Source organism: Micromys minutus, assembly GCF_963924665.1.
Source record: "Micromys minutus genome assembly, chromosome: 27".
Classification (NCBI taxonomy): domain Eukaryota; kingdom Metazoa; phylum Chordata; class Mammalia; order Rodentia; family Muridae; genus Micromys; species Micromys minutus.
This window is the reverse complement of record NC_137962.1, coordinates 22,226,790-22,298,878: the sequence shown is the minus strand read 5'-3', so window position 1 is coordinate 22,298,878 and position 72,089 is coordinate 22,226,790. Positions and strand designations below refer to the sequence as shown.

The following is a 72,089-nucleotide window of genomic DNA, read 5'->3' as shown; positions in this document are numbered from 1 at the left end:
ATCGCGCTTTTTGAGTTCTTTGTATACCTTGGATATTAGGCCTCTATCTGAAGTGGGGTTGGTAAATATCTTTTCCTACTCTGTTGGCTGCCATTTTGTTTTCATGATAGTGTCTTTAGCCTTACAGAAACTTTGCAATCTCATTAAGTCCCATTTGTCAATCTTTGACCTTAGAGCTTGAGCTATTGGTGTTCTGTTTAAGAAATTTTCTCTTGTGCCTATGAGTTCTAAGGTTTTCCCTACTTTCTCATCTAATAGTTTCAGTGTACCTGGTTTAATGTGGAGATCTTTGATCCATTTGAGTTGTGTACAAGGAGATAAGAAAGGGTCTATTGTCATTCTTCTGCATGCTGAGTGCCAGTTGGACCAACACCATTTTTGAATAGGCTGTCCTTTTTCCATTGAATGTTTACTGCTCCTTTGTCAAAAATCAGGTGACTATATACATGAGGGCTCATTTCTGGATCTTCTATTCCATTAATCCACGTGCCTATTTCTGTACCAGTACCATGCAGTTTTCAGAACAATTGCCTTGTAATATAGCTTGAAGTCAGGGATAGTGATTCCCGCAGATGTTTTCTTGTTGTTGAGGATGGATTTCGCTATTCTAGGTCTTTTGTTATTCCAAATGAAATTGCACATTGTTCTTTCCAACTCAGTGAACAACTGGGTTGGAATTTTGATGAGGATTGCATTGAATCTGTAGATTGCTTTTGGTAAGATGGCTATTTTTAAAATGTTGATCCTTCTAATCCATGATCATGGGAGATGTTTCCATTTTCTGAGATCTTCCTCAATTTCCTTCTTTAGAGGTTTGAAGTTCTTGTCATACAGGTCCTTCACTTGCTTAGTTAGAGTCACACCACAGTATTTCATAGTTTTTGTGACTATTGTGAAGGGTATCTTTTCCCTAATTTCTTTCTCCACATCGTTTGTCCTTTGAGTATAGGAAGGCTACTGATTTGTTTGAGTTAATTTTATATCTGGCCACTTTGCTGAACTTGTTTATCAGCTGTAGGAGTTCTCTGGTGGAATTTGTGGGGTCACTTAAGTACACTAGCATGTCATCTGCAAATAGTGATGTTTTTACTTCTTCCTTTCCAATTTGTATCTCTTTGATTTTCTTTTGCTGTCTAATTGCTTCAGCCAGGACTTCCAGTACTATGTTGACTAGGTAGGGGGAGAGTGGGCAGCCTTGTCGAGTCCCTGATTTTAGTGGGATTGCTTCAAGTTTCCCACCTTTAAGTTTGATGCTGGCTGTTGGTTTGCTGTATATTGCTTTTATTATGTTTAGGTATGGACCTTGGATTCCTGTTCTTTCTAGGACTTTTAACATGAAGGGGTTTTGAATTTTGTCAAATGCTTTCTCAGCATCTAGTGAGATGACCATGTGGTTTTTTTCTTTGAGTTTGTTTATATGGTGGATTACATTGATGGATTTCCGTATGTTAAACCATCCCTGCATGCCAGGGACGAAGCCTACTTGATCATGGTGAATGATCGTTTTGATGTGTTCTTGGATTCGGTTTGCAAGGATTTTGTTGAGTATTTTTGCATCAATGTTCATAAGTGAGATTGGTCTGAAGTTCTCTTTCCTTGTAGGGTCTTTGTGTGGTTTAGGAATGAGGGTTATAGTAGCCTCAAAAAATGAGTTAGGTAGTTTTCCATCTGATTCTATTTTGTGGAATAGTTTGGAGAGTATTGGTATTATGTCGTCAATAAATGTCTGTTAAAATTCTGCACTAAACCCATCTGGACCTGGGCTTTTTTTTGGTTGGGAAGCTTTTGATGACTGCCTCTATTTCTTTAGGTGTTATGGGATTATTTAGATGGTTTACCTGGTCCTGACTTAACTTTAGTACCTTGTATCTGTCTAGGAATTCATCCATTTCCTCAAGATTTTTCAATTTTGTTGAGTATAGGCTTTTGTAGTAGGATCTGATGATTTCTTGAATTTCCTCAGTTTCAGTTGTTATTTCTCCACTTTCCTTTCTGATTTTGTTAATTTGGATACTCTCTCTTTGCCCTCTAGTTAGTCTGGCTAGGGGTTTATCAATCTTGTGGATTTTCCCAAAGAACCAGCAATTGGTTTTGTTGATTCTTTCAATGGTTCTTTTTGTTTCTATTTGGTCGATTTCTGCCCTAAGTTTGATTATTTCTTGCTGTCTACTCCTCTTGGGTGTATCTGCTTCCTTTTGTTCTAGAGCTTTCAGCTGTGCTGTCAAGTTGCTGATGTATATGCTCTCTCCAGTTTCTTTTTGGAAGCACTCAGAGCTATGAGTTTTCCTCTCAGTACTGCTCTCATTGCATCCCATAGGTTTGGGTATGTTGTGTTTTCGTTTTCATTGAATTCTAGAAAATCCTTGATTTCTTTATTTATTTCTTCTTTGACCCTGCTATTGTTTAACAGAGCGTTGTTTAGTTTCCATGTATATGTGGGCTTTTTTGTTGTCTTTGTTGTTGTGAAAGACCAGCCTGAGACCATGGTGATCTGAGAGGATGCATGGGAGTATTTCAATCTTCTTATATCTATTGAGGCTCGTTTTGTGACCAATTATGTGGTCAATTTTTGAGAAGGTGCCATGAGGTGCTGAGAAGGTGTATTCTTTTTTTTTTTTTTTTTTTTTTTTTTTTTTAGGATGCTATGTTCTGTAGATACCTATTAATTCCAGTTGGTTTGTAACCTCTGCTAGTTTTACAGTATCCTTGTTCAGTTTTTGTTTCCCTGATCTGTCCATTGGTGAGAGTGGGGTATTGAGGTCTCCCACTATTATTGTGTGGGGTGAAATGTATTTTTTGAGCTTTAGTAGGGTTTTCTTTATGAATATCGGTGCTTTTGTATTTGGAGCATATGTGTTAAGGATGGAGAGTTCCTCCTGACAAATTTCCCCTGTAATGAGTAAAAAGTGTCCTTCTTTATCTTTTTTGATAACTTTTGGTTGAAAATCTACTTTATTCGATATTAGAATGGCCACTCCAGCTTGCTTCTTGGGGCCATTTGCTTGGAAGATTTGTTCCCACCCTTTTACTCTGAGATAGTGTCTGTCTTTGTCTCTGAGATGAGTTTCTTGTATGCAACAAATTGCTGGGTTTTGTTTATGTATCCAGTCTGATAGCCTATGTCTTTTTATTGGGGAATTGAGTCCATTTATGTTAACAGATATCAAGGAATAGTGGTTGCTGTTTCCTGCTATTTTTGCTTTTGGGGGTTGAATTGTGCCTGCATGTCTTTCTTCTTTTGGTTTTCTTGCTTAGGAGTTTTCTTGCTTTTATTAGGATGTAGTTCCCCTCGTTGTAATCAGTTTTCCACCTATAATTCGTTGTAGTTTTGGGTTTGTTGCAAGATATTGTGTAAATTTAGTTTTGTCTTGGAATATCTTAGTCTCTCCATCTATGGTGATTGAGAGTTTTGCTGGGTATAACAGCTTTGGCTGGCACCTGTGCTCTCTTAGGGTCTGCATGATGTCTGTCCAGGCTCTTCTAGCTTTCATAGTCTCTGTTGAGAAATTGGGTGTGATTCTGATTGGTCTGCCTTTATATGTTACATGGCCTTTTTCCCTTACTGCTTTTAATATTTTTTCTTTACTTTAGGCACTTGGCGTTTTGACTATTATGTGTCGGAAGGAGTTTCTTTTCTGATCCAATCTATTTGGAGTTAGGTAGGCTTGTTTTATGCTCATGGTCATCTCATTCTTAAGGGTAGGGAAGTTTTCTTCTATGATTTTGTTGAAGATATTTACTGTGACTCTTAGTTGATATTCTTTGCCCTCTTCTATTCTTATTATCCTTAGGTTTGGTCTTCTCATTGTGTCCTGGATCTCTTGGACATTTTGGGTTAGTAGCTTTTTGGTTTTTGCATCTTCTCTGACTGTTTTGTCTATGTTTTCAATGTTGTCTTCGGCCCCCGAGATTCTCTCTTCCATCTCTTGTAGTCTATTGGAAATGCTTGCATCTGTGACTCATGATTTCTTTTTTAGGTGTTCTACCTCTAGGGTTATCTCTTTTAGTGTTTTCTTTATTGTGTCAATTTCCGTTTTAAATTCCTTCTTCCATTCCTTCATCTCTTTGGTTCTGTTTTCCTCTAATTCTTTGAGTTCTTTGAGTGTTTTTCTTGTTTCCTCTTTAAAAGCTTCCAATTCTTTATGCTTTTCCTCCTGTTATTGTTTAAGGATCTCTATCATCATCTTGAGGTATGATTTTAGGTCTGCGTCTTCTTTTTCTGGTGTGTTTGGCATTCTGCTGTTTGCTGTGATGGGAGAGCTGGGTACTGATGTTGCCAGGTTGTCTTGGTTTCCCTGGGGTACGTTCTTTCCCTTTCCTCTTGCCAACTTGTTGTCAGTCTTGTGTCCCTGGATCACTGCTGGATCACTGCTGGCTCACCTCTGGTTCACTGCTGTTCCAGACCTGTGTCCCTAGATCACCGCTGGCTCCATGCTGGCTCACTGCTGTTCCTGGTGGAGGGTGGTCTGAGTGCAGTTCCTCACTCCGTGTTGTCCCGCAGGGAATAGCCCGATGCAGGGTTACTGGTTCCCTGGAGCAAGCTGAGGCAGGGAGGGGGAAGGGGGGGACCGCATGCTGGCTAACCGCTGGCTCCATCAGTTTCATTTTAATATTTCTGGTGTCTTGTTAATCACAGCTGACTCTTCAGCCATAGCTAACCAAAACCACAGAATCTTCACAATCAAAACAGCAATGACCCTGATAATAGTCTTTAATCTTTTCTCTGAAATTTCACAAGCCAGGTCTTCATCATTTTCACTGTTCTCAACATTATCTTCCAAGCTCCTATAGAACATTCCACAGAGCTCTTAACACCCAATGGCTCTTCTAGCCCAAATTTCCAAAGTTTTTCCATAGTCCTCCCCAAACATAGTCAGGTTGTCACAGGAATACCCCACTATGCTGGTACCAATTTGTCTTAGTCAGGATTTGTATTCCTGTACAAAACACCATGACCAAGAAGCAAATAGGGGAAGTGTGATGGTTTGTATGTACTTGGCTCAGGTAGTGGCACTAATAGAAGGTGTGGCCCTGTTGAAGTAGGTGTGGCCTTGTTGGAGTAGGTTTGTCACTGTTGGTGTGGGCTTTAAACTCTCATTTAGCTGCCAGTATTCTGCTAGCAGCCTTCAGATGAAGATGTAGAATCCTCAGCTCCTCATGCACAATAAGGGTGCTAAATAGTTCTCAGTGAAGAAGTATGGACCGCCAACCCATATTTGAAACAGTATCCCACATATTCAACTATCAGGGAATTCAAATGAAAACTTTGTTCAGATGCTTTCTCACCCCAGTCAGAGCAACTGTCTGCAAGAAAATAAATGTTGGTGAGTCAGAGTGCTTGCTGTTCACACACAGAAGGCCCAAGTTTAGTTCCCAGCATCCACATCGGGCCACTCACTAACATCTGTAAGTCTGGCTCCAGAGGATCTGATGCCCTCTTCCATGGACAAAACACACACACACAGAGAGACACACAAACACACACACACACACACACACAAATGAACCTTCTAAAAAACATAAGCAACAAAGGCCAACATAGATGTGGGTGAAGAGTGCCTTAGGCACTGCTGAGGGAATATAACTCATACAGCTGTTATGGAAGTCAGTGCAGAGGTTTCTCAAGACAGTAAAGGTGGAATTTCTATATGACCCAGCTATATCATTCCTGATATTCAGCCACAGGTTCCGCACCCTATCAGAGATATTTACACTTCTGTGCTTGTTGCTGCTCTGGTCTCAGCGACTAGGAAAAGAACCAGTGCAGACATCCACGGATAAGACCATGGATGAGAAACAGTGAATGATGGAAAGGCAGACCTGGGATGTTGCGGTGAGTGAAATAAACCAGACTCATGCTTGGATTATCTTACCCAAACTCTCTTAACTTGGATAAACATTTCTAATAAAGCAGCAGGACATAAAACCACCACACGGAAACCAGTAGCCTTTCTGCATACCAGTAACAAACCCGACAGGAAACTGGTGTAGTCTCAGACACACACAACCCAAACGAAAATGTGTGGGTGGTTGTTAGGTGGGCATGGTTGTGTAGGACAGGAAACTAGAAACAGGAGTGTGAAAATGGAAGAAGAGATCCAAGAAGAAAAAGAGAAAGAGAAGGGGGGTACAGGATTCATGGGATTCGGGGAATCGTGGAGTTGGCTGACCTGGCCATCACGTGAGGTGAGGCAAACATTGTAAGATTTTAGGTTAGAGTCCATTGCTCCTGGGCACAGTGTGCCTTCCACTTCCAGAGAGACCTTCAGACAGTGAAGCATTCAGGTCTCCTTCTCTTCTCCCCTTCCTCCCTCTCTTCCTCCCTCCTTCCCTTCCTTCCACTCTCCCTCCTCCCCTTCCTCCCTCTCTTCCTCCTTCCTTCCCTCCTCCCCTCCTTCTCTTCTCCCCTTCCTCCATCTCTCCCTCCCTCCTTCCCTTCCTTCCACTCTCCCTCCTCCACTTCCTCCCACTCTTCCTCCTTCCTTCCCTCCTCCCCTTCCTTCCTCTCTCCCTCCCTCCTTCCCTCCCTTCCTAACTTTCTTTTTAAGACAGGGTCTTGCCACATATTCCATGCTGACTTAGACCTCTTAATCCTCTTGCCTTGGTCTCCCAAAAGCTGAAACTACAGGCATGTCTGGCTCTACATATGTTTTCAAACTTTTTCATCCTCATGGTGAAATGCATGATTTTAAACTGTACTAACTGTGATATCTGGTCAAGGAAACGTGGACTCTTGGTAGGGCCATTGGTCCTGGACATTAATCTTCTGTATCTTGGCAATGGCCAGTATATTACATTTCTGATAGAGGTATAAAAAAGTCCCACTGCTCTCAATAAAATGCCACAGCTTCAGCCTTGTCATGGACACTCTAACTGGCCTAGTTTAACTCCTCCTCGAGGTCTACCACGTGACCCTGGCCTGGTAAATGCAGGTGCTTCCAATAGAATGTGAAGGCAGATGGGGAAATGAATGGATGACTCAGCCGGTGACGGCTCTTGCTGGCAAGCTGGACGACCCCGAGCCTGGTCCCAGAAAGGAGAGAACCAACTCTCACAAGTAGTCCCCAATCTCTGTGCATGCAGGCACAAATTAAATAAGTCAACGTGTGTAAGGGTTTTCTTTTTAAAATGGGAAGTCAGAGGGAAGCTATTGGGGAGAAGAGGGGGGAAGCCTGGAAACAAGGGATGGGGAGAGTGGTGGGGGCAGGGATCGAACTAGAACACATCATGTTGAAACATTGTGACAACCCGTTTCTATGTGTGCTGACTGAAAAAGAATTAATAGGGAGAATGTAAATTAAGCATTTAATGCTCTGACTGGGGTAAACGCAACAACCTGCAAAACAGAACTCATACCGAACCGTTTATTGTTCCTAAGTAGGACACGCAGGGTCATCTCAGTGAGTTTATTTTCACTGAACGCATGGTCCTTCTGAGTCTGCTCATTGGCTGGCTATATGCCTGCCACACAGCAGGAAAATGGACAAACAACCCTTGATCTCAACAGAAGCAGAAAGACACTTGATAAAGTCCCCTCCCGTTCTGAAAACTATTGAAAGACCCCCGCTTAGCAACAGTAAATGCCATTTCTGTAAGGCTGTGCACACACGGGGCAGGCTAGGTTAGGGTCCCAGGTGGCCAAGCAAGATACCGGTGGGCAGCCAGCTAGCAATAGACAAAGAAAGGGAGACACTCAGACAAGCCCAGCTTTCAGATAAGCTGCAGCCCCCGACTGGTACCAAGAGTTGTGTCCTTGGAGCCATATTTCTGCCACAGTCCCTGCCAAACAAGATGTCTGTAGTTGACCACCTGGACCTGGGTAAAGACACAATATTTTGCCATACATGCTGAGACAAGGACGAAAAACAGCACCCTGTCCCAGAGGAGGGGCCAAGGCCACCCTTTCCGAAGAACTTGAGGCTTGTCCCCAGTTCACCCTGGTTTCATTTAAACTAACCAATTAGAACCCTGTTGCTATGCTTCTGCTTCTGTACCTTGCTTCTGCCCCCCAAGCCCTATAAAAAGGGGACTGCCCCTTTGTCCGGCGCACAAGTCCTCTGAGAGACTGTGTGCCCACAGGTACCTGTGTAAATAAACCTCTTGCTACTTGCATCCGAAGTGAGTGGTCTCGCTGCTCCTTGGGAGGGGTCTCTTCAGACGGAAGATACCCTCCGGGGGTCTTTCACTATGAATAAAACAGAGCTCTCCTGATAAGGTGTTCATCCAAAAACAAATCCAAACCACCATTCCTAATGCTGAAAACACCGGCGCCTTTCTGATCAATCTCAGGTACAAGAAAACAACTCTCAAGATCCTAACCACTAAATTAACTTTAAAACAAGATACATAAAATGGTTTAAAACTCCTCGCCCTTCAAGATGAGATAATTAAATGTACTTTAAAATTCAGTAGTACCTATGAATAATACATGAATATGATTCAGTAACAGATATAAAAACAATGTACAGAATCCACAACACTATCTACTGGAAGTCATCAAGACACTTTCCCATGGCAACAGAAGAGAAAAGATACATAGTAACACAGCCAACAAAAGCCCATGTGAGCCCTTCGTCAAGCACAAGTGCAAATCAGCCTTGGGGATCCACCCACCAGGCTGTAGTGTTACTGAGTTCATGGGCTGGGCTGAGGCTGACCAGGAAGAGACTGACATTCAGATAGCAGACACATTTGTGTAGTTGTGATCTGGGAGGGGCACACATAACAAGAACTCACCACAAATATGTTCTCAGCTTCCCAACTCATAACTCCGAGGCTTAAAATACAATTGTTGGCCAAGAAACAGGGTGAAGCCTTCTTTGAGTTGTATGAATGTGTACAGCGTCTACGTCATCTCTCCCTCTCCTCCCTCCAGCTCCTCTCCCATCTCCAACTCCCTCTCAAACCTGTGGCCTCTTTTCCCACTTCAATATCATCCATCATTAGACAGAGGACTACGTAAAACACCCCACTCAGTCCACTCGGTGTTGCGTTCTCTTACTATTCCTTCACAGCTGACCGCTAGGTATCAGATAACCATGTAGAGGGCTCATGCCGGGAGAAGACTCTGTCTCTCTCTCTTCTCCGGACAGTCATCTGTTGTCCTGCTCTCCATTGACCATTTTTAGTATTCTTGAAATGGTGGTAAAGGCATGAGAAAGTGTCCTGGTTTTGTATTGTTCTCGCTTTCTCCCTCCCCCTCCCTGTCCCCCTTCCTCCTACCCCTCCCTCCCTCCCTCCCTTCTTTTGTTCTGTTGTAATTTATATTCTTTGCTGTTGAGGAACACAACATGAAAGGAAGCAGGGGTGACACGTGACAGTTTGTAAATAATTCAAAATGAAACAAACAGGGCACTCTGAGAAAGAAGTCATTTTTTAAGCACAATAATTTCATCTCTACAGCTCTCAGAACTCTAATTCCTAATCCCACAACCACCTTTCACAGTCTAAGGTGTCTTTGCTGAAATTCTGTCCTTTTCTTCCAGGTGAGTGACTTGGGTTCTGTCCATTACTTTCTGGGCTGTTGGTAGACACGGTGAGACCCCAGGAGGGCTGAGCTGAACGGCAGAGCAGTTTGTCTAGCAACATGCGTAATCTGGGGGGACCATTTCTTATGTCACCAGTAGTCTCTAGGAACATTAATGGGTCCAATGAGTGACTTCAGATGCCCTAGCTGTCCCCAGATGTCTACATGGAAGTCTATTGTAACATCAATGTCTCTTTTGAGTCCTTTTGTTTTGGAAATGACAAAAATCTTATCCTGACTTAAAATAATAGAAAACAGTGCTGAACATTAAAAAATCCCAGTTCATTCATGGATCCAGGATGGGAGGAAGGTGGGGTCCATTATTGATATGGCAGTGAAACAGGTACTCTGCTTGGCTCAGAATTCCGAGCCTATCACTTACCTCTCTGAGACAGTTTTCTCTTCTTTGGAGTAGAGATAACTGAACTATTTACTCAACGAATTCACCGCGGCGGCTTAAATGGGATGCTGTTTGCAAATGGTTCAGCGTAGTACAGTGAGCATGTGGTGAAGATGCGTCATCGCACCTGAGAATCTCTCCTCAAGATCCAAATCCCTCAGCATGAACACCATCTAACGCTGGCTCCAGAGTTACTTCTCTGCTACCTACCAGACCGAAGGAGTGAATTCCAGCCAGGGCTGAGAAAGGACTCTGAGATACCAGTGGTCTTTCTGAAGCCACATCGAATGAGCAGAAAATACCAGTGTCCACCAGACTGTCTATAGGGACTAAATATGGTACTTTACAAGAGAAATTGTTAGACTACATGTTTATCTTATCCTCTGACTATAACCAAACTGACATCATCCCGAGAGAGTAACTCTCCATCTTTAAGAATAAAAAGGAAAGGGCTTACAGAGACGCAGATCTCCAGGCACGGGTCAGCATAGTTCAACCTTCTGTTTTTTATTTGAAACACTGCAAATATTTTCTGGTCATTCTTCTCACGGCCGCCTTCACCTCCTTGTTCTTCAGGCTGTAGATGAGGGGGTTCAGCATGGGCGTGATGACGCTGTACTGCAGAGAGAAGATCAGCTCTTGAGTTGATCCGGAGTTTGGCATGAGATAGCGGAGCAACCCCGAGCCATAAAAGAAGCTCACCGCAGTGAGGTGAGATGAACAGGTAGAAAAGGCCTTGCTTCTCCCTGAGGCGGAGCTTATCCCCCGGATGGTGAGCAAGATGCGAAAGTAAGACAGGAGTATTAGGAGGAAGTTTCCAAAGAAGTGGATGAAGCTGGAACAGAGGAGGGTGGTGAAGCTGGCTGACACGTCAGAACAAGACAAGGGATAGAGAGAGGGCAGCTCGCAGATAAAGTGGTGAATGTTCTGAGCCTCGCAGAAATCTAAATTCAAAGCGACAAGGATATTGATGAAGGCGTCCAGAAAAGCCAGAATCCATGAGCCCCACGCCAGCCCTGCACACAGCTGCGTGCTCATCACCTGACCGTAGAGCAGGGGAGAGCTGATAGCCACGTAGCGGTCATAGGCCATCACGGCTAGCAGGCAGGACTCGGTGCCTCCAGTGGCGAACACAAAGAAGACCTGAGCCAGGCAGCCCTCCACCGAGATGCTCTTCTTCACAGACAGGAGGTTCTCCAACAGCTTGGGCACCGTGACCGTGGAGTGGCAGAGGTCCAGGAAGGACAGCTGTCCCAGGAAGAAGTACATCGGAGTGTGGAGGTGGTGATCAACCTTGACCACCAGCAGCAGCATCAGGTTCCCCGTGAGGGTCAGGAGATAAATAACTAAGAAGAGCACAAAGAGCAGAACCTGGACCCGGGTATCAGTGGACAGCCCGAGCAGGATGAACTCGGGGACGGTGCTGTGGTTCCTCATTGCCTCTAGCGTTTCTTTTGGAACATGAGGGATAAGTGGGTGATATCCCTTCCTTTGCCTAGCAGACGTGTGCGTGTCTGGCCCTCTTTCTTAGAGCTTCACGCTACTTAAAAATACAGGCTTTAAAGGGTTAACTTGCCTGAGTCACTAGAGCAGAGTCTCTAGCTCCGGAGATACCTTTTGGGGAGCACTGGTGGCTCTTCCGAGAACAGAGCACCCACACGGCAGCTCACCTGCCTGCAACTCCAGTTCCAGGGGATCCAACACCCCCACACAGACATACATGCAGGCAAAACATCAATGCACATAAAAATATCTTTGAGAGAAAAATAATGAAGGCCAGAGTAGAAATCTTACAAGGACATCTTCAGGTTGGACAGCTTTGAAGTTGCTCTCCCCTGGAACCAAAGCTCCTTCGGCGCATGCACACTCTGTCACAGCTCTGTGAAATCCAAGGGACTAAAAGCATCACTTTTTTTTTTTAACCTGGTGCTGGAGTCCACTGCTCTTGGTGCCTCGATTATTCAGACCCCGAGTCGCAGGTTTCAGAGGAGGTGACTCTGAGAATGTAGCCACGGTTTGCTCTGCCGTTGTCTCAATTACGGACAGTGTGAGTGGCGGCTCTTTTCCAGAAAGGACCTGGCTGGGAAGAACATTTTCAGAAGGGGACACACAAAAGTATCTAGCTTGAAAAATGGCTCGAGTTTGCTCAAAGCGCATTGTCTCAGAATAAAAATTAGCGCATCGATGGGCAGGTGGGTGACGTGGATGAGGCAGGGGAGAACAGCCTGAGGCTTTACCGTGCAGAAAGCTGAGCTGGTTAGGGACCGGCAGGGGATTTTACACAGCCACGGCTTGCAAAGGCAACAGACAAACATCTGTCAACTGGAAAGTTTTGTACCTGTTCTGTACTGCTGCAAACCCTGGGGTCAAAACTAGCAGGCACGCGGATGGTTAATTGTATAGCTACTTTCTGCGCCTTGTGTGTTTGGGATTCTATACACATCACTAAGCCTCCCACAGGTGTCCTCTCCACCCCACCCCAGGCACACACATGGTGCTCTCCTACTAGCCCCCCTCAGCTTGTGGACAGCATATCAACCTTCACGTGTGTGAAACTGAGAGCTAACCTCTCCGGAAGGCCACAGTGTTACCGATTTGAGTCTAGTGCTAAACACAGCAGAGGTGGTAGAGAGTTACCCAGTTTTCTTTTCCTCACCTCCAACTCATATTGGATTTGTCTTTAAAAAGCAGTAGAGGAATTATCCTGAGGAGCAAACCAAACTTCTTACATAACAGACATGACTTTCCACACAGAGAGAAATCTACTGGCCTAGGAGCCAAGCTGCCGACAAGAGGGCTGGGGGCAGGGGGAGAAACAGATGGGGAAAGGGCTAGAGTAGTGGACACTGGGGAAAGCGGCAGAGGAAACCATGGGGGAGGGGGGTTAGGCATTACCGTGTTCCATCTTCTCCCTGTGCAGATGAGTCCCATTTCCCTAAGGTGCCTGGTGTGCCTCTGAATGCGGGAGAAATTCAAAAGAAACCATACAACCGTCCGATCTCAGGGACTGAAGTTGCCATTTCTACTTAAGATGGTTTGTGCATAAAGACCTGTGCTCACCCCTCAGCATGGGTGACCCCTTTGTAGATTTAACTGCAAAGAAAAGAAAGGATTCTTAGACTTGAAGTTCCTAAAGAGTCATTGCAAAGTTTTCACAACCCCTTTAGCACAACTACACCACCTTCTCTCTGGTTCTTATTATACAGCTGAGGGCACCATCGTAACAGAGAGCCATTTAGATGAGCCACTGTGTAAAGGTGGCCAAAGGGACAGAGAGGCAACGACCTGAAAGCCTAAGGGACAGCTGTGTCTCCTGGATGCTAGAATGCACCCCTGGGGCAAAGTTGTGCTCTTTGGCTTAAAAGTGTTACTAAATGATTCCCCGGGGAATTCCTATTGAGATTAAATGATTCACAGTTTTTGTGGTTTTTAAAAAGATGTAGTTCATGTATATATCTGCAAGTACCCATGTGTGCCAGCAGAGGGAATCAGATCCCAAGGTAGATGGCCGTGAGCCACCATGTGGTTGTTGGGATTTGAACTCAGGACCTCTGGAGGAGCAGTCAGTGCTCTAACCACTGAGCAATCTCTCCAGCCCCACAGTTTATTTTAAATCTTCTCCCTAATGCTGTACCTCTAGATATCTGCTATATATATATATATATATATATATATATATATATATATATATATATATATATATATATAATATTATAACTATTATGTAGTTGGTGATACTCTGCATTTACCAACATACTCCACTGATCCACATCCAGAACTGGAAAAGCTCAGTAGCTAAACCAAGAGACCTCAGCAGAAGACTTTGACACCAATTAGACTCAGCCAAAAAAGTCCGGCTGGAGAAAACCACCTGGGAGCATCTCTTTTCCTCTCGAAAGTGTTTCTTCCAGGTTCTGTTCATGGAGCATCTTCTAGTGATGTTCACCTCTGTGTTTTAAGTCTCTGTATGGTCCCATTTTATGTTTTTTTGGTTGTGGGTGTGTGTGTGTGTGTGTGTGTGTGTGTGTGGGTGGGTGTGTGTGTGTGTGTGTGTGTGGGTGTGTGTGTGTGTGTGGGTGTGTGTGTGTGTGTGTGTAGGTATGTGTGTGTGTGGGTGGGTGTGTGTGTGTTTACCATTTATCATGTAGTGATCGTTTACACGTGATGACCCACATGCTTGGTGTATAATGATTAATGGGTACAGACTCCCGGTGGATACTTTTATTTTTGAGACCAGGTCTCATTTGCAGCTCTAGCTGACCCAGGACTCATAGATACTACCGGCCTCTGATTTTCAAGTACTGTTTGCCACATGTCCAGCTTAATGGATAAATTAAAAGCATGCATTTCAAAGCTATCACTGTGTTTCTCGCCTTATGTCATTTCTCTTAGGAAGTCAGTTTGGCAGTTCCGCTTTAATTTCTCCGGAGTTAATTTTTCTTTCCAAAGTCTCTCAGTACTTTTTCAATGTTTTCTAACTTGACTTCCTAGAACTGCATTTGATCATCACCAAATACAGACATTTACATCTCTTCTATATCTGATATATTTGTTTCAGTTAACTTTTCAAAAATAAGCAATTCAGGGTCCGGGGTTTTACTTTGTGCCACACCTAACCGCTCTCCTCCTATACATTATACTAAAGTCAAAACACAGCTTCCATGGCAACATGATGCCCTCCCCAAGGAATCTCTGCAACCTTTGGGCATGCAGGAAAAGGACCCGACATGGGAAAAGAGACTTTGCAGATGGTGTGAAGGTTACAGGTTAAAGGAGAGAAAATGGCAGGCACACACAGGCTCCAAGTGGCCAAAGGGCAGCCAGAATCTGAAGTCCAGGAGAGCTGTTAGGATCACTTCTCCTCTAGCCCAAGAGGAAATGGTTGTTAGTGACGTTGAGCACTCCCCATTCTGCCCTGCCTCTGGGGCCTTGGGGTCAGGCTCTCTGTGTCAGTGCTGCGCTTGGGACGCTGAAGACATCTACCACAATGGCTTTCCAAGCATCGAGCCTCTTCTCTTCAGGATTCTCTGATGGACCAATGGACTCGCTTGCACCAGGATTTCATCTGAATGCAAGGAAGAGAAACGTGTTTGATTTCTAAAGATAATGACAGGCTGCGTGTAAACATTGATCCAGACCAGATCTCACTTCAGACATGTTTACATAGGGAAGCCGATTCAACAGAGGTCATTTGTTTTTTTTCTTCATCTGTGAGCTCTGGTCTTCAGTCTAAAAGTCCCCCCCCCCACTCCCCTCTTGAGTAAGAAGAACGGTTTTCCATTTTATAAAACAGACAACAGATACAACTCACTATGGCAAGGTAAACAGAACACAAGGATCAGAAGTCTACATTGTGAAGTGTGAACTGATAAGAACTTTTTTTTTCTCTACAATACCCCTTCTGGCAATGAGTTAACTTCTCCATCAAACTGAGGCCTTTAGAGGGCTCCCTTTGTATGTGTTCTGGTGTTGTAAAGAACTCTCTCCTGATGTGACTTGTCATCACAGATTTTGAAGGGCTTGCTGACAGGCCTGAGCGTGGTAAATACAGTGAGGCAGATCTGGTCCATCGCACTTCCCTCTCCCTGGCTAAACTGTTCATTTACATTCCTGTAGCTACCCCCAATGCCCGTTTCCTTATTTGGCCACTGACTTATTCCTGAGACTAAACACCAAGGTTCAGCAATCAAAAGTCATGATTTGGCTACACTGTCTAACCTGTCCAATCAGGATTTATCAATTCATCCTAGCATAGACTTCCTTTTTTCTCATTAAAAGCCGTCTGCAGAAACACCTGTTGCTGCTGCTGTCTAATCCAGGCAGCCCACCTGTAGGTTGATGTCAAGGTGATACATGATTGGACAATAGAAAGTGGGCAGGAACAGAGTTATGGTAAGGCAGAAGAGGAAGAGAAGCAGGAGATTCAAGTTGAAAGGCATGGATGGCCCATCTCCTCCGTGTGGCTCTGAGTAGCCATGGGTAGATATGTATACTTTCTAGGGATGGATTTCTATAGGTCAATTTATCTTATCTAGGTAAACTTATAAACGTACAAAGATATCTTATACCTTTGTAAACTGGTTGTAAACTTATTGTGTGGAGGGACTGTAGAGTTGAGAATTTAACATATAAACCTGTTTGATAAGCTATTGATTGTTGAGTCATGTTTTTACTGGGCTGTGGAACATGGTGTGTGAAAGCAATGGCAGAGAGGCTGCTGGAGCAAACAGACCCAGTGTGGGGGCCCGGAGAATGAGATGTGTGTGTGAAAGACCTGGTAACTAACTGGCTAAGTGACTGTGCCCAGCTCCACACTGGAGCAGCTCCCAGAGTGAGCTCCCGAAAGCCACAGAATCTTTTTTATTTTTACCGCAACACCCACCCACCCCCATTTCTTGTCCCTCTTGGGTAATAATCCTCCTTTATGCTGAGAACTTGGTATCTGGGTATGTTCTATACAGACTCCAGGGGGCCACTTCTAAAGATCTTGTGTGGATTGCTCACAATATTACCTAAGGATAGAAATCTCTGGAAATGGTTAATGCCATGCATTAGTTACTTTTCTGTGGGAATAAACACCAACAGCAAAAGAAATTATAGAAGGAAGAGTTTATCTGGGCTTCTGGTTCCTGCAAGATAAAGAGTCCACTGCAGCAGCAAGCAGAGACTTCGAGTTTACATCTCAACCATGAACAGGACATAGAGATATGGCACAAGGCTTACACTCTCAAACCCTTTCTCCAGTAACATACTCTCTCCTTCAAGGCTGCACCACCTAAACCTCCCTGAACAGTGACACCAACTAGTGACCAAGTATTGAAATGCTCAAGACAGTGAGGGACATTTCTACCTCAAACCACATATCAGTTGTTCAGAATTTACTGAGCTGTCTCGCTCCCATGACACTCACTTGAGACTAAAGCATGACGTCCTGACTAAACAGTGAAGACTTTTATGCTGAGACCGTGGCTCTTTGCAGCCACTGTTGTAAGTGCCATCTGGCTCCAGACTATGGATTTACTGTGGTAGCATTTTGATATACCAGCTGTACAAAAGTCACTTGGAGTCATTTGTGGCCAAGAAGAACTGGAACAGTTTAGATGCCACTGTAAATAGATCTGACACCCAAGCAAACCCTGGGATGTTGCTCCATACGGGACCAGAGTTTATACTAAAGGACTATATTTTTCATCTAATAGTTCAGTCAAGGGTGAGCAACAGTTGAGGCTGTAAAGCCATGTACGCAATGCGCTAACTGTATACTGAACATGAATAATGTCAGCTGCAATCATATGACCTGCTACCACGATTGTGAGTTATGTAGGCTGCGTATGAAGTCAGTCTCACGTTTAGATTATTTAAGTCTACCAGGTGGTAGTTTGGAAGTAAGACAAGAAGCCCTGGAGAAGAAAGAAGAAATTCCTTCAGCAGCTGAGAAGCCTTGTTGGCACCCCGTAGGAATCACCTTAATCTCATTGCTGTTCATGACATGGTCATTGGTCTTCCTGACCTAAAGCTCAGAGTTGATACAAAGGCAAGGATGTTGCAAAGGACACATGGGCTCTGGGCACATATTTGTGGTAATAACCTGGAACCCCAGTAGTGGCTGCAGTGCCCGTAGGGATTGGTGTCCTCATTCTGTCATCTTCTGTCTGTGACATCCTCCCAGTTTTCCTCTGCTCGAAGGGAGACTGGGGAGGTTCAACCAGAAACGGGAGACTCGGGATTAAACTTTCGATCATGAAAATGGTATCTCCATCTGTTGGCTTTCTGTTGCCGTGAGAAAACACCATGACCCAAAGCGACGTGTCAGAGCAGTTTAACTTGGCCTGCAGTCCAGAGCAATGAGAGTCCAGGTGATGGGGAAGCTCGGCAGCAAGCGCGTGGCAGCTGGAAGCTAAGAGCACACGTCTTTAAAAGCAGGCCTGGGGGAGAGAGAGGTAAAGAGGCAGAGAAGAGCTACACAGAGAGACAGACAGACAGACAGAGAAGCTGAACTGGAGGAGGCTTTACTCTCAAAGCCCACACCCAGGGATGCATTTCCTCCAAAAAGACTTCACCTCCTAAACTTCCCCAAACAGCACTGGCCATCTGGAGACCAAGTGTTCAGATGCCCTAGACCATGGGGGGTGGGCATCTCATTCAAACCACAGAAACTACAAACATCGGTAGCAGAACAGAGTTCAACCTTGGCATAGGAGAGGGGAGTGCTGTTGTCTGACTGTTTCACACACACACACACACACACACACACACACACACACACACACACACACACAGTAGGAATTTACAGATGGTAAAGAGTCTGGGCTTCTCCTCAAGTTTATTCACATCTAAAACATTCTGCGTGGCAACTGCCTCACACACACACACACACACACACACATTTCATGTGTGAAAGCTAAGTACTTTGTCATATATCCATGTCTGTTGACAAATACACACAAGTCTTCGTACAACCATTTGCAACCAATATGGGGAAACAGAAAAAGAGAGCTATTTTCACCTGGAGTGGCTTTTTTTTTTTTTTTAATAAGACAGACTTATTGCCTTCGAAGCCAGGGGATTCCTGTCACTGAAGAAAAGAAAAGCTAAGCTCTGAGCTACAGTAAAGCAAAGTCAGTGTGGTGTGTCAGCGAGATCAGACCCGTCAGTTTGTGGAGCCCGTTTGTTCCTTCGTGGAGGCGGGGTGGCAGCCGTCAGAACTGAGGTCAGGTGAGGAAAGGCTCCGAGATGTGAAGTTTGCCCAAGGAAGCCTGACAGCTGCTGTAGCAAATATTAATTGGCGGTTTCCACCCCACCTTTGATCATTCAGTTCCCAAATAAAACACACAAACCTTTCTATTTATAATAAACCTTACCGCACCAGAGCTGAGCAGATATCAACCCTCTGTGCTCTTCTGTCTACTTCCTGGTCCGTAGCCCTGAAATATGACTCGCCTTGTTCCGCCTGGGCCGCTCTTACTCCAACTACACAGCCCTCATCAGTTCTCACGATCCACCTACCCCATGGTGTCTTCCTCTCCCTTCTCCCTTCTCTCTTCCTCGTGATCTCTGCTTCAGAACCCTGGGATGATGACCCACCTACCTCTCTTCAGTCTGTGGGCTGTACACATCTTTATTTAATAGCTTAAACTGGTGTACCTGAGGATTTCCTCCTCTCTGGGGGCGAGCAGACCCAGGGGACAGTATTTAACATTACAGAATGCAGCAACAGACCAAACCTCATCAGCTGAGAGTAACATGAGCGGCCTGTCTCCCCTCTGCTTTGTCTCTTTTTAGTGTTAGGGAGGATGAAAAATACTTAGAATAAGCTTAGGATTATATTGTGTGTGTGTGTGTGTGTGTGTGTGTGTGTGTGTGTGTGTGTGTGTATTTTTTCTTGATCTCCTTCTTAACATTTACATCATGGCTTCTAACCATGGAATTTACTGTGAGTGTGTCTCCTAGCCATGTCGGGAGCTACACCCATAGAATCTCACCCATGTGCCCACTCACAGGAGCTGACCAAGAGGAGCAACAATAGGTTTGCTCCTGTGTTTGGGGGAACACACAGAGAACTAGGGAACAAGGAATCTGAGAGCAGGAGGAGTGGTCTACCCAGGGAAGAGCACACAGTACCAAGTGGCCAACCCTGATAGCATACGTGCACGTAACATTATTCACATATGTACACATACATGCATGTAACAACAATGAATGAAGTAAACCACAAAATTGAAAGGGAGTAAAGACGACATAGAGCTTGGAGAAAGGAAAGGGAAGGGGAAATGTGATTATAATCTCAATTTTAAAAACAATCATCTATTATATACGGTGTTGTGTAACCATTGATCTAAAACTTGCAGGAGAGTAAAGATTCCACCTCCTCTAGGTCTCCTGCTAGGCCCTCACTGCCCCCTGGTGGCAGATCTTCAGAATGACAAGTTTCTGTTATTTCAAGTTTCTTCAAATCGAACCCTAGACCTGGACACAGAGAGACTAAGGCAATCACCTAAGTAGTGAGAGGACTTGGAGTTGAGAAACCCCCAAAATAATAGTGAGCAGCTCACACGTGACTGTACAGAAAGACTGGTGGACATTTGTAGCAAGTCTGGGCAATAGGCTCTTCCCTTCCCATGGTACATAAGATTCCCCGTGTGTGTGTGTGTGTGTGTGTGTGTGTGTGTGTGTGTGTGTGTGTGTGTCTGTCTGTTTGCATGTGTCTGTATGTGTGTTTGTGTGTGTCTACATATCTGTGTATGTGTGTATGTGTGTATGTCTGTGTGTCTGGGTCTGTGTCTGTGTTGTTTTTGTGTGTACATATGTGTGTGTATGTATGTCTGTGTATGTCTGTGTATGTGTCTGTGTAGTGTTACTGTCTGGGTGTGTCTCTGGGTATTTCTTTGTGTATGTGTGAGTGTGAGTGTGTGTGTGTGTGTGTGTATCTATGTGTGTGTGGGCGGGTGTGTGTCTGTGTGTGTGTATCTGTGTGTGTGGGTGTGTGTATGTCTGTGTGTGGTGTGTGTTACTATCTGGCCATGTGTACACTGCTGCCTCTGTCAGTCATTTTCTCATTTATGGAACAGACACAACCATAACGAGCACCTCACTGAATCCTACACTGAAATAACACTGAGTTCTTTCCCGTGTCCCACGTGTCTCGTGTCTTGTGCCAGTTCAGCCCACGGCTATAATGCACACAAAGCTCCCAGGCTCTGCCTTTAGCAGCCCACACTCACTAAGTCACAGATCCGAAGTCTGCGACGTTCTCTCTGGATCTCAATCAAGGAGGACAAACACATTTGTCTAAGCACGCCAGGTCAGTGATTTTCTCCCCCAGGCTCTTGGGACACAGAGATGAAGGAGTCAGACTCTGCCTCTCAAACACCTGCTGCACGGTGACAAGAGAAAATTCGCCAACAGCCAGAATCCAGCAGTGTAAGGAGTTGTCTTACACCAGTGTGGCAAGACCACCGTGTGAGCTCTGGGAAGAGTCTAGCTGTAGCCAAGGAAAATCTCATAGGTCCTGCGTCACCCTGTGTGCATGAGCGAGTGTAAGGCGGGCAGACGGAAGAACAATCACCGAGTTGGAGACCATAATGCGGGGTACAGTGTTAGAGATTACCAGTGTGGATACTGAGGCGAAGAACTTCAGACTGAGGCTAAAGGCAATTTGCACTGGTTATTGGATGTGGCCTTCAAGATGGAAGCTCACTCAAAGCCCCTGGGGCATCTTCAAAGGCCCTCTCTGCGTTTCTGCAACTTTTGATGTGTGGACTCCGAAGACAGTGTGGGCATCTGGCCAGCTTCTTTGTAAGTCTCGAGATGAGGGAGTGAATGCACAGGTTCTCCTTGTCCCTGGCTAGCCCCTGGGGAGGTGCGTCCACATCATTCCTAAACTAACTTTCCCGAGACCTGCCAGCAAAGGCAGTAACGAGACCCCAAGACACCTGGGCAGAATTGCACTCCCACAGCCCCAGCCTTCCCTTTCCTTAATAATGCTCAGTGGGGCCACAGTTCTTTCTCTCTAGGACAGAGTGTTAGTGCCACTGTGGCTGGAGAGAAAGATGGGCTAATGCCAAAAGAAGCAGGGCCCGGGGGGCTCACGATCTCGAGATCTGAGGCAGGCTTGACTAGCTCACCTGAGAGAGTCTTGCTTAAGCCAAGAACTTGTTGGTTCCGGTCAATGCTTCTGATTGTGGTTCTTGGGCCAGCAGCTTTGGCACCACCCAGGAGGTCATTAAGAAGCGTCCAGGGCTTGGATCACACGGTCAGACCCTGACTGCTGCACCCTAGCCCCGGAGCTCTTGGTTTAATAGGTCTGGAGTGAATCTGAGAATTTGCCTTTCCGATGACTTCCTACATGGTACTGATGCTTCTGATGCTACAGCTCCTCTTGTTTGGAGTTGTCCTGTCAAAAGTACAGGGTGAGGAGCTAGTGATCAGATCCAGGCAGAGACCTTTCTTGGGCACTAGTTTGGCACCAAGCTGAAAGCACGTTCCTCCGAGTTCTCATAAGAAGCCCTAAGGGTCGAGTGCTCCCTATAATGATCAGATTCCATTTAATTTCAGTCTATGGGCCCCGAAGTTGACAAGCATTGCTGCAAACGGACTGGCAGAGCACGGGTTCAAACCGGGAGAACACACTGGGTTTAGAGAATACTCATTGACCGACCTAGGGAACACACCCGAACAGAAAAGCCTGGAGTCACAAACTTCACATTGTGAGTTTGCCATGCCCAGTGTTGTATCACCAGGGTGGTAGAGAGGACGGCTTCTCCTCTGTGTGAGAGCTCGCCTACTGCTGTTCTGTTGCAACAGCGGGCTGTGCGTGCCTCCATTGCAGCCCATGTGGGCATCTCTGGTGGCTTACCCAAACTTCACTGATGGCTACAAAGCAGCTGCTCACAGTAGGTACCTTCACCACTCACCAACATCTCAGTCATACAGCATGAGCTTTGAGATGCCCAGGGACCAGAGCAGCGTTAGCCTCCTGAGATCCTGAGTGGCCGTTAGTTGCTCTCCTGGAGCTCTGCATCCTCTGCACAGAGGTCACCTCAGTTGACTTTCTATTGCTACAGAATACCAGCCCTCCATCCTTGTGACACTTCATGCTCCATGTTTAAAAGAATGAAGTGGCTCAGCATGTGGGAGCAGCACTTCTTTGGGACCTCCAGCCTCATGGACTAGCAGCTACTGGGCTCTTGGCTTTTCTGTCAGGCACTGTTGGACCACAGACTATAAGCCGTTCTAATAACACACAACACACACACATATGCAACATATAATTATATTACATATTATATTGCATATTGCATTACACATTGCATATTACATATTACTTATTGTATATTATATATTATATATTATTATATATTATATTATATATTATATATTATTATATATTATATATTATTATATATTATATAATATATTATATATTATTATATATTATTATATATTATATACTATATACTATATGTTATATGTTATATGTTGCTTATTATATATTATATATTATATATTATATATTATATATTATATATTATATATTATATATTAATTATATATTATATATTATATATTATATATTATATATTATATATTATATATTATATATTATATATTATATATTATATATTATATATTATATGCCATATACTATATATTATATGCCATATACTATATATTATATGCCATATACTATATATTATATGCCATATACTATATATTATATAATTATTATATATTATATATTCCTCCATCAGTTTTATTTCTCTAAAGAACTCTGACCAATACACAGGAGTTTAAGAAGAAACATGAGGATGAACATGATCAAAATATAGTATATAAAGTTCTTAAATAAAAACCTACCACTGTAGAAGCTTCCTAAAATGTATACATATATAAAAAGAACTCAAGTGAACTTCATTTAATGGGGAGACAATACCCCAAAATATGACACTCCCCCATTATATGCTACCAACCAAAAACCGCGGTAACAGGAACAGAATACACCATTCTGAGTCATGGGTCAAGAGGACTTCCCCACCTCTACAGGCACCTGCCACTGCTGTTGGTTTCCATCCAGAACCTGATGATACAATCTGATGGCGGAACATACCACCCACTAATACCATACAACGTGGAGAAATGTACCGGGTACTCAACTGGAAGCTTCACCCCCACTTGGTGGTGTTCATGGTGCTACACAGAGCTGTACGGAGAAGAGAGAAATCACTTGAGGTGGCATGAAAGTAAAGGGTGAAACCCACCACTCTTTTTAATTATTGGATTTAAGGCCCACTATGAGGTGGAATCCATACCTGACACTGCTAAAGCACCCAAGAATAGGTCATGGTCTCCGGAGGAGACCCTACTTGTATTATTTCCTAAATGAACATGGCAGTAAAGTGACCCCCAATGACATGTGGATCAGTACATCTCCTGATCTTCACCAAAAAAGCTCTTCAAAGAAGCTGGTAATTACCACAGAGACCCACGTCTCACCAGTGTACAGAAAACAGAGACCCACATCCTATAATGTACAGAAATGAAAGACACTGGAGTGTTCAGCCCTGGATGGGGAATCTTCATCACATCTCTCCCCTCGGAGCTTAAATCACCGTGGAAGAGGAGGCAGGAGGATTGTAGGAGCCAGAGCAGTGAACAGTTTTAAGGAAACCACATTTTTTTTTCCAGACTAAGCATGGCACAGGAGCAGTTGGAAAGAATAAACCAAACTCCTTGGTTTTTAGGGGGTGGTTCTTTCGATTGTGTTCTTCCAGAGACAGAAAGAACATGAAATTGCATGGGTAGAGAAGGGGTAGAGGTGCCAGATTGATGCTATAGAATAAATCTTTGGTAGACCACACTAAGGAAAGACCTGCCCATTCAGCCACAAGAGGCACAGAGACCACCAAAAGACAAGACCAAAGGGAAAGTCCCTGTGTCGTATTACGCTTAAAAACTAAATATATAGACATAGAAAAGGTATCGAAAGCTTCTAGAGAGAAGATACATGTCATATATAAAGAAAATGTGTCAGTAATAATGGCTGGCTTTTCCATGGAAACTTTAAAAGCTAGATCTTGGAGCTATGTACCCCAAGATGACTACAGATGCCAACCCAAACTGCTTTATACCCAGCAAAACTACCTGCCATCGTTGACACAAAAAGAAAAACCAGCCACGATATAAGTCGACTGAAAGAACTCATCCCCGCCAATCCAGGCCTACAGAGGGCACTCGGTGTGATCATCTAGATGGAAAGGAGGAGTAAGCACAAGAAAGAAGTGAAGAAAACAGACTGCAAAAAGAGAACAGACAGCATCAGCCAACACAGTCTCAGAATAACTGTTAACTCCCTCGACTCACCAACCAAAAGATCTGGTTAGTCGAATGGACTGAAAAACAAAAGCTACCCATGTGTTGCCTCCAAGACACTCACCTTACCTTCCAGGAGAGGCACCACCTTTGAGTGAAAGGACAGAAAGGGTATTCCAACGAATGGGGCCGTGAGACAAGCAGGCGTCACTATCCAAATAACCGGACATGATAGACTTTGAGCCAAAACCAACCAGAAAAGACAAAGGACCCCTCATTCTGATCAAGGGAACAATCAACCATGAAGACATCACAGTCCTAAGTATGTGTGCACCGAGCGTAGTACACCCAATTTCATTGAAAACATACTGCCCTTCAAGACAAAGATCAACCCCAACAGAATGACAGCGGTTGACTTCAACACCCCACTTCCTCCAACTGGCAGATCATTCAGATTAAAAACTAAACAGAAACGTGAGAGTCAAATGATATCCCAAATCAAATGGCCCTCACAGATATCTAAGGAATATGCCACCTAAGTACCACAGAACACACATCTTTCACAGAGCCCCACCCTGAAAATCCGGCAGTTGAGGGATGTAGAAGGACAGGAAACCCGTAGTCTTCTGTGGTGCAGCCACTGGTGAGAAGCCTGTGTTCTAGTTCCCCTCCCCCCTCTGGTAAACAAGGTAACTAAGCAAAAGCTCAGCCGCAGAAGCTGAGAGAGGCAGCTTTAGCCTCTCTCTCTCTCAGCACCTTCGGGAGAAACCGACCTGACCTGGTACCTTAATTTCAGACATTAGATTTCTGTAACTTTGAGAAGATACATTTTCTTTGCTTTTTTTTTTTTTTAAAAAAATGTTTTATAGATTAAGGTAAATCTCATAAAGACAACCAGAGACTTTGAATTCTGCATAAATGCAGACATGTCGCTTACTATATAGGTAACGGATTTTTCACTGGGGTTGCTCAAGTGGCCAAACCCACCCATTATTATTTATTAATTCACTTTACACCCTGCATGTACTTCCCTCCCCCCTCTTGCCCCTCCCCAGTCTCTTCCTCGAACACCCTCATTTTATCTCCCAGAGAAGGGGAGGCCCCCATGGTTTTTAAGCCCTCAGTATTGTGGTAATGTGTTGTCACATCACTAGGAAAACACTTCAAAGCACAATGGACTACTACACCGTTATACAAAAGAAAAATTGTTGAAATAATCAATCCACAAAAGTACACATTATATAACGTTATTAATTTTATATGCCACAATTGTATTTTAAAGTGACAGGAAGCACCACATGTCAGTAATTGCTGCAGGATGGAAGAAATAATAAAGGCATGTAAGGAAAGTTAATTAATTAAAACCAGAGGGCAGGAGAAATGGCTCAGTGGTTGAGCGTACTGATCTCACACACACACACACACACACACACACACACACTTTGCGGTACAGCCAGTACCTCACCACTGTCTGTAACTCCAGTTCCAGGGGATCTGACACAGACATGCATGCAGGCAAAACACTAATGCACTTAAAACCTAAATAAATAAATAAATAGATAGATAGATAGATAGATAGATAGATAGATAGATAGATAGATAGATAAAACAGAATAGTTTTAAGGAGACACAAGGAAACCCTATGTGTCATGGGTAGGCTTTTGACCTGAGCTTTCAGGTGCACCATTTCATGTGACAAGAGGGAAAGGCTGAGTGGAATTAGAATTTACTCTTGGATGGAGTGGAAGTTTCAGTTGGTGTGTGGGCTGTCTGTCCATGAGGGGATAAAGGTCTATATGGTGTGAGAAGATGGAAGAAGCTAAGGTAGATAAGGAGGGCGGCCGTGAAGGAAGTGGCCCTGGAGTCCCACTTATCCTATAAGCAATTCACACGAGCAGGAAAGTGGTATTCAAACAGGCCTCTGGTGGTCTCCCTTGTAAGACTAAGTGGCCTAAAATCAACTCAGCCTTTTCCATGAGCCATGATGGAAACTTTTCTTCCAGGGGCTGTCACTCTCAGAGCATTTCACGCCGTGCTGAGGCCTCTCTGAGTCTCTCCCGCTATCACCTAGGCAGATTAGGGTCTCTGGGATGTGCTTCTACCTCAGGCCATCTACCTGAACACATGCCAAGGTTCCTACTTCGCTGGGAACGCTCCACATTGACCCACCGCTTCTCTAAGGCTGCTCCCCCTGAGAGTCTAGAAACAAAAGAAGCAAGAACACTTTGGTTCTGATGCTTCTTAGATTTTTAGGCACATTAGTTTTCTTACTAATATTCATTATTATTCGCCAATTTTTTTTGGGGGGGGCATTCTTTTCCAAGTCAGAAACGTTTGAAGTTCAGAACAAAAATGTTTATCTTTAGAGAAATCTTGAAGTCTGATTTTTTTCTTCTCAGGCCCTCTTTTGAAACTCAGAACATAAGATAGATTCTGCTTTGGCTCTAAAGATCAATGGGTGTTTTATAAAATGAATAGAGGAAAACAAAGAAGGCAAAGCTTTCAGAAATTAAATTTAAATTTTTATATTGTCTCTTCCTTTCACCATTGTGGAGGTGACAGGGCCTGAGGTGAGCTAGGAGAGAGCTGATCCCTGCCCCACATCTATGATGTCATAGCTGAAGTGAAGTCAAAGAGAGTTGAGAGGGGTCAGCAGCAGAAGAAGGTTGTGATATGGGGCTCAAAAGGGAGAAAGTTTAAGGGAGACGGGTTTGAAACATGGTCAGGTGAGTTTCTGGGCAGTGGCCTGGTTTCTGACGGTGTGGGAGGTGAGGAAGGGTGTCAGCGGGAAGAGCAGAATGGATCCCCACCAGAGGCAGACTTGTTCCTCACCTGGATTTCTGCTTTGGCCTTGCTGACCCAAGCATATTGACTACAGGTTTCCCTTCCCCCTGTTCAAAGCAACTGATGGTGAGAGCTAACTGACCTCTGCCCAGGTCTCCACCCTTAGCACATGATTCTGAGTTCACTGCATGCTCCTCTCTGTTCCTGCCTTACATCCTTTCTCAAATCAAGGAGCCTCCGCCCAGCCTTCCTACAGTGTTAAATATGATTTCTTCAGGTTATGAGGGAGAGCTTTCTTTACACATACCTCCCCTTCACACACACACACACACACACACACACACACACACACGCTATGACACAGGTTCCTGTGTAGAGAATGAGTGTGTTCCTACCGTGTGTCTCAGAGAGTCTCCTCTTACTGATTTCAGGACCTGAAACTGTCTCCATCTTCAGCTCCAGGGGCCTGGCCATACCAAAACCACAGGCAAAAATGACATCTGAACAGCAAAGAAGGTAAACGGCACCACCCACACCCTGAAAGGCTCTTCGCTGACATTTATCTAAGGGAGGAGAAGCTGCTCCCCTGCTCCCATCTCCATCTGGATGCACCTAGGGTGGGGTAGATGGGGACTTGTTTGTGTTCCCCTTATCTCCTTAGTAGAAGGCACAACAGTCTTTCCGTTCTAGCCAAGAAGGGGCTCGCTCTGCCTTCCTCCAAGGGATGCTTCATCCTTCAAACACTGATCATCTAGTGTGAATCAAAGCCACACATTCAAAACTGTGCTTCCATATTGGAGCGATGGCTTGGTGGTTAAGAGGCTCTGGCTGTTCTTCCAGAGGACCTGGGTTCAAATCCTAGCACGTACATGCTAAATCACAACTGTAACTCCACAATCAGACACCCTCACATAGACGTACATACAGGCAAAAAACTAATATACTTAAAAAACAATTTTTTTTAAAAATGCATGCCTCCCTTGGACTAGGATAGAAAAGGACAGGGCAAAACAAAATGACATTTCTGTTAAATTAAAGAAGCGAAGTAGAAGACCCAGTCAATGTTAGCTAAAATGGAAAGAAACATAAAGTCTGCTGCGAGCTTGTCTATATTAAGGAAGCTTCAAAAAGGAACTGGAACTTGGCTTAAGACCTTGAAGCATGTGACATGTCCTGGGATAAGATGTTGTATGAATTAGGACAGATAGAGGCTCTCTCATGGGCTCACAACTGCCTGTCCTAAGAGCTCTAAGTGGTTAAATTTGCCTGAGGCCAGAGACCAAGCAAAAAACTGAGAAAAGCTGAACCTCTGCAAATAGGAGGAGGTGTCTTCTGCAGAGCCGCTGACCCCCAGAAGACAGTGCCAGGCATCTTAGAGTTTTATGTGACTACGCACATATACATATACGGCCATGCCAAAGGTTGGACTCTCTGCTGAAGGGTCGTTGTTGCTGCTGCTGCTGTTGCTCTGTTGGCAATAGAAGTGTACAAGACACCAAACAGATAACACAGGTCACAATATATTGTTGGGAATGAGTTTAGCCACTGCGAAGGCCTTCCTATAAGTCTTCAAACTCTCAGAACTCAGGTGGTTCCCCTTGTTTTATAGAAGAGAAAACAAACTTTTCTAGGCAAAGAGACTTGACAAAAGACAAGAGTGACGGCCCAAAGTCCCACTCTCCCAACTGCAACCAGCATTCCTAGAACCCAGCTACAAAGTAAGCAGGTTGTGGTAACTAATCACATTTAAAGCCATCAAAATAGGACGGTGGGATCAGACAGACCTGAGCGGGAATCCAAGCCTCTCCCTGTGACCAAGCACACACCACAGCCTGACCTGCTGCGTGTCAGAGTGGGCCTTTCACACAATCACGCTGCAGACACACAGGAAGTCTGCAGACAGAACTCCGGCTGGTGCTCAGTTCACAAAGGCTCAATCATTTTCTACCTCAAGTTTGGGTAATTCCTCTGTGAGAGTCTCACCCCTGCTGCAGGTGTCCTTCTCTTCTGTTTTTCTGTTCTCATTCTAGCTGCATGTCAAAACACACACACACACACACACACACACACAGAGAGAGAGAGAGAGAGAGAGAGAGAGAGAGGAGAGAGACAGACAGACAGACAGACAGACAGACAGACAGAGACAGAGAGAAACAGAGAGACAGAGACAGAGAGAGACAGAGAGACAGAGACTTGTCCCACTGTCCTTACCAAGTATGATTAGTCACCATCTCTGTTTAAAAGAATTTGGATTAAATATCAACATGGTGGGCTAGAAAACAATGGCACGGTGTTTAAGAGCAGGTACTGTTCTTGCAAGGACCCAAGTTCAATTCCCAGCATCTGTGTCCAACAGCTCACAATCGCTGTAACTCCAGTTCCAAAGTGATCTGATGCCTCCAGCTTACACACACACACACACACACACACACACACACACACACACACACACACACACACACATCTACACACAACTAAAAATAAAAAATAAAACGCCTTATGAACAAAACCCCCGGTAGATCCTAGTTTTGTCTTCTATACCCCTGAAACAGAGATGTGTAGAACCCCAAGGGAAAGAATGAAGGGTATTTTAGGATAAGGGCTGTGGCTTGAACAGGAATGAGGAAAGGCTGTGCTCAGATTCCATGGAGAAATAACATGGGTCACCTGTAGGATTCCTGGGACAATGTCTACCCTGTTTTATCCTAACACATGCTCATTTAGGGTCCTGTCTTAAGTAGAGATCTTCTGGGGTTCAACATCCTTTGGGGATCCTTTGCTGTCCTTGTGTCTGCAGACTTCTCGAGGTTACAGGCATGTATGCTTTTCCTTGGAAACCTACTTTCTGATGACAAGGGGCAGATCAAGCAGGACCCAAGACAGAGACAGTAGGGTCCTGGTTCTTAATCATGTTTTTCCCTCCATCACCTTCCCCTCTTTTTTCAAACCCTAGACCCTATTATTGTGACTTGTGTTATCTGTTCATTGTCTTATACACTTCTTTTGCCAACAAAACAACACAACCCTTCAGCAGAGAGTCCAACCTTTGGCATGGCCGTATATGTATATGTACCTATTCATATAAAGGATGCCTGGCATTGTCTTCTTGGGGTCAGTGGCTCTGCAGAAGACACCTCCTCCTATTTGCAGAGGTTCAGCCTCAGTTTTTTTTTTTTTTTTTTTTTTTTTTTGCTCCATCCAGAAGAGCCTGGAGCAGGCCCAGGAGGCAAAGGCCTCTTCCAGATCACTGCCAATCCCTTGGTTTCCTTTGGGGTATCACCCTACACGGTCCACACATGGCCAGAAGATCTGAGTGGTGTTTATTCAAGAACAACAGAATGGTGGGTAACTTGCCTGAGTCTTGTCCATCCTCAGTCCTGCCTTCTGTCAGGCACTACCTACCCTGTTCTCAGCCACTCCCTCCCTGGAGACACTGGCCTTCTAGTCGTACTTAAGAATAAGACCTTATTGGACCAGAGGTGCTCTACTAGAATTTTGCCTATAGCTCATTTCATTTTGACCCTACGCTCCTGACTTAAAGAGATCCCTTTACTGCACCACCCCTTGGAGGAGGCTCTTGTGGTTTTAAAATTGCATGAGCCTCCTCCAAGGGGACCTAGAAAGTTCAAAGACAAGAATGGGAGTGACTATGATGTAGAGGAGAGTGCTAGGTTCTCAGAATTCCGTACAGTAACCAAGCATACTGAGAAGACGAAGTTATGAGTCCCGTGGTAGTGGTGGTGGTGGTGGTGGCGGCGACAGTGTGTGTGTGTATGTGTGTCAGGAAATGTAGGAAAATGACTAGTTCTAAAGCTTAAGAATTCTCACTACTACACTGAAATTGAGAGAAATCTTTGGATTGTCTTCCTCATCCGGTTTCTTTACTTTCAGCACATCCATCGAACAAACAGTAAAGCCACGGGTAAGTCGGCCACATGTGCTGGTTTCTTGGGGGCTCCTGGAATGTGGGGAGAGAAGAGAAAAGCTTGTGGCAAATGTTATATCTTTGGGGCCACACGGGCTTTATTGCCTGGGTCTCTGAGAGGCTGGTAAGTCACCTAGTATCAAGGCCAGGTGACAGTTCCAATGCCCTTTCTGTACCTGACAGTTCCAGGCCAGGCTATCGGATGTTGCTGAGGCAGGTAAACATAAACCGGCTGTTGACAAGGCTCTGAGCTACCTGGGGAAAAAAATAGAATACCTTTTAGAATTTCACCTCAGTTCCAAGAAATATCTGTCAACCCACCGCTTATGTGTTATGTCAGGCCAAACTCTTGGAGAGTCTGGATTAGCGTTTTCAAGATTTCTCTGTTGTTCCAACAGGAAAGAGATTTGATAATCACCGAAACCCTGTGGGAGCAGGTGAGTACTCTTGACAGCACAGTGGCATGGGAGAAGCGTAGTGGGGAGAGCTCATTTCTCTTCCTTTCTGCAGATTAATGATAAAGAGTCAGTCACTCTGGACCGTCCTGACCCCTTTTCTCACTCTCTGAGCCCCAAATCTTCCAAAGCACCCCCATATCTGTACATCTCTTTGCAGCTTCCAACTCCATTCTGACCCTTTCAGAAGTCCCACTGTGGTGTTTGGTTTCACAGCTGTGGAGCCCCTCTGTGCTAAGCACAGGTTTTGCATCTCCTGCGGGCTCAATGTGATACAGCTGTGCTCTGGGCCCCCACGGAAAGCACTGATGTGTCTGTATTCCCAAGCCAGTTTAAGTGATTTAGATGTAATTCACTACCTCCGTCGACACGTTTAGAAGAAAACTCAGGTTGGAAAAGAACACTGCAGGTGAGCCCCAGTTCCGTGTTCTCTCCCTGTAACAGCTCCTGGAATAGGGAGACGGAACCCCATGGAAAACAATCTCCAAGATACAGACTGAATAAGGACCTTCTGTCCCCAGGACCGTGGATAGAAAAGGCTCCAGTTAGCAAGGTTCTGTGTAACGGCATGTTTGCGTACCACTGAGTGGGTATTGATGGAACCCATGTAGGTTTAATTTCCCTGAAGGCTAAAAATGGTAACACTGTTCAAACTGTTTACTGGACATTCTGTTCCTTCTTCTGAGAATTGTCCGTTCCATTTATTAACCAGTTGTCGAAGGAAGATTTGGGAGTGTGTGGTGCGTAATGTTTGCAGCTCTTTCTATAGATATGAGCAAGCTTCCCCTGTTGTGTAGCTGGCAGACGCTTCCTCTCCTCCTGTAGCCACCCCTTCACCCTGGAGACCCCTTTCCATTACTGTGAGGACTTTGATTGATGTGACACCCTCTGTCAGTTCTCACGGTGATTTTTCCTGCTGCCGGAGTCCCTTCAGAAAGTTGCTACCTTTGGCTATATAATTATTGTTTTGTTTATTTATTTTTCAGTCAGGCACGCAGGCCGGGCTATTCTCAACCCAGTAACTTCTCACTTGTGATGCTCAAAGCCAAGGGAACATGGAATGATACATCTAAAGGCCAGCAAATAAGTAACAGCCAGCCAAGATCACTAGATACAGCAGTGCAATGCTGCCTTTCTAAAATTAACAAATAAAAGCAGATCAAGTCTCTTTATGTAATCATAATACATTTACTCTATACTTATATTTTAAAAAGATTGTTTTGATCCTTTTGAGACAGGGTCTCTTTATTGAGTAGCTCCGGATGGCCTGGAACTCATTATGTAGACCAGGCTGCCCTCAAACTCATAGAGATTCACCTGCCTCAGCCTCCAGGGTGCTAGGATTGAAGGCATGCACCACCATTGCCAGCTTATGGAGAATTTACTGAAGTTATCTTGCACAGGGGATAATTTTCCCAGAGGTCATATTATCAGATAAAAACCAAAGGCCAGGTGTGGGATAACATCTCCCAAGTTGCTGGTCAGAAGTGTCCAAGGAGGCACTCAGAGCTATGAGTTTTCCTCTTAGCAGTGCTTTCATTGTGTCCCATAAGTTTGGGTATGTTATGCCTTCATCTTCATTAAATTTTAAAAGGTCTTTAATTTCTTTATTTCCTCCTAGACCAACTTATCATAGAGTGTTGTTCAGCCTCCCTGTGTATGTGGAATTTTTGTTGTTTTTTGTTTTTATTGAAGACCAGACTTAGTCCATAGTGATCTGATATAATGCATGGAATTATTTCAATATTCTTATATCTGTTGAGGCCTGTTTTGTGACCGATTATATGGTCAATTTTGGAGTAGGTACCATGAGGTGCTGAGAAGGTATATTCTTTTGTTTTAGGATGAAATGTCTTAAAGATATCTGTCAAATCCATTTAATTCATAAGTTCTGTTAATTTCACTGTCTCTGTTCAGGTTCTGATTCCATGATCTGTCCATTGAAGAGAGTGAGGTGTTGAAGTATTCCACTATTATTGTGTGTGATGCAGTGTGTGCTTTGAACTTTAGTAAAGTTTCCTTTGTGAATGTGGGTACCCTTACATTTGGAGCATAGACTTTCAGAATTGAGAGTTCATCTTGGAAGATTTTCCCTTTGAGTATGAAGTGTCCTTCCATATCTTTTTTGATAATTTTTTGTTGAAAGTCAATTTTATTCAATATTAGAATGGCTCCTCCAGCTTGTTTCTTGGAGCCATTTGCTTGAAAAGTTGTTTTCTAGCCTCTTACTCTGAAATAATGTCTGTCTTTTTTACTGAGATGTGTTTCCTGTATGCAGCAAAATGCTGGGTCCTGTTTACATATCCAGTTTGATAGTCTATGGTATCTTTTGCCCCTGAGATTCTCTCTTCTATCTCTTGTATTTTGTTGGTGATGCTTCATCTAAGATTCCTGATCTCTTTCCTAGGTTTTCTATCTCCAGGATTGTCTCCCTTTGTGATTTCTTTATTGTTTTTATTTCCATGTTTAGATCCTGGATGATTTTGTCCAATTCCTTCTCCCATTTGGCAATGTTCTCTTATATTTCTTTAAAGGAGTTACTCATGTTCTTAAGTTCTCCATTATCATCATGAGATATGATTTCAAATGAGAATCTTGCTTTTTGGGTGTGATGGGATATCTAGGATAAGCTGTAGTGGGAGAACTGGGTTCTGAAGATGTCAAGTAGCCTTGGTTTCTGTTGCTTATGTTCTTGTGCTTGCCTCTCACATTCTGGTTGTCCCTAGTACTACCTGCCCTAGCTGTGTCTGACTGGATCCTGTCCTTCTTGAGATCCTGACTGTGTCAGAATTCCTCAGAGTCCAGGTGTCTTTGTGACCCTGTGATTCTGGGATTGTGTGATACTGAGATCCTGAGTGTGTCAGGGCTCCTGGGAGTCAGGCTGCCTCTGAGATACTAGAGTCTCAGTGTGACCAATCTCCTGATGTCCTTGAGTGTCAGATCGCCAGTACTCCTGGGTGTCTAGCTTCCTGTGTTCCTGTGGGCCTATGATCTAGTGGTCCTGGGCGTGATAGAGCACCTGGGTGACAGGCTTTCTCTGGGCGCTGTGGGATTGGGTGCAGCACCAGCACCCAAGATCTTCTCAGGGTTTAAGTTCAAACCGGAAGGGACCCAAAGCTACTGCTCCAAAGTCATGCCTGCCTGCTCCTGGGCTCTCTACCATGACAGTCATGGACTCTAATTCTCTGAAACTTTAAGCCCCATACAAATTATTTCTTCTAGAAATTGCTTTGGTCATGTTGTCTCATCATGCCTATAGAAAAATACCTAAGACATTGTTATTAGAGTGCTCATGCGTGTGGAAGACAGCACTTTCCTGGTGCCTACGACTGACCTTATGTGATGATTGGAATGAGAACAGTACCCTTAGGATCAGATATTTTTATGTTAGTTCTCAATTTCATTAACATTCTCTTCACAGCCCATGTATTTTTAAATAGATTAATAAAATTCACTCACCACATGCAGAAATGGTAGCCTAGAGATCTATGTACAATTGAAGTCATTGTGGGTTATTACTGGGGCTAGAAAGCCCTAGCAAGGTTGGAATTCACACTGCACACAGTGGAGCAATCAGGTTATAATATAATATATCATACATCATACATACCATATAAACTGGGAGGTTAGGCAACTTAATTTTCCATATAAGTTCCCTCTAATAAAGTGATAGTTTGTAATGCTAACCTTTTCACATGTTTTCCCCCTACCAGGTGCTAATGGCCTTTAAGGGAATACAAAAGGAGGTGAGATTAATTTCGATTCTCTAAACTCTCTGGATTAAAAAAAATATATTGGATATTCTCTGTATTTATATTTCAGATGTTATCCCTTTCCCCCAATCCCCTCCCCCTCTCCCTCTCATTGCCTCTATAAAGGTGCTCCCTCTCCCAACCAGCCTCTCCCACCTCAGTGCCTTGGCATTCCCCTACACTGGGAAAACGAGCCTTTGCTGGACCAAAGGTCTCTTCTCCCTTTGATGCCAAAGAATGCTGTCCTCTGAGGCATATGCACCTGGAGCCATGGGTCTCTCTATTCAAACTCATTGGTTGATGTTTAGTTTCTGGGACTGTGGTGGGTTTGGTTAGATGATCATTTTGTTCTTCCCACGGGGTTGCAGACCCTTTCAGCTCCTTCAGTCCTTTCTATAGCTCCTTTATTGGGGTCCCCATGCTCAGTCCAATGGTTAGCTGCAAGCATCGTCCTCTGTATCAGTATGACTCTGGCACAGCCTTTGAAGAGGCATCCATATCAGGTTCCTGCCAGTAACCACTTCTTGGCATCAGCAATAGTGCTTGGGCTTAGTGGCTGCATATGGGGTGTATCCCCAGGTGAAGCCGTCTCTGGATGATCTTTTCTCCAATCCCTGCTCCTCTATTTGTCCCTTTATTTCCTCCCATGAACGTTTTGTTTTCCCTTCTAAGAAGGACTGAGGCATCCACCTTCTGGCTTTCCTTCTCTTTGAAGTTCATAATTTCTGTGAATTGTTTCTTGGGTATTCCGAGCTCGGAATTCCCTAGATTTTAACATTGCTTTTTCCCCCCATGCCCTGCTGAGATGTGAACTCTTTCCAAAGTTTTCATCTCAAAGAATATGACTGACTTGTCACCCTAAGCCACCAAGGCAAGAAAGTGGCTGACAACCCCCTCTGAGAAGCTGTAGTGAAACACTGGGGAAAAGATGAGTTTACCAGAAATTCTCTCAACAGAAATTCTTGATCGGGTTTATGAAATGCTGATCAGAGACTCCATTGAAGAGACCCCTCCAGGTAGCATGATTAGCTGCCCTGGGAGGTGACATGCCTATAAACTGCAGGATGTGCAAACTTTAGCCAGGTCTAAACTTGCATTTTCTATGCACAGTTCAATTTCTTTTCTAAACACTGATCAAATATTTAAACACTATATTGAAGCAAGTACCATGCTGCTTACCTCTCTCCAGAGCCTAGCTTGCTCAAGATGCTGCGGTGCCTCAGACCCACCAAGTCCCCTGCTGTGTGTTTCTTTCCTTCCTCCTCTCTCTCCCCCCTCCCTCTCTCTCTTTTCCTATGCTTATTCCTAACCTTCTTCTTTCTCTGTGTGTGTGCATGTATAAAATATATGCAATTACCTACTAACAGACTGGTTGTATAAACTATAATCAGGAGAAAACACATTATCTTAAGCACATATCATAAAACAAATATCATAAAATGAGAACAAACTTCCCCACACATGTCTTTTGTTTCTCTGAAAAGAAGACAGAATTTATTAGACTCTAAGCATGATCTGAGCCCCCTGTGGTCTTAGGAATAAGTGTCCTTACCTCCTAGTTGGAGAGGAACGGTGAGCAAGGGGGCTAAGAAGGCACTAAACATAAACTTCCTCTTCTTCACCATCAAGATTACTTCAGTCCCTAGAACAGTGTCCCTTTCTGTGGTCCCAATAGCCACAGCACTGTCCTGCTGGAATATCTGGAACTTCCCCTCTTGAAAATCATAGCCGGCTTTGCTTCTGGATGAGGTAAAATGGGCTCTCAATGGAGATCAGAAGCATCACAGTCTCACCGGGTGTTTTATTTTGTTTCACTTCTCTGGTCAAGACACCTCTTCCTACCTAGGATTTCAGTCTCCTGAGACAAGTCTCCTGCAGACAGAGACTTGTGTGTGTTGGCTTATAGCAGAAGGCCTCTCTGGTGCTTTCTCTTGCACTCTCTTCCCTGACAGATCCTTCATATTGGTTGAGACAAGATAACCCTAGCCATGGTATAAGGGAAATTTTTTGAACACAGATACTAAGACAAATCAAGCAGGGTGCTGGAGAGATGTTTCTGTGGTTAAGAACAGTCACTGCTCTCCGAGAGGGTTTCCAGCTTCCGCAGGCAGCTAACAAACTGTTAACTCCAGTTCCAGGAATACTACACCCTCTTCTGGCCTCTACAGGCACCATGGGACACACCAACACATGTTAGGAAAACACTTATACACACAAAATAAAAACAAATCTTTTTGAGAAAGAAGTCGAGCAAAAGAGAGTAAGGACGGTGGGAAGTGGGGGCGTTCCTTATCTCTTACTAGACAAAACTAAGACCCACACCAGAGCAACCATCTGGGTTGAGTTTGCTTGAGCTCAGTAGGAGCAAAATGGACCAGCAGCAGCTGTGTACTTTGCAGTAAGGAGAAAGGACTTGCAAAAGGCCCTTTCCAAGTCTACGGAGAGTCACCAGTGACTCCATGAGGAGAGAAATGTCAAAGCAGAAAAGCTGGGGAAAAATAAGCTAAGTTCATCCCTATGTGCTGCTGGGCTGTTAAGTATCGGGCTGTGTCTCCCGTCTCTACATGCTTTGTGGACACAGAGTATATTGGCCACATGCTAAGGCATTATCTTAATCGGTAAGCTCTGAGAGAACAACACAAGCTCTGCAGCTTGGGAATGTAGGGCTTCGTCCCCACGTCTGTGTTCCCCGAATACACATCTGGCACCCTCCACATCTGACCCATGTGCAGCCAACACACTGAACATCCAGGGCTACCAACCGTCTAAGTCTCTGACCGCTCAATCCTCATTCCCTTTCAGCTTCAAGAAGATGCTCGGATTCGAGGTAAACAAAGAAAGATGCCAAAGTCTGGATACGGGAATGAGGGATGGAAGTGGAGTTTGTCCCAGAGTCTCATCTGAAGATCTGCGATCTGGGTCACAGACCGACTCTGGTTTCCTTCCAGTCGAGCTGAGCCTGACTCTGTGAAGTCACATTTCTACTCCATGCCACCTGGTCACCTGCTATCTTGGTTAACACCGTTGTCACATAATGCGACATTTGTGTTAGGCTAGTGGCTTATAGACAACAGAAATTTATTTCTTGTGGTTCTGAAAGTTGGAAATCTCCCAGAACAATTTAATTTCTAATGAAGCCCAGGCAGGTCTTAGCTGCCTCTGCTGACCAGAACCAGGCTACTCCCTGGATCATGGCTCTCCCTTCAATTTTTTGGGGAGGAGGGCATAGTGGAGGAGAGATATTATTATGTTTTACAAAGACACAACCTCTCTAATCTGAGAACTCTGGCCTCATGATCTAACCACCTTCTGAAGCCCTACCTCCAAAACCCATCACGATGGGGATTTGGTTTCAATATGTGATTGTGGAGGGGCCATACCCTTCCGTCCGCAGCCTGTGGACAGTGATGAAAGATCTTGAGATGGAAGGAATGACCCTTGAAAGCCTGAGAACTCTTAGCACTCGGTCAGGCATGGTTATTTCCAAAGGAGAGGCCATACACAACACAAAACAGCTTTCCAGTTCTGTGTGGAGGGCTTCATAGGGAAGAGAGAGTGGAGAGGGTTAACATGGAATTAGGATCCAAGTTACAATTCTTTTAAGGATGTCTGTGTGTGTATCTGTGTGAGTGTGTGTGTGTGCATGTGTGAGTGTGTGTATACACGTGTGCGCTTGTGTGTACACATGTGTGTGAGAGAGTGCACACATGTGTGTGTACCTGTGTGTGTTTGCTGTGAGAGTGTGTACACATGTATGTGTGTACATATGTGTATGTGTCACGTGTGTGGTATGCACATGTGTGTGTGCACAAGTGTGTGTACAGGGTGTGTGTGTGTGTGTGTGTGTGTGTGTATGCATGTGTGCCTTCAGAGGCCACAGGAAGTCATCAGATCTGCTATAACTGGAGTTATGGATGGCTGTGGGCTACTCACTGTGGGCATGGTAACTCTGGTCTTCTGAAAGAGCAGCGATTGCTTTAAAGTGCTGAGTTATTGCTCCAGTTTAAATTTTAGTTCCCCAAATTGCAAGTGTCTGGGGGTTATCCACAAAGCCACACTTAGGGTTCCTTCCTCTACTCAGCCAAGAAGAGAACCCATCTGTTGTGGTTCACTCTCTGTCTGTATTTATCCCAATCACCAAGGTCTCTTGCTCAGGGGCACAGTCTTATGCAGGTGTCTGAGGGTGGGCTTGAGTTCTGCAGATCCAGGTTTGTCTCTCCCATGATACCAAAGCTGCTGATCTGTCTGTCAGGATGAAAGGACATTAATTCAGGGACCTCCATATGCCATAAAAAAGTTGGTAGGCAAAGGGACAATATCTTGAAGATGGAGAGAGGGACTCTCCACAAAATACAGCTCATAGAAGTTCAGGTCCTGGGAATATTTAAATATAGTCTAGAAAAGATTCCTTCTGATCTCTCTCCAAGCTTGGTCCATCATGTTCCAGAGCAAGAAACTATGATCTGGTAGAATTCATTGTGACTGTCACACAATATTTTCTTAGATAGTGACCTCTAAGGTCAAAGGGCAAAGGACCACATTTGTCCCCACTTGAAGGATGTTCTCTAAGCAAACTTGATCTCTAAGATGTCATTGTGAGCCATGGGAATCCCTCCGAATGCCCACTGTGAGAAGGTGGGTCTGGGATAGAATGGCTGCTGTTGCTTCCAATTTCCTTAAAGAGGAAAGGTGATCAATTTTGAGTGATAAGAACTTATCCACTCTTTTCAAAGCTGAGAATGTAGCTCAGTTGTTAAGAGCTTTTACCTAGCAAACACAAAACCCTGGGTTCGATATTCAGCATCGTGTAAAGCCTACAATTTAAGTACTCAGGAGATAGAGACAGGAAGACCAAGAGTCCAACACCACCCTAGGATTCATCATAGCCTGTCCCAAATAATGTAAAATCCACACACTGGAGAGAATTCTGTCAGTAAAATACTTGTCATGCAAGTATGAAGACCTGGGTTCAATCCCCAGAATCCACAGTGAATGGTTGCACATGCATATAACCTGATGGAGAGATAAAGATGGGTAGATCTTTGAGGCTTTCTGGACTCGCCTTAGTTGATGAGTTCTAGGCCAGTGAGGAATCCTGTCTCAAGAAAGCAGGGTAGACAGTGCCTGAGGTTGACCTCTGGTCTATGTGTGCACACACACACATACATACATACATACACACACACACACACACACACACACACACACACACACACACACACACCACTTCTTTCCCATAGCCAAAACAAATGTTATAAGAAGTAAGGAACCAAAACATACTCCTCCAGTGGCACTGTGCAAGATCTGAGGCAGTTGACTGGCCAGCACTGGTTGAACAGAGATTTCCAGTGTTGCGGCCATCTGGTGCCACACCTACCCTCCTCTGACAGGTCTGTTACCATGAGTCTGTTCCTCCCACATGGGCCCCTTAACTAGAAAAGTGAGCTCAGCAACTGGGGAGACATTGCCAGATCTCTGTAACCATTTTCTCCCTCAGGCATGAGCAACCGTTCTGTGACATTCATACCGCCTGTTTCCCCCAAGACTGGGTAAGTGTCCCTATTCTAATGGTATGAAAAAGGGACATCTACCTGGATACAGGTGTGGTGGCCAGCCGTGTAGCTAGGCAGCTAGCTGTGGTCCTGCCTTCAGAAGACTATAGTTGTAATCCATGCTCTCCCGAAACAGCATGCGTTGGTCCTCCCTCTATGAAGGTGAATGGTAAAGTTAAGGCTCCCTTCCCCATCCAGAGCCCCCATCAGAAATTCCTCTGGACCTCACCAGAACAGATTTTGGGAAATTCACCTCATTGAACTGGGGAGCAGGCTTGAAGTCCGAGGTTCTCTGTGTCTCTCATATGATGCCAAAGCTAACGATAGAGACACAGGAAAAAACAGTGAGCCAGAAAGAAAAGCCATGAAGAATGATAGTGAGTCAAGGGCTTCTGAGCAGGTTATAAAGGACATGATAGACACTTGAGAACTCTGTGCTCCAACACTGGACACATGTCCGCAGAACAGACCATGGGGGAGGATCCACCCACTGCACTAGGGACTTAATCTAAACATCAAGAATGACTTCTAACATGGCAGCCGGAAGGGTTTTTAGAAAGTAGTAAAGACTGTAACATCATGCTTCACATGAATGTCGAGACTTCTAAAAAGTATCTATCTGACATGTTTCAGGCATGACCCTGCCTAATCCAAGAACTGGAAAAGGTAAGCAACCCCCAACACACACACACACACACACACACACACACACACACACACACACACACCTCCAGAACCATAATTTGTTCCTCTCAGAGCTCTGACCTCACAAAATAAAGCCACCACCATTTATTCACTGGGCCCCTGTGCAAGTGCTGAGCCAGGCCAGCGCCCTACCATAGAGCTATGGGCTGGGGATTGTTCATTTTGAGACATGGCCTCACAAAGTTGCCCCGGCTGGCCTCGAATTTATTCAGTAGTCTAGGCAGGTCTTGAACTTGGGCTCTACCTGCCTCAGCCTTCTACATGGCTGGAATTATAAATATTTACAACCATGACCAGCAAAGGCATATCTTTTAAACAGATTGGTAAATATGCTTTAAATCAATCAGTCCTGAACATGTAAGGAACACAGGTAAGCAATGCTATTACAGCTTAATTATCAGACATCTTTGCTACATGAAACAATTTTGATTGGCCCAATGTTCTCTAAATCTATCACCCAGTCTCACTATTCCTCTGAAACAAACCATAGGCATTTTCCTGATGAACATTTGGTACAGCCAAGTTATCACTCTTAATGCTAACACCCAACAAGGGCTTTTTCACCCTGGAATTGGAACCTCAGCATCAGTGACGCTTGTTTCTCCTGGTGTCAAGGTCCAAAGACCGTAGAGAATGTGATAGAGGCACAAAGAGTTGTATCTCTCTCCTTTATGGTATACCAGTCCTCTTATTTGATACAGAAGCTTCAAGCCTCCAGATCTCTCTACAGCCCCAAATAAGGATCACAGCTCAAATTCTGGAAAGCAGTCATCAGAAGCCCATTCCTACACCCCCAAGGATGCAACCCTGTGACCAGGAGACTTCTACCCTAGACTCTAAACTTTGTCATCAAGAAATGTCTCCTGTGTTTCTTCCAGGTATCTACTCAAATACCTTTCCACCTCCACTGTCTACCCTCCCTGGCTATCCTGCTATATATAGCAAAACCCCAGACTTCCTGGATACTCTTGATACAACATGGCCGAGGTCTATCCTGGCAAGCAGGTGTAGCCCAGAGCAAAAAGACAGGGTTGAATAATTGAACGGATGACGGCAGGGCTGGCCCATGTTCTTATGATCTCTGCAGTCAAGACAATGAGCTAAAGAGAATGTACCACGTATAGATGACTCTCTGTAGGAAAGAGTGTTCCCAAATCGGAAAAAAAAAAAACTGGAGGTAAAGATCCGAAATGGTGAAAGGTTCAAACACTAATGAATGCAAAGCCCATAGTTTCTTTCCAGAAGGTATTGTAGAAACTCACATTATTTGAGGGACTTAATCCAGTATCGAGTCAAACACTAAATAGACATGCACAACAGACTCCATTTTAACATTTATAAAATTTTTTCTTCAACACCCCCTCCCTCAGATCTTCCTCCAACACCCTTAGGATCTGTTCCCCTTCCTGCATTCACAACCTTTGTCTCCATAGTTACTGTTTTGTTGAGTTCCAGTGAGTTTAACTAGAATTGTCGGGGTGGTCGTGGGTTTGGGATTATCTCTTCCATGGATACCAAGGAACATGACCACCTCTCCCCCAGATCCATCAGTAGTCAGGAGTTCAGTGGGGAGGGGCACGTCCAATTCTCCCCAGCCCATGACTGATGGTTGGTAGGCCCAGTCTTGTGTACGTTCACCACAGGCAACCATAACAGTCATGAAGTCATGGCCACATTGACTGTGTCAAATGGACCCATGAGACAGTATTTCACAGCCCTTCCTCCTCTTCCAGCTCCTACAGTCCTCCCTTTCCTTTTCTGCGATGTTCCCTAAGCCTCGGCAGGGTGTGGTATAAATGTCCTGTTTAGGGCTGAGCACTCAACTGTCATACTCTCTTTGATCACCTTAAGTGTCCCCTTTCGAATATTTTTATCCTGATTCCCCAATAATCAAAATAGATGAAGATTCTAATACCCAAAAAATAAGATTGCATCTTTCAAACCATATTAGTCAGAAAGCCTTTATCTCCCAGAAACCGACTTTTGATTCTGATACTGAAGCAGAAACCTTTCCCTTTGGTGCAGGACCCGCTCAGGTACAGTCCGTAGTAAGAGCTCACGTCCCTTAGATGTCTGGATGGAAGCCTGAAACTGGTCATGTCACCAGGAGCACACGTTCCACGGCACCGACCAGTAAATTATCTTTCAGGGCCCGACTCAGTTGCCTGATACTCAAAGGCTATGAGACAGACATCATCAGCACCAGAATTGACCGGTGACGATTGTGAACTTGGGCGTCACCTGAGAGCCAGACACATCCTAACCGCCAAGCAAAGAATCCGGCAGATAAACAATGGAGGAATAAATGTGATGTAAAACAAAGGTCTGCTTGGGTCCTCCCTGGTTGTGGGATGTGACGACAGAGCTGGTGAGTCGCGGCTCTGTGCAGAGGGAGAAAACCTGAGACGCACCTTGTAGAGCTCACACCTTTATGGGGTTCACTGACCTGTGTGAAGTAAATGGGTCCCAGGAGTGAGGGATGGAGGAAGCCTTCAGGTCTAACACACTGTGACCTAGTCTCAAGGTACCATGCCCACATACTCACCCTGTCCAGCAGAGTTCTGTGTACTATTTATAATTTTGTAAATATAAATACGTATGTCATATGTCAGGAAAGATAGGCTGGGTTCCAGGTCCGTTGTAGGTTCCATGTTCAAGGCTGGGTTCCATCACGCTGTCTGTTGTGTGAAGGTCGGAGGGCCTGTTACATACCTGCTCATGTCTATTCAGGAGAGCTTTGAGGGGAGGAATGGAAAGGCACCAGACCTCTTCCCACCATGCCCACACAGTGATCTAGGTGCTTGTGAGGAAGACACCACATTCTGGTTCAGCTCCCCGGCAGGTCGTCCATGCAGCGACAAAGGGCAGCCGTGAGAAAAGTTGCCTATGTGCATTTGGGAAGTCTTCGGGGCATCCCTGGGAGCTGCTTTGGCCTGCAAGTAGAACTCATTTCTTAGCCTCGTCTTCACCAGTAACCTCTGCGACCTGCCTCGAGTTTCTTTGCAAGGAACATGGATGTCTCTCCAGCGTGGGAATTGTGTTGACCTGACACATCTGAAAATAAGGATTCTGAATGGAGAAAGTGCTTCCGATAGATTTGCTCAGCTTCTCACGCACACATTTAAAAGCCACTTCTTACTGAACATGCGGCTATTCTAGAGGAGAATTGCTTTAGAATCACATATATGGTGCTATAATAAAATTACCATTAACCACTGAACAAACCTATCCTCGGCTCAAGCAGGGAATCCTTATAAGTATATGGAAAAACTATATAAGTACTTGTGACAAAATAGTATCTGTTATAAATTATTACTCGCCTGGTGCCATCCACCAGAAAGCTCTGATAATGATTTATTTTCACCATCACAGATGACTGAGTTATTTTTGTTAAAACTCTCCAAAATTGCTAAATATAATTTTGACATATAATCCAGATAGTGTGGTCATACCCTTCTGATCTTAGTGTCTTGTTTATTTTGAGCATCTAACGTGTTGCCTGATTGAGCAGTAATTTGAGGAGTATAAACCAGTGCGGGTGGGGGGATAACTTGAGCCCTCTCTGGAGCCTGGTTGACTCCTCTCAGCATTTCCAGTGCCCCCAACTCTGGCTCTGCACCTCCCTTCCCTCAAAAGTATGACTCTGTGTACACAGCTCAGTTAACAAAGTCTAGCTTGAACACTGGATTGAGTTTCTAATTTGTGGGTTGGTTTTTTGTTTGTTTGTTTGTTTTTGTTTTTTTGGTCTAGCACCCTTTGAATACCATTTCAAATCAAATGCTTAGATATAAATGTTCATAAATTTCTAACTAAAACTATCAACTGTGTGACTTAATTTGACAATAAAAGCAGTTATTAGAAGTGTAACTTCTGGGCTGGAGAGGTGGCTCAGTGGTTAGAGCACTGACTGCTCTTCCAGAGGTCCTTAGTTCAATTCCCAGCAACCACATGGTGGCTCACAACCATCTGTAATGGGTTCTAATGCCCTCTTCTGGTGTGTCTGAAGACAGCAACAGTGTACTCACATACATAAAATAAATAAATTTTAGAAAAAAAAGGGTAACTTCTGAAAATGGAAAAGAAGCATTTTTGAGCAAAATAAGAACATTTGGCACCAGCCCACCTGCACAGCGCTCGGAGATGGTGATGGATTTCAGCACGTGTAAGGGAAAGGTTTCTGTTGGAAGTATCAAAGTCCAAGAGTGACCAAAGAAATGAAAATGTGATCATATTTAATTTAAACAAACAATAATCTGTGGAACAATGTCTCATCATACACACACACTACACAAAAACATACACATGTGTGTAAAAGAAGATGTGAGATGATAATGCTGCAGAAAATGTTGAAGACGTGTTAAAATCCTTACAGCCCAGGAACTGATAAAGGACACGGGCTTGAAAAGAAAGGCGACTGACCACACCCAGGTACACTCTGCATCTGGTCCTTGAAGGGCCATGGATAAAAGCTGTCAGAAAGGCGGTGCATGAAAAATTCTATTACCAATATTTAAAGAGACGTTCCAAAGCAAGAAAGGAAATCTAGAGTCTGCTACAGAGGGGTTAGTTTGATGAGGGAGAGTCCCCCTCACAGACAGAAAGTAGCTCCGGTCCCAGACACCGCTGAGAGATATGAGACCAACGAGCAGACAGCTCAGGGATCAGAGAGCTTCCTGTGCAACTGTGTCTCCAAGGAATGTCAGATGCTATAGCCATGAAGTTCCAACCGCAGGACTCCCTGAACATGAGTTGGCCAATGATGACTCCAGTAGACCTCCCAAAGTGGATGAGGGAAAGCCCTTAAAGGGTTAAGGCAACTGAGGAGAGCTGATAGCGGGACAGGTGGCCATCCCTGTGGAAGGGGACACCAGTTGTTCGGTGCTAAATGGTCAGGCCTGAAAACACACACAGATAGCATGATAGAACTAAACAGGCTATATTTAGAAATATATGTATATGGGGTGGCGCTTCCATAAAGCCCGGCACCCGCCCTGTCAGCATGGGGTAAAGCACAGGAGGCTGTGAATTTGAAGGAGAGGGGGGAGGGGTATGTGGGATGGTTCTGAGGGAGGAAGAGGATGGAATAAACATAATTGTAATTGCAAAAATGAATGTTTTTTTCCAAGATAAACTCATAAAATTAGGATGGTATTTCCAGCCTTGGACATTTTTAAAAGCAGAAAGAAGAGAGAGGATTCCAAGAAGGAGTGAGCGGGCAAAAGTAAGGCAGGGTTTACACAGGACACTTGGCCACAGGGCATCTGCATGACATTTGAAAAGAAATCCTGGCTGAACTGGCAGCTCAGCAGCTCATGACCCTCTGTGAACTGCACTTTCGGGAAGCTCAAAACACCTGGCGAGGGCCCATACTAAATCCGTCAGCACACACTGACATATTGCCAGGCTGCAGAAAGGGGGTCTTCACCCACACAACCTGATGGCAGCCGGTCTTCGGGGAAACTTAAACACCAGTTCCAAGCAAAATGCCCTGACCCAGAAAGACAAATATGATATGTATTTGCTTATATGTCAATTTGAGCTTTTAAGTCAGTGATAACCAACCTACAAGCCATAGAACCTCAGAGAGTAGGTTAAAGTAAGGGACCAGAGGGGACAGGTAGATCTTGTAAGGAAGGAGAAATAGATATTTACAGATGGTTGAGGGTCTGAAATGGGAGAATCAAGTGAATAAGGGAAAAGGTGATGGGGTTTGGAAGGAAGAGACAACTAACGTATAGGGGCGTGTGAGGGGTGGTGTGGAAAGCAAGTGCACTAGGAACTTCCTAAAGCACATCTATGCATGAAGGAAACCTGAATGGAAACACTAAATAAAGGAGACAGAGATACCGAATTGCTCACCAAAGATTCCAGGACAAGGTTTGGGTTGCATCTAATTGAGTTGTTGGCCAAGTTGGCCACACAGCACTCCCCAGACAACTCATGCACAGGGCTGGCAAAGGTCTTCTGTGCCAGATTATGGCTTCCGGTTTAGTGTTTTTATGGGATGCCTTGAGCACAAACAAGTGGGTCCCTCACCCTGAGCCCTCTCAGGATCTTTCTTCTGATGGTCTGTCTTGTCCGACTTCAGTGTGATGGTTTTTGTATTATGTTATCTTGCTATATATTTTTTAAAATAAACAAATGCAAACAGCCACTGGGATAAAGGTTGACAACAGAATTGTCATTTATGTCTACTGGGAGAGGAAAAAAATCAGTTTTTCCCAGTGAAACAACGTTGGGCATATCAACCACTCCAAGACAAATGTCACATTCAGAAGTAGTTGAACAACAAATACTGGACTCCACCTTTGTGTGTGTGTGTGTGATTTAAAGTTGAATAAGTAGGAAAGAGGAGAGAACCTAGACAAACTTGGGGAAGGAAAAGAATATGATCTGTGGTGGTTTGTATATGCTTGGCCCAGGGAGTGGCACTTTTAGGAGGTGTGGCTTTGTTGAAGGAGTGTGGCCCTGTTGGAAGAGGTGTGGCCTTGTTGAAGGAAGTGTTTCACTTTGGGGACGGGCTTTAAAATCCTCCTCCTAGATGCCTGGAGAACAGTCTTCTGGCTGCCTTTGGATCACGGTGTAGAACTCTCAGTTGCTCCTGCACCATGCCTGCCTGCACACTTGATGAGCCTTGATGATAATGGATTGAACCTCTGAACCTGTAAGCCAGCCCCAATTGAATGTTTATAAGAGTTGCCTTGGTCATGGTGTCTTTTCACAGCAATAAAACCCTAAGACATACTCAAAATATATTTAAATTTAAAAGTTATTTTAAATAATAAAAATAGTTTTAAAAAACAAAATACTTTGTAATGGGTAATTTATAATCAATGCTAAGTTTATTGCTGATATCTTTAAAGATGAAAAGTCAAATATCAAGATGCCAACTGGTTTAGTATCTGACAAGAGTATGATCTTTGCTTCCAACATGGCAACTGAAATATTGTTTTCTCCAAGAGGAAAAACAAAAATACTCTGTCCTCCACCATGAGAACATGACGCACAGGATCATCTAAGAAGGGCTACAAGGGCTCACAGAGACTGACCTAACAATACAGACCCTGTATGGGTTTGAGCTGGGTCTTCTACATATACATTATGGTTGTGTAGCATGCTGGTCTCATGGGACTCCTAACAGTGTGAGTGGGGGTCTCTAACTCTTTTGCCTGCTTTTGGGACCCTTTTCCTCCTCCTGTGTTACTTCCTCCTGCTTTGAGATACATACCTAGACTTACTGTGACTTGTTATACAATGTTCAGTTGACATCCCTGGGAGGGTTGCTCTTTTTTTAAAGAGAAATGGAACAGAAGTGGATCTGGGAGAGAGGAGAGATTGGGAGGAAAGGGGGAGGGGAAAACTATGGCTGGGATGTAATGTATGAAAGAAGAATTTAAAGAAATACTCTGTCCTCAAATAGCAAAAAGGATGAAAGGGAGAAAGGACCTAGCTAGTTCTCCCAGGTCTTTAGTAAGGCTGAATGATGATCCTACCACACTGTAACCACTTCCTAAAAGCCCCAGTTGTTGAAACTGTTGCATTTGAAATTGTCTGGATACAAATTTTGGAGGAGACACAAATACTCAAGCCACAATGATCAGCAGCAAGAAACCAGGACCTACCTTCAACATCTTTTTTAGAATCTCCTTAGTTAAGTATATAAGTTCATTACTTCCGAGTTACAGTTTTTCCTAGCAACTGTAGAACATAACCCATCTAAACTCTATGGGACTGTATATAAATATCTTCTTTTATTCCAGTGTCCAGTGAAAAAACAGTGTGTCCCATGCAGCAACTTTAATATTTATATTCCTACCAACAGTGTTCAAAATAAAACAAATCCTATAACATAATAAAAGCTGTCTTTGCTGCGCCCCTCAGCTCAAACTGACCCTCACTAGAATATCTCTGAGCATATCCACATTCCAGATTCTTTAAGAAAATTCAAGTCTTTTCTATCCTGTGCTTCAGAATTCTCATATCTAACCATTACTCAATTCTAATGTTTCCAATATAGTTTACATTAGCACCCCACATGGGATAGCAAAATTTTCTACATTGTTTTCTATAGCTACTATAACAAATTAACGGATTCTTAGTTGCTTGAAACAATGGAAATGTAACCTCTTGTGGTTCTGGAGTTCAAAAGCATGGTATCAGCAGTGTTTGTTCCCACTGGAGGTCCCTCGGTGGGACCTGTTCTGTGCTTCTTCAGCTTCTGGTAACTGTTGATAACTGGCTACATCCCTCCATCTCTACCTTCATGACCACACTATCTTTTTCCTTTTCTTGTATCTCCTCAGCCTAATTCTTTGTGAGGACGCCTGACATTATATTTAGGGCTTGCAAAATAATCCAAGATGATCTCATCATGACATCTTTAGTTTAATTTAATAAAATTTTACAAGTTCTGGGGATTAGGACCTGGGTGCACTGTTTGGAAGGCACCATTTACCCACCACATAGTGAGGGACAATAACAGCTATTAAAATAGATATGAAAAAATAATATGCCATGTTAAAGAGATAGATAAGTATAAATTGAATTTAACTTTTTTCAATAACCTTAACTTGATTTTTCTTATCTAAGCCAAACTACAGATATGTTGAAACAAAACAGGGAAAATTTTACTTTCATAGAGATTAACATCCTTTCTTTAATAAGATGAATTTGATGATGATGATGATGATGATGACCAAATAAATAAGAAAAGTCTGTATGATGATTATTGCATAAGAAAAGAGCATAGAGCTCAGTAATATGTCTTAGCTCAGTTCACTTTGATATTCCTAGAAAGCATTTCAGCTCCCGTGTGGTCAGGAAGAAAATAAACTTAAGACTATATATCTTAAAAAGATGCCCTCTTATTCCTCCCTAACCTCTATCAGTTCTCTTTCAGGCTTTAAATAGTTGTCTTAATTCAGAGAATTCAAATACTTCTGTCCTTCCCATTGTCTTCTGTCTGGCTAATGAGGAGCTGTGTAATTAGTGAGTCCAGACACTGGCTTCAGTCTGAGACTTCAGGGATATGGGCCCAGCATCCCCTGGGTGCCAAACATAGCCTACAGATACATGAGCACGGGTGGCCTTCTGGTTGGTTCTGCTAGAGAGTTCCTTAACTAACATTCTTAAAATAACAGCATTCAGAATATCACAAAGGCAATAAATACTCAGAATAGCTCAGGTAGATGGCTGCTCACTTGATCTGAGATCTGAGATCAGTGGTGAAGTCTTAATGACATGGGTACCTGTGTGAAATACCGGCATCTTTGGTAGTTTTCCTTAGTGTTTTGCCCTGCAGGATGACCCCACTCTAGGGCTCACTCCAGAATTATCCACTCTAGGAGAACAATCTTAATGCTGTAGCATTTCACGTGTTTCTAGGGCATTCTAAACCCAACACTTGTTGGCAGCAGTTGGGAAAAGACCTGCTTCTCCCAGAACACCAGAGCAATGCTCTTGTGACTAGTCTCTCCTCTCTCTCTCTCTCTCTCTCTCTCTCTCTCTCTCTCTCTCTCTCTCTCTCTCTCTCTCTCTCTCACACACACCCTCCATCTTTCTCTCTCCTCTCTCCTTTCCCTTCTTCCCTCTCCCTTTATCCTCCCCCTTCCTTCCTTCCCCACTCTCCCCCTCAGAAGACTTTGCATACAGTACATTGACTTTCATAGGGGCCAGAGTGTGACGCTTCCTCCTCCAGAGACCCCTGAAGACCCCTGAAGACCCCTGAAGCATGGTAATGTATATGCTGGGTAGCTGGTGCTCCTCCTAATTGTTCTTTCTGAGAGATAATAACTGAGTCTTAACTTCGCTAGCCATTCTTTCCTCCATCCGTGATCCATTCCAACAGCACTAGACACTGCATCTCCTCCTTGGTCCAGCCGGCTTCCTTCAGCTAGAGATGGAAACAGACCCGTGGTTGGTAGACCCTCTCTTTCCCCGAGTTAGCTCCTGTGGTCTGTCTCTAAACACGTCACAGTTCCAAACGCTTTAGACAGCTTCTCAGGAAGGTCTCTCTCCCCTCACTGCATGACATAGGGACGAGACATCTTAGAGCTTTTGTCTAAGTTCCTCCATACTTTGGGACTCCAAAAGATTGCAGCACCTCCCTCCAGAACACAACAAGAATATCAGAAATCATTATCTGCTTCTCCCCCTGCTTGCACAGAACCCCTGTTAGTAAGGTTTTTCTGTGACTAAAACCACCGTGGATATATTAACCACCGAGACAGTGTGAATGGTACGGATGTGCACAGGAAATGAGTTGAGATACCTTGGGCCTAAATAAGTCCTACATTTTCCTTCCAGCTACAGAGATGCCTTAAATTACATTGTCCGGGCTGATCTTCTAAACCCCACCTTCTTATGCCTAATACATCTCCAAACAAGCAGTGGGTGAGAGACTATCGAGAGTCCTTCTGAGATCCTCTTTTCCCAACTTTTACTCTTAATCATCTCTTATTGATCACCAGTCTTTAGGTCTCACCCATCTTTGTATAAATCTGCCATGAGTCTTAAGTGTCAGTATAAAATTAGGTTCAAGTTTTTCACTCAAAGTAGTGAGTGGAACCTGAGACATTCAGCCTGCTTTGAATTTGTTATCCAGAATGTAAAAGAATCTAAAATGCACATGGTCATTATGAAACCCCTAGAATGTGAACTGAGCTGGTTCACCCCTCGCTAAGCAACCTAGTGGTTCCCCAACAGCCAACACAAGGTGAACTCAGTGGTTCCTTTGGAGATGTTTTCTAACAATACTCTGCTTAAGTATTTTTTTTAACCTTATTGGTCTTTTGCATATATATTATGGTTTTCTGATGTCTTTGTGTGTGTGTTTATGGGTTTCTGTGTGTGATTGTGTCTGGATTTTTATGGCTTTGAGAGAGAGAGAGAGAGAGAGAGAGAGAGAGAGAGAGAGAGCATGTGTATGGGCTTGTGTGAGTGTGTGTGTGTGTGTGTGTGTGTGTGTGTGTGTGTACATATGTATGTGCTTATGCTTTTTTGTTTTTCTCTGTTGTTTGCTTTGTTTTATTCTGGTTTGATTGTTTATTTACCTGCTTGTTTTCTAGAGAGAGTGAGTAAGAAGGCATAGAGTTTGCCAGGTGGGGAGGGGAGGAGATGCAGAAGAAAAAACCCTTGGTCAGAATATATTGTATGGTAAAATTTATTTAAAAATTTAAAAATCTCTAGAATCAAGGTTCTGAGGGAAATGGCTACTTCGGTAAAGTGCTTGTTATGTGAAAATTGGGGTCTATGTTTGATCCCAAGCACCCACTTAAAAATCTCAGGCCAGTGGTGCATGCCAAAAAACTAGCACTGGAGAGATGGAGACAGGAAGATGCCCAGTCCTACCTGCCAGCCATTCTGGCTGAATTCAGGGTCCAGTGAGAGACCCTGCAGTAAGGAAGACATCCCTCGGTGACCTCTGACCTTCACATGCAGTGACCTCTGACCTTCACATGCACACTCACATATGTGCACACACATATACACATGCACACAAACATAATTACAATAAAACAAAAGTAACTCTAGGATCAGTTTGAGATGCCCTTTAAGATGATGAGGAAGGTTGGATCCTTTGAGATGCTTCTAAATGTAAAAAGATATGTTCCTTCATCTGAGTTATATCATCAATGTTATAAGAAAAAAATACTCCAGAAATGCTACATTGTTCTTGAGTGGGTCTGCACGCTCCCCAAAGACCCTGTGTTTGCTTCTCCTTGTGACTAAAAGTAAAATAGTTAATCATCCAGGATGCTCTGCCCACAAATAATTTTAAAACATCCAAATCCTTGAAAACAATAGAACAAAAAACACATCACGTCACATTGGCTTATGTAAACCTCAAGGACAGCATTTGCTTTCAACAATATTCATAAACTTATTCCCACAGGGTTATCAGAAATTGTAACTACAAATGTCTGAGCTTTGGCATCTCTGGATCCAGCTGAAGTTACTCGCCCATGTCCCTCTGCTTGGCCACACTCACAGGTAACCTAGGCTGGGATCTAAGATGCTCTTTAGCTTTGGCTGATGCATCTGCTCTTGGAAGCAGAATTTAAGCTATAATTGTGGAAGGAATAGCAAGATATATGTTGATACTGAAAGGCATATGTTATTTTGGATCGCTAGACTATAAAAGTACAGTGAAAGGAACGACAGCACAAGCCAAGCCACAAGAAAAAGATTTCAGTTGTTTAAGGAAAAAAACCTGAGTCCCACACGTGCTGGTAATTCCAGCATTACTGCAGGAGAATTGGGAGGGAGATCAAGGTCTACCTATGCTAAATAATGTGCCAAAGCCTGCTTGGGAACTTTCAGAACTTGTCTGAATGAAAGAAAGGGAGGGAGAGAGGGAGAGAGGGAGGGAGGGAGGGAGGGAGGGAGGGAAGGAAGGAAGGAAGGAAGGAAGGAAGGAAGGAAGGAAGGAAGGAAGAGGGGAGGGAGAGTGCTGCGGGCAGGGCAGGGAAGGAAGGGGAAGGAAGAGCAGGGAAGGGTAGGAAAGCGGAAAAATAAAACAAACCCGTCCTTTGTGCAGTCAGTCCAGAGCCACAACAAATGTCTGTCCATCTACCGGCCTTTCAAAGTCCTGAATCAGAAAAGTGTGACTTATCCTTTTTCCTCTCTTGTTTTCTTTCTGATGCTAGCCAGAGACTGGGCAATCTTTAACACTTAGGGTTCCCACCTTCTCTGAAAGTTCCCTCCCTGCTGTGTGTCTGCTTGTCCACAAGGTGGCTAACCTCTATACCTAACTCAAACAGCGCCCCCTTCTTGGGTTTTTCTTTTTATAGTCTAATAAAATTTTCCTCAAGCTTCAAAAACAAAATTAAGCTAGGGTGATCGAGAGAAATTCCAGGATACTGTGTGGTAGGAAAATCGCTCTTTACTCATGGGGAACACACCTAAAATACTAGACTAAGAATTAGAAAAACAACGATAGAATATTCTTTTGTCCTCACCACTCAGTGTCACATTTCAAATGGGTACAATAAAAATACCTCTCCAGGCCTCAAATACGTACTGGGATTGTTGTGAGAATAAATAAGAGTAAGAAAGTTCTGTGCACACGGTTTTTCACTGTTAACAAAATGTCGTGTACTGGTAAGAAAGAGTCTGTGGCTTCCGCTGAACGGAGAACGAGGGGAGTGGGGAAGTTTGAACAGCCCCATGTTGATACGGTGTTCTTTAGACGCGATGAAGGGCTCTGCGCAACACTAGAGCATGTAGCGAAGACTGCACTGTACCAATAACCCCGCAGTATTACATGTCTCCAAACCCTGCGGAGGAGAAATGGGATTCTCTGAACCATGAGCAGAGAGCGATGAACCTCATCCGAAGGTGTACGCCGAAAGCAGCAGTTTAGACAAAACGGAGAAATGCTGGAGCAGACAGGATGATGCCCTAGACAACGGGGAGGGGGGGAGCATAGAAAACCTCACCCCACTTTATACTTTATTCCAAGGACGTACCATTCACAAATGGCCTGGAGCAACCACAGCGTCATCACGGAGTTCATTCTCACCGGGCTCTCTGACGACCCCCTGACCCAGGCGCTACTGTTCGCACTGTTCCTGGGGATTTACGTCCTCACCATGACGGGGAACCTGATGATGCTCCTGGTGATCAGGGCTGACTCCCACCTCCACACTCCCATGTACTTCTTCCTAAGCAACCTGTCGTTCCTGGATCTCTGCTTCTCATCCGTCACGGTCCCGAAGCTGCTGAAGGACCTCCTGTCTGCGAAGAAGAGCATCTCTGTAGAGGGCTGCCTGGCTCAGGTCTTCTTTGTATTTTTTTCTTCTGGTACTGAAGCCTGCCTGCTCTCCGTCATGGCTTATGACCGCTACGCTGCCATCTGCCATCCCCTGCTCTACGGCCAGGTGATGAGAAACGACTTGTGTGTGAGGCTTGTGCTGCTCTCATGGGGCGTGGCCTCTCTCAACGCAACCATCATCCTGCTGTTGGCTGTGAACCTGGACTTCTGTGAGGCTCGAACCATTCACCACTACACCTGTGAGCTGCCTGCCCTTTTCCCCCTGTCCTGTTCGGATATCTCCATCACTGCCTATGTCCTGCTTTGCTCAAGTTTACTGCACGGGCTGGGAACCTTTATCCCAATCTTCTTCTCCTATGCCCGCATTGTCTCCGCCATCTTGAGCATCAGTTCCACCACGGGGAGGAGCAAAGCCTTCTCCACCTGCTCCTCCCACCTCGCTGCTGTGACCTTGTTCTTCGGGTCTGGCTTTCTTTGCTATCTCATGCCCCCTTCTGGATCTTCCCTGGATTTGCTCTTGTCTTTGCAGTACAGCGCAGTCACGCCCATGTTGAACCCCCTCATCTACAGCCTGAAGAACAAGGAGGTGAAGGCGGCTGTGAAGAGGACCCTGAGCAAGTATTTGCTTTAGGTAGTAAAATGACGTAAAACCGTGTGACTATAGTCTTTTATCATACATCCTTCAATCACACAATTTCAAATATTGGGGAAGGGGAGGAGTCGTTCTTCTGGGGCTTGCCTGAACATCTAATCTCATCATTCCAAGCTATGTGGGCTTTGTTTTTTATTGTTGTTGTTGTTGTTTTGGACTTTGATTTGGAAAGTCTATACTCTGTAGGCTGGAAGAGAACATCAAGATAGTTTTCCACGGAGTAGAATAATATGACAGCGAAATAGCAAAGGTGGACAGACCGACGTTGGGAACATGGCACAGAGGTAGAAAACTAAAAAGAACGCGGCTCTAAGTTCAGAGCTCCCTTGCTCCCACCAAAAGGAAGGAGGAGGGGAAAGGAAGGAAGAAAGGAAGGAAGGAAGAAGAGACAAGTGGGGGAGATGTAATGGTCACCTCAGGATATTCTGAGTCTGTGAAGATTTAGTGAATTTTCTAATGATAACTTTACTAAAAAGGAAAACAAATCCCTGTGTCAACAAAGCTCAAAACTGCATGTAGACTATTGTGAACATAAGAGTGTGACATGCTAAAGCTATGAAGCACTACAACAAAGTCTTCAGGACAAAATGTATCATTAAGTACCTATTAATAAACAAAACTGTCTACATGTTCAAGCCCAAACTTTGGAAAAATAACAAAACCTGAACCCATAGAGTGGCTCAGTTGGTAGAGTACCTGCCTAGCATTCACGAAGCTTTGGGTTTGACCCCCAACACCTCACACACTGATCACAACGGCACACACCTGTTATCCCTCCCCTCAAGTGTGTAAGAGGATTACAAGCTCAAAGTCAGGCTGACTTGGGTAGCAAGTTCAAGGCTATTCTCAGCCTCTTGAAACTCTGTTTCAAAAGTCAGGGGAATACTTGGAGACAGCTTTGTCTGTAACATACTTGCAAGTACAAAAGCCTGAGTTCAATCCCTGACACCCACATAAAAAGCTTGGCTTGGCATCACACACTTATAATCCTAGCTCTAGGGAATTAGGAACTGGTGGACCCCTGAAGCTCAATGGCCAGTCTAACCAGTCATGAGGTCCCAAATCATAGTGAGAAGACTCTGTCTCAAAAACCAAGGTAGATAGCTTATAAAGAATTACACCCAGATTGAACTCTGGGCCCCTCACACACATACACAGAAGTACACATATCCACATACAAGTGAGCATTTACTTACACATACGCCAAAGAAAGACAAGCAAATGAAATATAATAAAAATAGAACCAGAATCATAACTAAAAGTGAAATTAATAGAGTATTGAAGATAAATCTATGTGCCAGTTCTTTTTAAAAAATATAAAATTTGGCATATTATTAGAGATGATATTCAAGAGAAAAAGATGGAGAAACTAATTATAAACTACTGAGATAAAGAACATTAGCCAGGTGTAATGGCACAAACCTGTACTCTTGGCACTTGAAAGAGGAGGCAGGAGGATTACAGGTTGGAAGCTAGCAGGGACTAGCAGCAAGACCCTCCCTCCTTATCTCCAAAGAGATAGAGAAAACAAAATGGAGACAGAAAAAGAACAAAAGTGAGCCATTAGATTGGAGTGGGGGGGGGGCGCTCCAAAAAGCTGGGTGTGGTGGTGCACACATCTAACCTCAGCTCAAAGCAAGCTGAGGCAGAACGATCAGGAGTTCATCACTAACTTTTTAAGTTACCGTTACTAAACTTTAATGCTATTTACATTTTCCTAGAGTAGAATAATAAAGAACCTTATACATTTTCAGGGATAAAGTAGGTGTTCAAAATCTGAAAAAAAATCAATATTCTCAAATGGCTATATTAAACAACAATTCTAGACAAAATATTAATTCATCTAATCCACAGGCATACTGACAGATTACTAATCTGCATGCAGTCCATGACCAGGATGAATATATTACTGATTTGATTCTTAAAATAGTTAAGTAGAATAATCATATATTCACATGATAAATTCTTTTTTAAATATTTTTTACGTTTGTAAACTATGAGTATGTATGTGTGTTTTGGGCTGGGGCAGGAATATAAATGCAGTTTCACAGAGACCATATGGATTAGGACTCCCTGGAGTTAGAATTATGGGAGGTTGTGAGCCCCCTGATGTGAGTATTGGAATGGAATCCAGGTCCTCTACAAGAATGTATGAGAGCGTGCAAGATTAACTGCTGAATCTCCAGACCTCTTCCTGATTCTTGTTAAGAGTCAAATGTTTATATTGTTATCTACTTCTTATTGTTAAAGTTAACTATTATTTTGACTTGAGCTGCTTAATATAAATTCAGGTCACTCTTTCTTTCATAAAAATATTTACCTCTAGAAAACAAATGGATGAGGGAAAGACCATGAGGGCCCCACTCTACACAGAGAACTACAGGCCACTAAGGAATTCTGAGAGCCATAAAAATAGTCTTCCCTGGGAAAGAGCACACCAATTGGTTATCTAATACCAACTGGTCAGACCTGAAAATTTGTATACAAGAAACATATACATTATACAGACTGAACGGGTTAAATTTAGGAATCTATATATGTACATATACATGTGTACATGTAACAACAAGTAAATTAAAAGGACATGAATTTGAAAAAAAAGCAAGGGGAAATGAGAGAGTTTAGACAAAGAAAAGGGAAGCAGGGAGTAACGTGATTATAAGATCAAAAATGAAAGAATTAAAAAACTTTACCTCTAAAAATAAGCTTTATGATATAAAACTCTCAATGAGGCCAAATCATATTGTGAAGAACTGTGTGTTTTATCAAAGTCTATTGTCTTATATTTTAACAATGTTTATAAAGCTGATTCAGGGCAACTGACATTCAACAGAACAACTAAATCCATCACAGTAACTTCTAAGCCGTTATAGTACCAAGTAAAGACGGCATTGAAGGATGTGTGATCACACTGTGAACCCAAGATTCTGTTACTTACTGGGAAAAAAAAAAAAAAAAAAAAAAAAAAAAACTGTTTCTAGGTATGGTGTGGCTCAGCCCTGTCACCATAAGCCTTTAGTCCAAGAGCTTTCTGTTTGTAAACAGGATTAAATAAAGTCTACCATAGGTCAAGAGGCAGAACAGCAACCCGTTGGCAGGGAATGGCCATAAGAAAAAAGCATAAAGAGTAAGAAGTCAGAAGGATGAATAGAGAGACACATAGAGCTTTCTTGTGGGCTGTCAGCTATAGAGGAAGGTCAGCTAGGTGCGTTCTCTGCCTCTCTGAGCTAGCAGGCTTTTACCCCAGCATCTGGCTTCATTGGTAAAATGAAACAATTGAAGTTTTATTAAAAACAACATTTGGAGCCCAACATGGGGCAAGACCACATGGACAGAGAAATCATGCCAGCTTTGGAAGAACTGAGAAGCCATCAGATTTTGTAAGCTACCTGGGAAGTCTTCAAGGAGAAACTTAAGGACGGGAAATATCATAATGTAAGGTGCTCTATAGTGATACGTTAGATGGCTTGAAAATAGAAGCAGAAAATGAAAAGATAAATGACATGTTGAGATTGACATAATGTTGATTATAATTACTATCAGTCTCATAATTCATATTTTTCCTTAATAGCCATAGTAGGTTTTTGTGGCAAATATGAAAGGTGGATTGATAAGGTATAAGCCTTAGAAAGACTTATAAATGAAAATGAGAAAAATACTCAGACACAGGAATTTAGACAAGAACCTACTGCACCACTGCATGAATAAACTGAAGAGGAGCCGCCCAAGGTTAAAAAAACAAGCTTTAGTTTATCCAGTTACTATACAAAAACTACCATCAGATGATAGGCACCCCCCCCAAGGCTATAAAGAAATTAAATGGAATACTATAGACATGTTGGATTCGAGGAGATTTAAAGAAGCAATCATCTCATATGATATACATTCACCCTATGCGAAGCAGATATTAAATTCGTGGGCAACTCAGACAGAATTATCTTGCAAGACTAAAAGGTTTAGCAATAGCAATACTGGAAGCTGGTCCTCAGTTACAATGGCAAACATGGTGGAAACATGTTCTGGGACCATAGAACAACTAAATATGGCTGGAGGTATTAATATTTTCCAAGATCACTTGCTGAGTAAAGGTCAATATGTTAACTTCCAAAGGCAGCTTGGTGATCAGACCTTGGCCCTATGTCATTTAGCAGCCTCAAATGTTTGGGACATGGTTGAAGAATCTGAAAAGAGGTCTAAGTCACTTACCAAAACTATACAAGGCCCCAAAGAAACCATCACTGTTTTTTTTTTTTTTTTTTTTTTTTTTTTTTTTTTTTTTTTTTTTTGCAAAAAAAAAATTTACTTCAGCTGTAAATAGAATACTATCAGATTCAGAATCAGACAAATATTAACTAAATCTTTGGCTTTTAGAAATTCTAATTCAGAAAATTCTAATTTGGAAATTTTAAATTCAGAGTGCAAAAGGGCGATTAGAAATTTAAAGGCAAATTCGGGGCCAATAGATGAATGGATTAAAAATACAACTAATATTGGGTCTTGATACCTTTGCCATCAGGGAACACCCTAAATAAATGGCATTGAAATTGAAGGCTTAGTAAATGTAGGAGCCGATGTAACAATAATCTCACCAAAATATTGGCATCCAGTTGACCTCTTCAAGAGGTAAATATTCAGCATCTAGGGATCGAAATGTTATCTCAGGCAAAAGAAAATACAAGATGGAATCAAGCATATCAGGACAGAAGAACAGTTAGAAAAATTAGAGCCATATGTGCTTAATATAGCCATGAAATTATAGGACATGATTTGTCGCAGCAATAAAAAACAAACCACAAGATAAAAAATTCTTCTGAAAAAAATATTGAAAGGAATTATCAAGAACAGCCATAGGCCATCTAGGTTGTTCATATGCAGGACACAACAGGTGTTGGTCTTTCGAGATACCAAATGCCCTATCTTTTAATGGTTAACTGACAAACCTGTGTGCGTGGAGAAAATGGAGGATGATAACAGGTTTAAGGACCATAAGTAAGATGATTCAGCCAATGGGCTCCTTATAGCTTAGAATCCCATTGCCTTCTTTATTGTCTAAGTGATGGCCTTTGATAGAAATTTATTCTAAAGATTGTACTTTCACAATTCCTTTGCATGAGTGTGATATGGAAAGGTTTTCTTTTTCAGTACCCAGTAATTATAATAGTTGTCTAATAAAGAAATGTTGTTGAAAAGTCTTACCACAGAGAATATTAAAGTCCTACCTTGTGCCAATGTTTTGTAGAACAACCATTATATATAGTTCATAAACAGTTTTTTCCATCTAAAATTTACCATTATATGGATGCTATCTTACTGGCTAACTCAGATGCAGATACCTTAGGGAAAAAATATTCAATGAAGGAAAGAAAATTTTGCCTAAATTGCTCCTGAAAAATACAAAGAGTAGTGCTGTGGTAATAATGAAATGGTTTTGTTGCTACTGGTCCCACTCAGCAGGAGCCACTCCAGTGTGGAGGCAGGCACCCACTCTGCCACATGGTCCCCTATGTGGTTAGTTACCACGCCTGGCACCCACACATCTCACTCCACAGACCCCACACATTCTCACTTCAAGTGGGCAACAGAGCTGGATCTGCACGCTCCAGCTGCCGCTCAACCATTGCTTTCACACACTGTCCTCCACAGCCCGGGAAAATCAAGACTCAATAATCAATCATTTATCAATCAGATTTGTATGTTAAATTCTCAGTCCAAAATACATCCAAACAGTAAATTCACTGCCAATTAATACTGATATAAACTCCCCACCTAGACAAGATAAAATCACTCTAGTTCACCTTGATCTGAACCTTCCTCCTCTGCTGTCTTCATCTTGGATCTCCTCCCTTTCCTTCTCTTCTGCCTTACCAAAACTTTATCCTCACCCCACTCTCTACTGTGTAATCATGTATCACTTTGACATCAACCTACAGAGGAGATTTTGTTAACTATCTAGGATATAAGATATATTTACAGGAAATATGACTACAGAAAGTATAAATAAGGAGAAACTGATCAATTACAAACTCTTAACGGTTTTCAAAAATTGCTGGGAAATATTAACTGGCTATGGTCCATAACTGCATTAACTACTCAAGAGCTAAGTGATCTATTTCAAACCTTACAAGGTGATTAGGATTTAAATAAACTGTGTGTGTGTGTATATGTACATGTGTATACATATATAAGTATATACATTTGTGTATATATGTGTGTATATATATTTTAAACAAACCATATATGTGTAAATAAAGCATGTGTGTGTGTGTGTGTGTGTGTGTGTGTGTGTGTGTGTGCTGAGACTGAATGAGAATTAGCTCTCGTAGAGAAAAAATTACAAGATGCACATGTGGACTGTTTGGATCCAAAGCAGGATTATATTTTAGTTATTTTTCTCTCTACTCTCAACAGGAACTCTTATACAAAGAGAAAATAATGTCTTAGAATGGATATTTGTAGCACACAGACTAAAATATTAAAGACCTATGCAGAAAAGATTTCAGAATTGATTCTGAAAGGAAAAAGGAGACTTCATCAATTAGTAAGAATAGACCCAATAGAAATTGTGGTACCCTTCACTAATGCTGAAATTGCCTCAATATGAGCAGAAGATGAACACTGGAAAGAGCTTGCAGAAATCTTTTGGAAAAGATTAACAACAAATATCCCAAAAACAAGAAATATCAGTTTATAAAAGTAATTAATTGGATTCTCCTTCATATAGTACAGGAGCAGCTAAATGTTCAACACAGTAAAGAATCTACCAACCCCTTTGGATTCCCCAATGTTTGTATAGTAAAAAGGACACCAATTTCTGGAGCCCCTACATTCTATACTGATGCAAATAAATCAGAAAAGTCAGGTTGTAAGTCAGGAAAAATAAGTAAAGTGGCTCAAAGCCCTTACAATTCAGTTCAAAAAATCAGAGCTATGTGCCATTATTATGGTATTATTAGATTTTTATCATTCCACAATATAGTTACTGACTCTTAATATGCAGAAAGGGTTGTTTTGCATATTGAAACCATTGAGCTTATTCCAGATTATTTTATATTTAACTTTGCTATTTATTCAATTACAACAAGTAATCAGAAATAGAAAGAAATCATTGCATATAACACATATCAGATCCCAGATGGGTCTACCAGGACCTAATCTGTCACAAGGTAATAATGAAATTGATCAGCTATTAATCGTAGATGTGATAGAAGCATCAGAATGTCTTAAGAAGCACAATGTTAACAGCAAAGGTTTAAAAAAAGATTTTTCTTTCTATCACTTACCAACAAGCCAAAGATATTATAAGGAAATGTCCTACCTGTTCTATGTATAACCAAACCTCATTGCATATATAAAGAAGCCCAAAAGGTAACAAACAAATTTTGAGAAATAGATGTGTTTCATTTTACAGAGTTTGAAAAATTAAAGTATGTGCATCATACCATAGATACATATTCAGGATTTCCATGAGTAACTGCTGATTCTATAATTACACATTTATTAGAAGTTATGGCTATTATGGAGATACCTGTACAAACTGAGACTAACAGTGCTTCAGCAAATGTCTCTAGTACAATGAAACAGTTTTGCATATTACAAACAAAACATATGTACTGGCTAGTTTTGTGTCAACTTGACACAAGCTGGAGTTATCACAGAGAAAGGAGCCTCCCTTGAGAAAATGACTCCATGAGATCCAGCTGGAAGGCATTTTCTCATCTAGTGATCAAGGTGGGAGGGCCCAGCCCATTGTGGGCTGGTAGACCTGGGTTCCATAAGAAAGCAGGCTGAGCAAGCCAGGGAAGCAAGCCAGTAAGTGACATCCCTCCATGGCCTCTGCATCAGCTCCTGCTTCCTGACCTGCTTGAGTTCCAGTCCTGACTTCCTTTGGTGATGAACAGCAATGTGGAAGTGTAAGCTGAATAAACCCTTTCCTTCCCATCTTGCTTCTTGGTCATAATGTTTTGTGTAAGAATAGAAACCCTGACTAAGACAGCATATTACAGGTATACCACACAATCCTACAGGAGAAACTATTATAAAAAGATCTAATTATACTTTAAAAGGTATGCTTAGTAAACAGAAAGGGGTAATAAAGATTCTCAGAGATAGATTACCTAGTTCTTTTTTAATCGTTTTTATTGAATATGTATTTGTATTTCAAATGTTATCCCCTTTCCCTCCTCTCCCACTCCCCCTCCCTCCTCCCACTGCTTCCATGAAGATGCTCCCACTCAAACCCATCCACTCCCACCTCATCACCCTGACATTCTGCTATGCTGGGGAAAAGAGCCTTCACCGGACCAAAAGCTTCTCCAATTGATGCCAGACAATGCCATTCTGCTACATATGCAGCTGGAACCACGGCTCAATTCATGTGTGCTCATTGGTTGGTTTTTACTCCCTGCGAGCTCTGGGCTGGGGGTGGGGAGGGAGATGGTTGTTTGATATTATTGTTCTTCCTATAAGGTTGCAAACCTCTTTAGCTCCTTCAGTCCTTTCTCTTGCTCCTCCCCTAGGATCCTGTACTAAGTCCAATGGTTAGCTGCAAGTATCCTCATCTGTATCAGTAAAGCTCTGGTAGAGCCTCTCAGGAGACATCCATATCAGGTTCCTGTCAGCAAGCACTTCCTGGCATCAGCAATAGTGAGTGAGTTTGGGGACTGCGAGTGGGATGGATCCCCATGTGAGGCAGTCTCTCGATGACCTTTTCTTCGGTCCCTGCTCCACTCTTTGTCCCTATATTTCTTCCCATGAGTATTTTGCTCTCCATTCTAAGAAGAACTGAAATATCCACATTTTGGTCTTCCTTCTTTTTGAGCTTCATATGGTCTGTGAATTGTATCCTGGGTATTCCAGGCTTTTGGGCAATACCCACTTATCAGTGAGTGAATACTGTGTGTGTTCTTTTGTGACTGGGTTACCTCACTAAGGATGATATTTTCTAGTTCCATCCATTTACCTAAGAATTTAATGTAGTCATTGTTTTTAACAGCTGAGTAGTATTCCATCTTGTATATGTACCACATTTTCTGTATCCATTCCTCTGTTGAAGGACATCTGGTTTTTTTCCAGTTTCTGGATATTATAAATAAAGCTGCTATGAACATAATGGAGCATGTGTCTCTGTTATATGTTGGAGCATCTTTTGTGTATATGCCCAGGAGTGGTATAGCTGGGTCCTCAGGTAGTACTATATCCAATTTTCTGAGGAACCACCAGACTGATGCCCAAAGTGGTTGTACCAGCTTTCAATCCCATCAACAATGGGATTCCTCTTTCTCTACATCCTCGCCAGCATCTGTTGTCACCTGAGTTTTTGATCTTAGCCATTCTGACTGGTGTGAGGTGGAATCTCAGTGTTGTTTTGATTTGAATTTCCCTGATGACTAAGGATGTTGAACATTTTTTAGGTACTTCTTGGCCATTTAGTACTCCTCAGTTGAGAATTCTTTGTTTAGCTCTGTCCCCCATTTTTAACAGGATCATTTGATTCTGTAGAGTCTAACTTCTTGGGTTATTTGTTTATACTGGGTATTAGCCCTCTATCAGATGTAGGATTGGTAAAGATCTTTTCCCAATCGGTTGGTTGCCATTTTGTCCTATTGACAATGTCCTTTGTCTTACAGAAACGTTTCAGTTTTATGAGGTCCCATTTGTCCATTCTTGATCTTAGAGCATAAGCCATTGGTGTTCTGTTCAGGAAATTTTCCCCTGTGCCTATGTATTCAAGGCTCTTTCCCACTTTCTCTTCTATTAGTTTCAGTGCATTGGGTTTTATGTAGAGGTCTTTAATCCACTTGGACTTAAACTTTTACAAGTAGATAAGAATGCATTCTTCTACATGCTGACTGCCAGTTGAACCAGCACCATTTGTTGAAAATGTTGTCTTTTCTCCATTGGATGTTTTTAGCTCCTTTGTCAAAGATCAAGTGACCAGAGGTGTGTGGGTTCATTTCTGGATCTTCAATTCTATTCCATTGATCTACCTGCCTGTCTCTGTACCAATACCATGCAATTTTAATCACAACTGATTTGTAATACAGATTGAGGTCAGGGATGGTGATTCCCCCAGAAGTTCTTTTATTGTTGAGGATAGTTTTGCTATCCTGAGTTTTTTACTATTCCAAATGAATTTGAAAATTGCTCTTTCTAACTCTATGAAGAACTGAGTTGGAATTTTGATGGGGACTGCATTGAATCTATAGATTGCTTTTGGCAAGATAGCTATTTTTACTATATTAATCCTGCCAATCCATGAGTATGGGAGGTCTTTCAGTCTTCTAAGATCTTCTCCATTTTCTGAGATCTTCTCCGATTTCTATTTTCAGAGACTTGAAATTGTTGTCATACAGATCTTTCACTTGTTTAGTTAGGGTCATACCAAGGTATTTTATATTATTTGTGACTATGGTGAAGGGTGTCATTTCTCTAATTTCTTTCTTAACCTATTTGTCCTTTGAGTAGAGGAAGGCTACTGATTTGTTTGAGTTAATTTTATATCAAGCCACTTTGCTGAAGTTGTTTATCAGTTCTCTGGTGGAATTTTGGGGTTTACTATTTTATCCTAACTTTTAAGCTCCTGGTCTATAAGTACTTCTCTAGAGGTGTAAACATGCTGTTTTGGCCCGTCCTAAAAATAAAAGTTGTCCAAGAACTATGGCACACACCTGTAATTCCAGCACTTGAGAGGCTGAAATGGGAAAGCCATGCCTTTGGGCCTATATAAGGAGATGCTATCTCCAAGGGGAAATAAGTAGCACTCTTCCTTCACTTCCACTTCTCAGTCTTATGTCCTATCTTCAAAGTCACAGTCATATGCTCATAGACCATGATTCATTGCATGGTAGAAAAATGGTGATCCAGACACACTGCCCTTAAGGAAATGGCCAAGGATAAGCCATAGTATTATAAACTATGTATCTGTAACAGCCTTGTTTCAATTCAGGCCAGGAGCATACTGTTTTTACTTCTTTCATCGAGGTTTACTGGTTTGTCTTAACTTCTTACTTCTGCTCAGAAGATGAGTACTAACATGGCCAGGTGGAGAAGGGAGAAGTGATGGTTGACAAGAAAGATGTCCACATGGCCAACACCCAGAGCTGGCTGACAAGAACATGCCTGACCTTCAGGTAATGAAGGCCATGCAGTCTCACGGAGGCTACATGAAGGAGCAGTTTGCCTGGAGACATTTCTACTGGTACCTTACAAGTGAGGGTCCGCAGTATCTCTGAGATTACCTGCACCTACCTCCGGAGATTGTGCCTGACACCCTGTGCCTTCTCAGACTGGTAGGTTGTGGTCCAAAGGTCCAGAGGATGAGTGACATCCAAGAATCACAAGAAGGGAGGCAGACAGAGACACCCACAGAAGGATGCAGTGCTCCCTGGAGCTGACAAGAAAGCTGAGGATGGGGCTGGCTCAGCAACTGAATTCCAGTTCAGAGTCGACTTTGGTTGTCAGCCACCTCAGTGAAGCTGGAAATTGTGTTATATTGAATCAACTGTAAAGGAAAAAATAAGTAAATAAATAAACAAATGAAACTTATTTGTACATAAGAGAGCTTGATGGTTTTAAGGCCATGATTTGTTGATCCTAAAAACCTGTTTCTCCTTGTCCCTGGTCCTCACCTCTCACTGAAGAAAGGATGAGTAGATGAATAAATGAATGCTTTATTGACTGACTTCTGTGTACTGGCTGGTTTTCTGTCAACTTGACACAAGCTGGAGTTATCACAGAGAAAGGAGCTTCAGTTGGGGAAATGCCTCCATGAGAGATCCAGCTGGAAGACATTTTCTCAACTAGTGATCAAGGGGGAGGGCCCCGCCCATTGTGGGTGGTGCCATCCCTGGCCCAGCCATTGTGGGTGGAGCCATCCCTGGCCCAGCCCACTGTGGGTGGTGCCATCCCTGGGCTGGTAGACCTGGGTTCTATAATAAAGCAGGCTGAGCAAGCCAGGGGAAGCAAGCCAGTAAGTGACATCCCTTCATGGTCTCTGCATCAGCTCCTGCTTCCTGACCTGCTTGGGTTCCAGTCCTGACTTCCTTTGGCGATGAACAGCAGTGAGGAAGTGTAAGCTGAATAAACCATTTCCATCCCAACTTGCCTCTTGATCGTGATGTTTGTGCAGGAATAGAAACCGTGACTAAGACATTCTGCACCACTTGAGTTTGATTCAGAATAATGCAGTCTCTGTGTTTGCTACCTATATATTAATTCCATTAAAACACTACTTAGTCTTCCCTAGTCAAATTGTAAAAAAGTTTATCTTAGATACTTTTTAACCCAAGGATGCTTTTATGCAGGAGTTATTTCTGCCTGACAAACTGTTAGAACTGCATTCCGTGTGGAACTGGGGAGATGCTCAGTGGTGAGAGTACTGACTGTTATTCCCATGAACTCGGGTTCGATCCCCAGCACCCACAAGGCAGTAGCCCCAGGTCCAACACTCTCTTCTGACCTCCTTGGGCACCAAACATGGAATTTGTGCACAGACACACATGCAGGCAAAACACCCCTACACATAAGGTAGAAATTCAAAATAAATCCACATTGTAAAAATATGAATTCTTAGTGATCTTTTTTTTAAAAAATCCATCATATTTTTGAAATGAAATTCAAGGCTCAATAACTTTTTCAGGATAGAAAAATAAAGAAAGCCTGGGGCTAAGGTTCAGCTGGTATAATGTTTTGCCTAACATTCAACAAAGCCCTGGGCACTGACCTCCGTACCACATAAAACCAGGCATGGTGCCACATGCCAATAATCCCCAAGTTCAAGGTCATCCTGGGATTCTTGAGACACTTATTCAAAAATAAACAAGTGAATAGTACAACAAACTCAGTGTGCACTAGAAAATGGCATGGGGTCTGTAACCTGTCACAGCCCCTCCCCCTTACTGACCATCAGGCTGCCATGAAGAAAATGCCCTTTTTCCAGCTGAGTCTTTTTCTTCCTTCTCTCCCTTTCTCCAGCCCACCCCCAGTCTAATAAGATTTCTGGGCTCCAAAGAACTGTCTTAGTTCATAGGTTCAAATACTGCCCTGTAGGTTTTCTCCCTCCCCTCCCCCCCACCGTGCCTCCAAACTCAACTTCTCAGGAAACTGGAAGCCAAGCTCGGCTTCGGGCTGAGACTTCAGGGAACCTGCCTGTGGCCCAGTTTCCCTTGGGTACCTGCCTAAGCACAGAGAGCCTTCTCATTGGTTCTGTTAGGGGAATTTTTTTTTCCTTAAATAGTACTTCTCCGAGAGTATTCAAAGTCACAGATGAAGTCAGGTGCAGCACCCGACACCGCTGGAGAAGGTTTGAAAGTGATGCAGGCCTATTGTTCCAGATACAAGTGGCTCCACAGACAACACCCTTGTCTCTCCCTCCAGGGTTCTGCTGTGCAGAATGGCCCTCTATGCTGAGACACTCAGAACAGTCAGAGTTCTGTGAGGTAACCAACAGTTTCTAAATTTATATTTCTCTAGCGCCTTGTGCTCACTTGAGATCAGAGAGAGAGAGAGCCTGTCTTTTATACAGTCATGGTTTGGGATTACATCATATGAATATTTGGCTCCCCGTGAAATATCTAACATGATGAGAAAAACAGAGTATGTGCAACTACTTCCTCCAAGAGAAGCCAAGAGGATGGTAAGGGGACAATCTCTGATCTTCCTGGGCCTCGTGTTTTCTGTGTTTTAATTCTGCTGTGTTTTAAATTTAAGTTTTAATTCTATGTGTTTTAAAACTGCCCCCTCCTTTTGTGCATGCCTCTATTACGACTTCATAATTCATTCTGTTCATCCTCATCCTCCTCCGAGCATCCTTCATGCCTAAGCTACAGATGAGCACTTCCAAACCCCTGGCAGACCATCTCTTCAGCATGGGACCCAAATGTCCCTGTGTTTCCTGAATGTCTATTTATACCCACTGCCTTAAATACCTTATCAGAAAGATCATTATTTATCCCCTACTGCCCACTGAGAACAGTAATGTCTTAAAGACTGGGCATAAACCCTTTCACTCCGGAGTGTACAAAGATTAAAGAAAGCAGACGCCTACAATGCAGTAAACGTATAGGAATGGATGCTGACCTGTTAAGAGAGCTACACATGTCCCAGCTTGCCCAGATCTCCAAATAGGGAAGCTACACTAAACCTTTGCTATTAAGGAAACCACCCTCAAATATGCTCACCACAGGCACACCGCATATCATGTATGTGCAGAAGAGGCCAACTCAGAAAACAACCCTGCCTGCTGCCAGCTCTCATGTCCACCCCCATGCTAATTCCCCGTGTCCCCACAGTTCGAATGCCATTCCTCCTCTTCAGGACCCTCTCTCCACCTTCTTGTGGCTCACCTTCCACACCTAGCCCTCGCTTGCTTCTTTATTCCAACAATATCTAAAAGCAGTGAGCGTGAGAAAGTCACTTTCTTCTCTCATGTCCTTGTAATAACTTGAAAATCAGAGGAGAGACGTAGCTTCAGTCTCACACAGAATGAAGACACAGAGATGGACAGGAAAGGTCCTCCGAGGATACCCCCAGTGTTCTTCCCACAAGAGCCCAATGCTCCTATCCTACACTGAGCCCCTTTTAAAAAGAAACAGAGCAGAAGAGCTTTTTTTTTTATGATAGCTTTACGTGCAGACACCTTGAAATATCCCAGCCTTTGCAGAAAATGCCTTCCATTTGACTAGCTTACATAGATTTCAAAGTATTTTCTTTCAGTGGAGTTAACTACTTCATCTCTACAGAATCCTCAAAAGTAACTTCTCCAGCTGCCTGTGTTTCCCCATCACTGGCTCTGAGCTCTCAACCTCCCAGAACACAGAGGTATGTGTTTGTTAGGGCACCTGGGTGACCTAAGCTTGGATCTAAAATGGGCTGAAGCTTGGGTTGGTAGAATTGTTAATATATCAGAAGGAAGTTTCTCTTGATGAGTTGTCACCCATTTAAAGATTTCTGGCAAGGATGTAAGTGTTGAAGTCACAGCTGCCTGAACAAAAAAAAGAACAAAAGAAAAGAAAAGAAAAGAAAAAAGAAACTTTTTTTAAATGCAGAAACCTATTATAGAAACTGATTACAGAAACCGAACTGAAATGGAATATTGGTAAATTAGATTACAAGGGGCATGTGAGCAGGACCTTACCCAGGACACTGGCTTCCTTACTCAGTCCACAATCAGGTTTAAATTATTTCTAGTATCGCCATTACCAGGAACAATGTACCCTTGGCCCTCGTGGACACAGAAGTTTATGCAAGAAATGTTTAAGAGAAAGTAATAAAAGTTTCATGACGATCTAGCAGATGATAAAATAACCATATGGCGAGAACGTGAAGGTGAGTGGTACTCTGGGCTAATGGCAATACTGTTTGAATCTCCAAAACAGAGGGAATCGGGGTGTTGGGTGGTTTGCAGGATGCACTCTGGTGAGAGCATCCTTACCATTCAGGAGTCCTGACAAGATCAGCAAGACTTCTGCTGAGGATCAGTGCTGTTGAGGGACACACAGTGAGGCTGCATGAGAGGTCTGGTCTGAACCGGCATTGACTGGGTGTTGGTGTCAGAAAGAACCTGATGTTTTGAGAGCCTTGTTCTACAATGATCTAGTCTAGAGATGGAAACAGAAATACATGTTTGGAAAACACAGTTCAGGCAAGGGCTAAAGCAAGAGAAAGTGTGGGCTGAAGACAGAAGTCACCTCTAAGGTAGGCTATTTTTCTAAGTAGTCTTTTAGGGGACATTGGGAAACCCACAGAAGTTTAGATTTG

At 43.3% G+C, this 72,089-nt stretch overlaps 3 protein-coding genes across 3 annotated transcripts; 2 read left to right on the top strand and 1 right to left on the bottom strand.

The window, feature by feature from the left end:
* Positions 1 to 10,433: 10,433 nt before the first annotated feature.
* LOC308437819 (olfactory receptor 8S1-like) lies at positions 10,434 to 11,363 on the bottom strand (the record flags this gene model as incomplete). The annotated part of the gene is made up of 1 exon (XM_080939000.1): positions 10,434 to 11,363. The coding sequence occupies one exon, from the start codon at positions 11,361 to 11,363 to the stop codon at positions 10,434 to 10,436; it is 930 nt and encodes a 309-aa protein (XP_080795126.1).
* A 16,089-nt stretch (positions 11,364 to 27,452) lies between these two features.
* On the top strand, positions 27,453 to 44,211 carry LOC308438174 (uncharacterized protein C12orf54; the record flags this gene model as incomplete). The annotated part of the gene is made up of 10 exons (XM_080939464.1): positions 27,453 to 27,460; positions 31,230 to 31,283; positions 31,410 to 31,440; positions 31,842 to 31,880; positions 35,612 to 35,644; positions 38,453 to 38,477; positions 41,148 to 41,199; positions 41,836 to 41,868; positions 42,609 to 42,785; positions 44,057 to 44,211. The coding sequence occupies 8 exons, from the start codon at positions 27,453 to 27,455 to the stop codon at positions 41,849 to 41,851; spliced, it is 258 nt and encodes an 85-aa protein (XP_080795590.1). The 3' UTR covers positions 41,852 to 41,868; positions 42,609 to 42,785; positions 44,057 to 44,211.
* Positions 44,212 to 51,542: 7,331 nt separating this feature from the next.
* LOC308438435 (olfactory receptor 8S1-like) lies at positions 51,543 to 56,312 on the top strand (the record flags this gene model as incomplete). The annotated part of the gene is made up of 3 exons (XM_080939807.1): positions 51,543 to 51,640; positions 53,801 to 53,898; positions 55,370 to 56,312. Exons 2-3 carry the CDS (start codon positions 53,825 to 53,827, stop codon positions 56,310 to 56,312), a joined length of 1,017 nt encoding a protein of 338 aa, XP_080795933.1. The 5' UTR covers positions 51,543 to 51,640; positions 53,801 to 53,824.
* Positions 56,313 to 72,089: the final 15,777 nt, after the last annotated feature.